This window comes from Eumetopias jubatus, unplaced genomic scaffold (genome assembly GCF_037043125.1).
Source record: "Eumetopias jubatus isolate StellerSeaLion01/CBP00866 unplaced genomic scaffold, mEumJub1_p1.0 scaffold_14, whole genome shotgun sequence".
In the NCBI taxonomy this organism is placed as follows: domain Eukaryota; kingdom Metazoa; phylum Chordata; class Mammalia; order Carnivora; family Otariidae; genus Eumetopias; species Eumetopias jubatus.
Genome location: NW_028274820.1, coordinates 102,636,405 through 102,698,430, shown reverse-complemented (window position 1 = coordinate 102,698,430; position 62,026 = coordinate 102,636,405). Strand labels below are relative to the sequence as shown.

Here is a 62,026-nt window from a genome sequence, read left to right as displayed (position 1 = left end):
GCTAGCTGTGGAGTAATCATTGGCCTCAAGGTCACCTGGATTAGAGGGCAGAGGCAGGAGTTGGAGATGGAGGTGGAGATGGGCACTGAGGGAAAATGAATGGGTGGGGAATGTGGTTGTGTAGAATTAAGGGAGTCATTCACTGTTGGGGCTGGAAGGGATCTCAGAGATCAGCTTTTTTGGTCTCCTCATTTTACAGGTAAGGAAAGTGAGATTTAGTGATCCTCCTGAAGTTACACAACAAACAGGCCCCTTTCCATCACCTCTGACCTGGTTCAAGTTTTTGACATCCCTCTCCTGGACTACTGCATATCTCGCTGTGGCAGATTGTATTTTTCCAAGGTGGTCACGCCAATAGATACCATCGCACTTGTTTTTCTCATGTCAGTGACACTCCTCCTTTGAGAAGTGGGGGTCTTTGTTCCTCTCTGCATCTGATGGGCCGTGATTATGGCAGACGTTATTTTCTGTGACTTTTGAGGCTACGTTATTAAAGGTGGTACAGCTGTTGCCTGCACATCTCTTGGGACACTTGCCCTTCAACCCAGCCACCATGCTAAGAGGAAGCGAGGCCAGCCACAAGAAAAGTCCTAGCGGATAGCTAGCATCAACCACCAAACGTGAGCGAATGAGCCTTTCAGTCCTGATATGAGTGGCAGAGACACAAATGGTCCTGGTTGAACCTGCCCAGACGACAGGGACATGGGCAAAATAAATACTGTCATCGATTTAAGTCACTGGGCTTTGGGATGGCTCTTATGCAGCAATAAGTAATTGAAACACCTCATTTTTTGCCTCAGTTTCTCCAAGCTATTATGCACATTTCACTCATTCAACAGACCTTTATCAGATCCTGACTCTATGCTAGGATCTATGCAAAGACAAATATGATTTCTGTATTCGTGGACAGTATGTTTCAGCTGCCACCACTGTTCCTATACGCCCACAATAAAATCCATACTCCCCAGTGCTCTATTAATGGCTCTAGCCTATTGCTCCAATGGCACCACACCAAACTGTTCTGTCCCCAGACCTGATCTTCATTCTGCAGTCCCGATGCCTTTGCTCATTATTGTCCCCCTTCCTCCTGCCGTGCTTCTGCCCTGTCCCATATTGACCTTCAGAGACTTGCTCTGAAATCTCCTCCCTTTGCAGGGACCTCCCAGACTCTTCCAGTTGAAAGTAAATGACACATCCTTGATAACCGCACAGCACTTCACACAGGCTACACCATTCTTTCTGTCCTCTGCCTTTCTCAAGCCTCAGTAGACTGTGAATCCCCAGAGGAGGGATCTTGGCTTATCCCTTCTATCCTCGCCTCCCATGGGGTCTGGCACACAGGGACCGGCGCACAGGAAGCCCCCGGTAAACATATGTTGATGTCACTCGTAGAAGAACCGGAATTAGAAGTCAGGTCTCCTGAATCCTAGTGTCCAGCACCTTACTTGCTTCTTTTGACATCACCACGGCGGGGAAGAAGTCCCACCAACAGTGGGTAGCAGGTTGCTGGGAGACCTTGATTATGGGCTGGGGGTTGACAGGATTGCTGCAGGGGGACCTGCAGATGGCAGTGACTGCAGGGAGCTCTGGCTCCTGGCTAGGGGTCTGAGAGGGGTTGCCCTCCCTCCTCTGTCTCTCCCTTCCCTTTCTTCCTTGCTTTCAGCACGTCCAGAGTCCCCACTTCTGGGGACGCAACATGCTGCTGCTTTGATCTTACTTTCCTCCAACCCCAGTTCATAGCGGAAAACATCCCCCTTCTCAAGACTTAGTTGCACAGAAAAGTAAGCCCCCCCCCCCCCCCCATGTAGCCTAAGCTTCCCCTTGCACGGCAAGGGACAGTACTGTGTTCTACCTCCCCCAGGGTTCTGAGGAACCATTCCACTGTAAGATGTCTTCCCTGCGCCCATCTGACTGGAACTGTTTCCCAGGCCCCTGTGATTGTCACTTGCTCTCCTGGGCCCTCTTTTGGCTGTGTCTTGCCTGGCCTGCTCCTTGGGGGTCCACCAGCAAGCACAGGCTTTAATTTCTTATTTCCTTCCAGGATGTTCTGGCTTGACTCGCCCAAACTGAGCAGGAGCAGAGAGTGGGGTGGGCAGGTTGTTTTCCCCGCAGACTTTTCTCCCTAAACTGTCTCTTTCTGGGAGCTGGGAGGAGCCTCCTTGTCTTGCTGTCAATACAGCCTCTCCCTTCCCTCAGTCACAGACAGGCTGGGGGAGAGAGCTCTTCCCTGGAATGTCCTTGCAAATGGCTCTGTGAGCTTGAAGTGGGGTGGGTGGATTCTGGTTGCTTTAGGTTTTAAGGTTGGGCACTTTCCTCTTGCTCTTTGATCTGGGGGTATTGGAGGTGGGAAGCTGGTGTGTGGGGTGGGGGGCTGCTCTACATCAGGTTCTCTGTTGCCCTTTACCTCTTGGTGCCTGGTACCTGTGGCCCCAAGAAGGATGTCTTTGGAGACACCTCAGCCCCATGTCACAGCCTCTCTTCCTCATCCCTGTCTTTGGCTGTGGGGTGGCTCAGGGGGACTGCCTTCAGACCCTCCTCTCCAACCTCCAGGAAGTCAGAAACCTGCATTCGGCTTGACTTCTGAGTGAGTGTTTAAGTGTGTGTGTGTGTGTGTGTGTGTGAGAGAGAGAGAGAGAGAGAGAGAGAGAGGAGATTTGCTTCTCCTTAGCCTGAGGGAACAGCTCTCCACACCTGCCTCTATGCACAGGAGGAGGGCTACTCTGTGTTTAGTCTCTTCTCTTTTGGGAGGATCCGGGGTCCCTCTGATTTCTTCATCCTCCCATGGGATAAGAGCAGAGGCCTGTCCTGGGAACGTGTTACCACAGTGTGGACAGCTGGCCAGGCCAGATGACCAGCTTCCTTTCCTTCGGCCTTAGTCTGGAGAGAAGGGAATGCTGCAGGTGTACCCCCCTTCATGTCCTCTCTCCTGGCGCCTGTCCGAGCTGCAGGCCCTTCCCCGCTCTCTCAAACCCCCAGCCTGGAGGGGAAGACACCTAACTCAAACTGGAATCAGCCTGGACTTAGGGCAGGCAACCCAGCATCCGGGAGTGGTCGTGGGGTGGGGAGGAGCTGGGCAGGACCCAGATGGGTTGATGTGCCTAATGCCAGGTCACAAAAGAAGGGGAGTTGTGCTACGGAAGGCCCGGGGCATCTTGGAGTGAGGAAGCTGCCGGAGGGAGGTGGAGAGGGCCGAGGGGATGACTGTACAGGCAAGAGCCTCTGGTCTTTTTTAGCATCAGCTGATGGAGCCACCTCCTTCTCTCCCACTGGCTGCCTCCCTGAGTCACTGCCCACCCACCAGCAAATAAAAAAGAGGTGTCATCTGCTGGCCAGTGGCCCCATCTGGCCCCAATGTTTGCATCTTTTTGCTTCTGGGTGGAAGGTGAGAGTCTGGGTAGGGTGGTCTCGCCAAGACCTCTTCCTCTGGGCCTTCCTCCTTCCAGACTCTGCTTCCTTCTTTGCCCTTTGTTCCTCCCCTCCCCCTACATCCCATGATGGTTCTCCCCGGTGACAAGACCCACCCCCTTGCTCCAAGGACAGAGGCAGCTGCAAGCGCTCAGGGGCCCCCACATGGCCCCATCCATCTAGCCGGGTCTCAGATCTCGGCTGCAGGGGAGGGGACCCACGGCTGTCCATTCAGCGGCCCCGACGCCTCCCCACCGGCCAGCTCAGCTGTCAACACTCTGCCTCCATGCCCTGGCCTTCGCAGCGCCCTGCCTGGCTGCTCAGGCTGGGGATACCGCGCCCCAGAGACCCTCACTCAGACCCAGGCAGGCGGTGGGCAGGCGGTGGGCAGGCGGCGGGCAGACACCCTGCCTGCCCTTGAGCATCCTCAGGCCTCCTTGCCTAAATAAGGGAGCTGCAGCTGGAGCGAGCCAGCTGGCCGGGGGGGAGGGGAGGGGCCTGCGGCTAGGCCAGGGTTTTCCGAGGGGCTGGGCCGCAGCAGCGCCGCAGGGCCCCGAGCCCGCCGCGGATTGGGCCTGCAAGGCTGGCCCGCGCTGCAGAGGGAGGGAGGGCCACTCGCACAAGGGGATCCCCAGGCTGGAACCTCGCGCTCAGGGGCCTTTGATCCCGCAGCTAGGAGGCCGCAACTCGTGTCAGAATGTTACCTCTCTGTGCAGGAGGGCCCCCGAATAACCCCGGAGATCGGGCTGTATCTGTGTGTGTGTGTGTGTGTGTGTTGGGAGGTCACCTCTGCTCAGAGTGCATGCCCCTCCTAAGTCTCACCCATCCTTATTCGCGCCCCACCCGGGGCCTCCAGATTATCTTGCCCTTCGCATTTCCCGGATCTCCCCTGACCCTGGGCTTGTCCTCCCAGGGCCCAGGTCTCGCCCATGTCACCTACGGCAGGCTTTGAGCGGATGTTGTGTGTACCCAGCGGGTGCTTGGCGTGGTGGGCGGCCAGGGCAGTAAGGGACCAGCCCACTCCAAGTCAGGCTCCTCAGCCCTTCCAGTCGGGGGTGGGGGTGGAAACCCCCAGTGCCCTCCCTGGCCGTCTCAAGGCCGGCCGTCGCACCTGTCCTCACTGTTCCCCTACCTAGGGGCCCCTGCCCCCTCTTTGGAGCGCGCGAGTCCGGGGGCTCCTGGGCTGAGCGAGGGGCTGGGGTGGGGGGAGCCCTTGGCGCTGCTCAGCCAATGGGAAGGGCGGGCGCACGGGATGTGGGGGGGGAGAGGGCGGTGCTGCGGGCGCGCGGCGGGCGGGAGGGGGCCGGGAGGCGGGGGCCGGAGCCCGAGGGGCGCGCGCCGCGTTAACCCTTCCGCCGCCGGGCCGAGCCGCAGGCGCAGCCGGAGCCGCGGGCGCCGGAGCGGCTGTCGGCGCGGCGGGCGGGAGCCGGGAGCCCCGCGCTCGGGCAGGCGGAGCGCAGCGCGGGGACGCGGCGGAGCGGGGCCCGTGGCTCGGCGGGGGCCGGCAGACAGGTGTGCGGGCGGCCGGGCGGCCCGAGCTCAGGCGGCTCCAGGCCCGGCCCGCGGTCAGGAGCCGGGAGCCGAGCGGGGACCCCGCGCCCGCAACCCAGTCCCGGCCCCGCCCGTGCTCTGCTTGGCCGCGGGGTGCGGGGATCACGGCCGGGCCGGGCCACCCGAAGCCTGTGTTGGGCCGGGCCGGGCCGGGGTGGGTGGGGGCCCGCCCGGCCCGCCCATGGACTCAGGATGCCGGTGCGGAGGGGCCATGTCGCGCCGCAGAACACCTTCCTGGACACCATCATCCGCAAGTTTGAGGGCCAGAGTGAGTGGGGGAGGGGGCCGACGGGGAGGGGGCGCTGGGGGCGGGCCGAGCTCTCCCAAGTGTGAATGGAGGGGCGTGCCCGGGGCCGTGTGCATCGGGCTAGTGCAAGTCAATGGGGGCTGTTGGCCTCAAGCCGCGGGCCAGGGGTCGTGAGGGCAAGCTTGGTGCCGGTGGCCGTGGGTTTGGGGCCAAAGGGACTGTATTGGGGCGCAGGGCGGGAGGTTCAGCTCAGGCTTGCGGGATCCGGGAGTGTGTGTGACATCTCAAGTGTGCAGGTATCCGTAACTCTGGGTGCCTGGATGTGGATGGGGCTGTGTGGGGGCAGGGACAGAAGATATATGGTCCAAAGTGTGAGACACTAAGTATTGTGTCTGAGCCGTCTTGACTGTGTTTTTGAGAGACTGAGAGCCAAGAGCTTAGAGTGAGTGCCCAACCTGCTCTTGGGGTTGTAGGTGTAAGCCCATGAGTTCCGTCCTGCATGGGCGGTGGGGAGGAATCTTTGACAGAGCTACAAACTGTGGACTCCCAAGTGAGAGGGTGTCACAGCCTGAAGCTGGGCTTTAAGGGTCTAACAGGCCCAATGCAGTGTCCCCAAATTGCTGATTTTCCTGTCCTGAGCCCCTTTATGGGGACTACAGCACCCCTAAGGCTGGCCCAGTAGGGAAGGCTTCCAGAAGTGTCCCAGGCTAGGTGAATGTTCTGGCGTGGGTGTTTGATCCTCCCAGCATGCATGTGTCCGTCTCCAAGGCTGCATGTGCCATGGTGGGTGTGACTGCCAAGGGCCCTGGGAGCAGGGAGCGGGTGACATTCCTTGCCCATGACCCTGTGAGCACAGGACAACGTGTGCTTGTAACTGTGGTTGGGGGAGGGAGGGATCAGTTTGATGGGCAGCATTGTCTGAAGCAGAGGAACAAGATGATCCTGAGGGGGAGGAGACCAACACGGTGGAGGGCCACAAGGTGGGGTCTTTCCTTCTCACAAGCTCCAGAAGGCCAAGGAGCTAGGTATGGAAAGAATCTGGGCTAGGATCTGGGGGCTTGGCTTCTGGCCCCACCTCTGCTACTGACTGCCATGTGACCTTAAGTGACTCTTGTCCAAATCTCAATTTCCACATCTGGAAAGGACAGGGTGGCCGAAGGAGCCTTTCAGATCCCTTCTGTGGTGGTATTCCAGGAGCTCAGGGAAGGGGTGGGGGTAGGGCCTGCCTTCGAAGAAACTCGATCTCTCTCTGGGCCTGGGAGCTGGTTTCTCTTCTTCAAAGCTGGTGTGTGTGGCTGGTAGTCTGGACTGCCTTGGGCTCAGGTGGAGATGGAGGCCAAGTCAGGGGTCTTTTCGTGGGACAGGGAACCCTGACTCCTGAGGTTGTTGGCTGCCTGGGAGTTTTGGGGGCCTGGTGAACTGACCTAAAAATGATCCAACTTCAAAAAGTAACTTCCTGGAGCCAGGGTAAGGGAGGGCTTAGGAAAGCAGCCCCCCCCCCCCCAGGGGGGCCCTTGTTGCAGCTGCAACCCTTGCCCATGGGATTGCCCAGGGCTGCAGCCCGAGGGCTGTGTCCACTGGAATTGGAGGGGGCAGAGTTCCAACTGCCACCCAAAGCCCCAGCATTAAAGGCCAAAGTGGCCGGAAACTTTTGTGTTTATAAAAAGCTCTTATCCCAGAGCATCTTCCCTGGCACAAGCTGGGTCTGCTGCCTGTCTGCCGCTCACCTGCCAGTCTGGCTTTTGGGGCAGGTGTGTGTGTAGGGGGGTGAGCCATGTCTAGCTGAAATGGGTCTATCAGGGCACCTCTCCTTGATGGGGCCTCACTTCCCCGGGGGCAGGTCCCTTTCTTGGATCTGTCTTCTTACAAGTGGGCCACTGTCTCAGGTCCATCCCTGGCTCTGGTATTTCCAGGGATTGGGTCCCTTTCCTTGCTCCCTATGACCTTGAGTTTCTGCCTGTGACCCTCAGTGTATTTCTTCTCCTACCAGACCTAGCTTCAAAAGCTGGCTCTTTTACAAGCTGCAAGATGTGGGCATGGCTCTGAACTTCTTTTGAGCCTCAGTTTCTTCATCTAAGAAACAAAGATAATGATTACCTTATGGGGTTGTCGGAGCATTATATGAGAAGAAGCATCGCAGATGCTCACGTGGTACCTCCCTCGTCCCCTTTAGAGAGCCCACTCTCCAGCCCCTGACTGCCCTTGGAGGGGTGCGTAAGTCCCGGGGAAGTACTGACCTGCTGGGTCCGCAGATACTTGGGGGAGTGATTTCCTAAGGATCCCCGGGGTAAGGAGTGCCCAGTGAGCGCCCCCCCTCCCCCAGCCGTGTCTAGGGAGCAGGGGTCAGGAGGAGAAGCCGGAGGACCTGATGCAAAGGGAAGGCTAGCCGCCATCTCTGGCCCTTCCCAGGCTCCCTCTCCAGGCCCAGTGTTTATCCCTCTGCCGCGGCTGCTGACATGCGTTGCTGACACCCGCCCAGGCTGGCCTCGGCCCCGGGCGCGGAGGGGGCGGGGGGCGGCTGGCGGGCTGCCCGAGGGAAGCCACGCCGCCAGCCCGCGGGCCCGGGCCGACCCGGCCCGTGGCACCTGTGTCGGGGGCACAGCTGCGTTCGCCCCCTACTGGGGACCCCAGTCCCTGCTGTGCTCCCTGGGGCGGGGAGTCCCCGGGCGGGTGGCTGTGTGTGACAAGAGAATGCGAGGAAAGGGTTGGGAACCCCGAGGCAGGGGTCCCTGCTCACGTGCCCGCTCATCCCCGCCCCCCAGGCCGCAAGTTCATCATCGCCAACGCTCGGGTGGAGAACTGCGCCGTCATCTACTGCAACGACGGCTTCTGCGAGCTGTGCGGCTACTCGCGGGCCGAGGTGATGCAGCGGCCCTGCACCTGCGACTTCCTGCACGGGCCGCGCACGCAGCGCCGCGCGGCCGCGCAGATCGCGCAGGCCCTGCTGGGCGCGGAGGAGCGCAAAGTGGAGATCGCCTTCTACCGGAAGGATGGTAGGCGGGGGCGGGGCCGCGACGAGGGGGCGGGGCTGCGAGGGACAGGGGTGGGAGAAGGGACAGCGGGATCCGGGAGGCCCGAGGGTGAGCGGGGAGACCCGGCGAGTTCCCTGGGGGCGTGACCCCAACTGGGGCCACTGCTGTGGGTCAGGTGGCAGGCGTGGGCTGGGCACTGGGGCGGCAGGACGGTGTGGTTCTCTTCATCTCACGCACTCTGGCGGGATGATTTTCGGGGTGGCCAAGGGTCTGTTTGGCTGTGGGTCTGGCGCCTTTGGTTTCTCCTTCCCAAACGTGGGCAGGTTGAGGTAGGTGGACTGGAGTTTGACGGGGCCGGGATGGCAGGTGTGTGGACGGAGTCAGGCTAGAAGGTCAGGTTGGCGGCCGGGCGCTCATCTCCGGCTGGCTACAGGCCTCTAGCTACTCTAGGGCAGCCCCTGCCAGGTGATTGGTCTGGTAGATGTCACTGAGGGCGAGGCAAGGGGGGGATGCAGGACTCTGGCTGGCTCTCGGCTGCCCTTCTCCTGCCTCTCTCTCTTCTTTACTTAAACAGCACCTGGCGGGAGGTGTGTGCCTTTCCCCACAACCTCAGTTCCCTTTGTCTCATATAATGAGAACCCGCCCACCACCCCCTCCTGCACCAGGTGTCTCTGCTCAGACGCCGCCTCCCAGCCCAGCTGCTCTGGGCTTCCGGACAGTGGATAAACAGCGCCCTGGGCGGGGCTGCTCCCCGCGCTGTGCCTACCATGGGTGGGGTGGGCTCTGCCCAAGGAGGGCAGTGAAAAGGCTTTGGGAGCCTTGCAGGTATCAGAGGGCTGGGGAGGTGGCTCTGGAAGTGCCACTGGACTGACCATGGATGCCCAAACTGCTGCTCACTAGTGTGTATCTGACGAACACTTACTGAACTCCTGTGAGCCAGGTGTGGCGCTAGGGTCTTGTAGATAGAACAGTGAAGTAGCCAGGTGAGGTTACTGCCCAAAAGGAGCTTACCTGCCGTACAGGGCACTCTGCCTTCCCCTGGGGGCAGGCAAAGTGAGCCAGCCATCCCTGTATGCACCTGTCCCTGTCCCTAGAATATCCCCTGTATGCTGAGAGTCGGCTGGCGCTGCCCTGTAAAGGCTTGCATCTCTTCATGGCTCTGTTTTCGAAGGCCTGCACAGCCTGTGACATCCCTGGACAGCCTTAGAGGGCGCACAATCACTGCGGCCCTGTGGAAGAATTTGCTTATAGAAAATTGGGGTTCTGGCTGGGAGGCAGGGGCCCGGGAGGCTAGATGCAAACTCTGAGGGCAGGGCCCTCTGTCCGATTTTTCACTACAGTCTCTCCAGAACGGTAATCAGAGCAGATCTGTTTTTATATCTGACGGGCCATCGAGTGCTAGCTAGCAGGGGTGGGTGCTCCTGTGTACTGGACGCCGGGCTAAATGTGTCACACTATCTCATGGAATCTTCACAACAACCCTGGGAAGTAGGTACTATTTTTATCTCCATTTTATGGATGAGGAAACTGAACTTCAGGGAAATTAAAAAACTTCCCCAAAGTCACGCAGCTAGAAGGTGGCAGAGCTGCGGATGGAACCACGTCAGTCTGAGCAAGCCCTACTCGTTCTTGCTCTGCTGTCACCTATTAGAAATGACCCCAAATAGTTACAGGCAGATCCATATACTGCACGTTACTTGAGGTACCATTTTATTTTGAAAGTTTGCAGACTATTGGTATAATGAAAAGAATGCAGATGCATAAGTCCTGGGTTCAGGTCTAACACCAGAAAGTGTGTAATATGGGAACTTGGTTACTGCCTTGAGCCTGTTTCTACTTCTAGGATAGTGTGCTCGCTCAGCCCCTTGGCAACAGGGACCTGGGTGCTTCTGTCTTCCCCATAGTGTTTGGGGAGCTGGCCTTCCCGCTTGCCCCAGGCTGGCTCCTTTGGGCGAAGATAGCCACGGGACCCCTCCTGCAGAGGTGCTATCATGGGATCTTGGTGACCTTGAGGATCACTTAATCCAGCCCACTTGAGTTACAGATGGAGAAACTGAGAAGCAGAGGTCTAGTTACCAGTTAATCAGTGGACGAAGTAGGACTAGAACCCAGGCCCCCTGCCCAAGTTCAGATTGTTTCCTCCCTCCAGTTACTCCTCCAAATGGGGCTGTCACCCGGAAAGTCGGATGCCAATCATCTCTGCCTGCCCTCCTGTCTGCTCTCACCTAGTTTCTCCTGTTGGCCCACAGGCTGGCCTTGACCCCCATGTGTCCTGGCACTTGAGGTCTAGGATGCAGGTTTCCTGTGCCTCCCTTCCCTCTGCCTTGAAACGCCTCGTACCTTGGGCGAATCCCTGTGGCCTGGCCTGCACTATGTATGTGTGTGCATGGAGCTCACACTTTCGTGCATGGGCCGGATAGGGAGGCAGAGGCGAGGGATGCCCGTGCCACCCTTGTTTCTGTCCAGGCCTTTTTCTGGGTCTCTGCCTGGGCCAGCCACAGGAGAGTGGGTCCCTGGGCTTCCGCCCCAGGGAGGTGGGTGGCTGGGAAGGAGGCGAGGCCTCTTGCTGGCAGGCGCCACTGTGGACAGCTGGGCTGTGTCGGTGCCTCTAGCCCAGCTCTGTGCAGTATCAGGGCCTGGAGCCAGACAGCCCCATTATTTAGGTGCTGGGACTGCTGGGGTGTGGGGAGGGCAGACTGGCGGGGGGTGTGAGCTGGAGGGAGAGACTCACTACTGGCCCTGTGTCTGTGCCTCTTAACATCAGGCCCAGGAGTAAGGTAGAACTGGGAATAGGGCCAGCAGCAGGGGGCTGGCAGGCGGTCGCACCCCTGCGGGGCCCCGGGCCGGGTCCTGGTGGCAGGTGCTGTCGCTGCACATCTGTGTCCCTACGTGGCTGGAAGGGGGGCTGTGGGTCCCTTGGAGCATGGCTCCTCTTCCCTTGTCCCCCTCATCTGCCGGGCCTCAGGGAGGTGCCCTGCTCTTGGTCCCTTTTGTTCTCTGCGCTCTTTGTTTTCATATTTCTGAGCCCCGCCTCCCACCGAGTTCAGCCGGGCTGCCCGTGAGCCTGGTCTCTGCTCCTCTTCCTCTCCCGGTGTTGGCCTCCCTGCCGACTCCTGCCCCCTCCTGCCCCCTTGGTCTTCATCTCCTTCTCCTTGCACCTGTCTCTCTTTTTCCCACCCTTCAGCACCCCTGAGCCTTTCTCCTCGCCTCTCTTCCTCTGCCCCTCTGGACTGTATCTAGAAATCTCTCTCTGGCTCCCCATACCTCTGCGTGTTCTGGCCTGGTCTCCATGTCCCTGGGTCCCCAGGAGCCTGTGCGTGGGTGGGGATGGGGGTGTCTCTAGAGAAGAGGCTGTCGGCTTCTGCACTCCAGCTGCAGGCCGGTTGCCGTGGTAACAGGGTCAGAGGGCCCCCACTGCAACAGCTGAGCTGTGGGTTGGGGGAGGGGTGGAGACCACGGGGCCAGCCTGCTCCCCAGTGTCTCTAGCGCCCGTGGGGAGCCAGAGCTCCAGTGGTGGCCCCACACCCACTGGTCTATGGCCCCGAGACTCAGACCTCAGCTTCCCAGGTGCTTGGGCAGACACTTCTGGCATCGGCCACCCTGCACATACCCTAGGCCATTTCCCCATTTCTTCCCTGTCCCCTGAAATCAGACTCCTCAGTGTGATGCTGCCATACTCCTCCCTACTCCATTATGGCTGACCCCTCCCCAAGCTCAGACACCCACCCCCTTTGCCCCGCCAGGTCGTGATCCTCAGGCCTCCAGACCCCCATCAGCTGGGTTGCTGGTGAAGGAGCCCCTGGATAGATTGGGTGCCTAGGCAGGTCAGACAGAGGTGGGGCCCTAGGTGTGTCCAGTGTCCTTGCGATGGGAGCAGACCAGAGTGATCCCTGGGGGAATGAGGGTAGACACAGGTAGCACTCTTCTCAGGGGGCGGAAGCCTCAGGGGGGCTCCCTCCACCTTGGGCCTTCCATTCAGGGCCTGGGCCGCTTGGATATGGGGCCAATGAGGGCCCCTGCCCTTGCCCCTCCCCCTGCCCCTGCATGGTTGCCAGGAGCTGGGCACAGGGGCCTGAGGGGCCCTGCTGTCCTCAGCCAATACTTTCTCTCCAAGGGCTCCGCGGAAGGGTCATTCCTGAGCGGGACTAGGGTGCCCTGGCTTGCTTGGGAGCTTCCTGTCCCCACCCCAGCCCAGGGGTGAGTCAGTCTGCCAGGACTGAGGGTGTCCACCACTTCTGGCCTGCTCCAGGGTCTGGAGAGTGTTGGGAGGGCGGCTCCTCCGTGTTGTGTCTGCCATAGCCCCCAGAGAGGAGCTATGTAAATATTTGTGCAGAGCGTCGTCATCTGCGGTGAGAGCAGAGTTTGACGGTGGCCTTGGGCTCTGGGGAGGGGGGCTGTGGGCATCAGGAGGGCCAGCGTGGTGGTGGGAGATGGGGTGAGACTCAGCCTCTTTGCTGCCCAGAAGTGGCTTCCAGGGCAGTGTGACTTGAGAGGTTCCAAGAAAGCCCTTTTGCACTTAAACATCTCCTCTGATGGTGCCCCAAATGCCTCCATTAGGGGAACCTTTGGCTCGAGTGGAGAATGAGCCTTGTTCTTGAAAAACATGTTCTCTCTCATCACCCTTCCCTGTATGCAGGGAGTAATGTGGAAACTGGCTCTTTAGTGTGAGGGACTTTGAGAGAAACTTCCCTCCCTGACCTGGGGAGGAGGGCCCGAAGAGGGGGGGGCCCGAAGAGGGGGTGCGGTGGGGCACCTGGGACACATGATAAGAATAGGAGCGGCTCCGGATGAGCTGCTGTCCCTCCAGGTCCCCTCCTGTCCTTGATCTAGGGGGCCGTGAAGTTCTCCATGCTGTGAACTGTGGTTGGCCTCCAACGGGCCCCTCTCCATTTGGGTCACATGTCTGCTGGACTAGAAGCCCCCTGAGGGCCAGGAAGTGTCTCCTCCTTGGCCCGTATTCTCCCTCACTCAAGTTCTGGATGAGGGGGCCGTGTCCGACTTCCCCCCACTGGATTATAAGCTCCAGGAGGACAGAGAGCAGTCGTGTCTTGTTCTCGGTTGTAGCCCTGTCTGGTGCTCACTGGAGCTCCGTCCATACTTGCTGAATGAACGAACGAATGAATGAACGAACGAACAAACGCAGTGGATGAGGTGGGCAGTGTGCTACATTGCAGAAGCCCTATGCTGGGAGGCAATGACTTAGAACAGTGTTGACTTAGTTCCAGACTAGCACCTGCTTGGCCATCAGCCATGTGTCCTCAGGCCCTGGCCAGCATCCGTGTTCCCTGCAGTGCTCCCCTCCATGCCCTGCCCCCTGCTCAAGACCCCTGCTTGCCTCTCCCCGTCCTTCCCCAGACTTCTGCTGGCCCCAGCTCCTGCCTCTCCCTCAAATCACGGAAGCCTTGTTTGTGTTCCCGTTCTCGTTCTTTCTCTTTCATTTCACTTTTTATCTTGCTCCCTGGTCCTGTTACCCTTCCCTTAGGCAACCATTCAGATGTACTTACTGTGAATGTGTTGTTTTGCACATGTTCTCGCAAAATGTGTATTTTGTCTGAATACATATAGGTTTAACTTATGTAAATGTTATGCACTATATATTATATTCTGGGGTTCACTTTCCTTACACGGGAGTATGCCTTTAAGCCCATCCAGGTTCTTACTTGACATCTACTCTGTAGCTTCGTAGTCTTTTTTTTTTTTTTGTAAGATTTTATTTGTTTATTTGAGAGAGAACACGAGCGGGGGGCGGGGGCAGCGGGAGAGGGAGAAGCAGACTCCCCGCTGAGCAGGGAGCCCACATAGGGCTCGATCCCAGGACCCTGGGATCATGACCTGAGCCGGAGTCGGATGTTCAACTGACTGAGCCATCCAGGCGCCCCTGTAGCTTCATACTCCATGATGTGTACCCACCTCAGTTTACCTGCCCACTCTCTGGGGCAGCCCTCTCCAGATTTCCTCCATAAATAATGTTGTAGTGAACATCCTCAGCCGTGGCTCCTTTTGGACTCATGTGAGGATGTCTTTGGGATGCCTCCCCAGGGGTGGAATTGCTGGATCACGGGGTATGTGGACACTTAATTCAACTAAGCACTGTCCAGATAGGGCACCAGAATGGCGACCCCCATCACCACCTTCCTAAATAGAGTACCAGATTCCTAGTCCTCCCATAGCCCTGCCACACTTGGCCTTATCCGTTTTTCTAATTTTTGCCAATCTAATAGGTGAGAGTGATAATTTGCTGCTTTAATTTGCATTTCTTTGATACTGTGTGAGTCCTGGCATCTCAGGCTTGATCGCCTTTTGGGTTGACTTCCCTGTGAGTTGCCTGCTTGTATCCTTGCTTACTTTTCTAGTGAAGTTGCTGTCTTTTGTTCTCGGTGATTTGCGGAAGTTGGTTTTATATTCTAGAGATCCAAATGCTTACAGTTAAATATTCAAAATTTGGATTCTAGATATTAATTTCTGCTGAATTGAGATACTGCAAATATCTTCTCCCAGTCTGCTAAGTTATCCAACAAAGACACTTCATATTGATACAAGTTAATTGATTTTTTAGCTTTGTTTGGGCTTTGGAAGTTTTGTTTAAGAAATTCTTCACCATCCTGAGGTTGCAGAGGGGTCCATTTTCTTCTATTAATTTAATTGTTTTACCTTTCTCGGTTGGCTTTCGTCCATCCTGAGCTTCCCTCTGTCTGTGGTGTCAAGTAGGAATCAAGTTGTATTTTTTTCCGTGTAGTGAGCCAATTTTCCCAACACACCTAGTAAACAGCCTGTTCTCTTCCAACGATTCGTGGGGCCACCTTTATCATAAGCTAATTGCCCATCTATCCGTGGGTCTGTCTTTGAGCTCTCTGTTCTGCTCCAAACATTTATTTGTCTGTTCTTGCATCAAAACCACACTAGAACAACAACTATGGCATTTAGTATGTCTTAGTATCTGAAAGGCAAATCTTCCCTCTTTCTCCTTCTTTTTAAAGATTGACTTAGGTATTTGCGGACCTCTCTCCTTCTTTATGAACTTTAGAGAAAGTTTCTCGAGTTCCTGGAAAGAAAACCCCCACTAGATCTTGATTGGAATTAGATTAGTTTTATAGATTAATTTGGGGAGAATTGATATTATATTTGTCCCATCCAAGAGCCTGGACTGTCTCTCCATGTATCAGATTGTTTCTGTATGCTTTATTAGTTTAAAGTCCCCCCCCCACCCACCCCCCCGCCAAGGCTTTGTGCATTCTTGGTCAAGTCTAGTTACTTTACAGTTTTTGTTGCTATTATGAAAGAGACCTTATTTTTGACTACCTATTCTAATAGCTTTGTGCCGATGGAGAGAAATACTGTTCGTTTTGTTGCTGACCTTGCGTCTGGGAGCCTCACTGAGCTCGCTCTCTTATTTGTTCTAATTGTTTATCTGTTGATTTTGTTGGTTCTCTGGGGAGATGATCCTATCATTTGCAGATAATGCCCGTTTTCTCTATGTTTGGGTCATTGCCACGAGTTTTGCTGGTGGAATGTTGCATCTGACTTCTCAGGACGTTCCACGTGCACTTGGATTTTGTTTTTTTGTCCCAGTATCCTGGGAGCTGGGCGAATCCTGGAGGGATTACAGCTCTCCCAGTGATGATTGAGAAGCTGTGGCTGCCTGGGTGATGGATGGGGGAGCTGGAATTGGAATGGGTGTCCTCAAGGCATCCCCTGGCTCTCTGGGGTGTGCTGGGAGCCAAGGTGGGCACAGAGTTCTAGAGGCTTGCAGAGCCCTGGAGGCGGGCAGGGAGCCCAGATTGTTTCCTGGCGGATCTCGGCTGGGTGTCCTTGTTGCCCAGTGGCAGGCTGTGTGGGAGTCACAGTGAGGAGTGCTGGTAGGGGTCTGAGGTTCAGAAACACCAAGCCTTTGAGGCTCCTGGTCTGGTCCCCTGTCCTGGTTCCTGGGCCACCAGCCTTCCTGTTCCATTCTGGTTTTTTTTTTTCTTAAGATTTTATTTATTTATTTGTGAGAGAAAGAGAGAGCTAGAAAGAGAGCGCGAGCAGGGGAGAGGGGCAGAGGGAGAGGGAGAAGCAGATTCCCTGCCGAACAGGGAGCCCGACATGAGGCTCGATCTCAGGACCCTGAGATCATGACCTGAGCCGGAGGCAGACACTTTAACTGACTGAGCCACCCAGGCGCCCCTCCATTCTGTTGATAAGATTTAATAGCACTTCCACAAAAGACACCTTGATTGTCACTGTGGTTCCAACCACTCTCTAGACTCAGGATGAGTTTGAAATGGGCAAATTCTGTTGTGAAAGGCCAGTTGGTCTCCCTGGATCTGAAAGGGAGCTTGCAGGGTGGGGAGATCATGCTGTCCACACCCACCTAAGTGCAGGTCACTGCCCTGAGGACCAGTCCTTGGACACCTGCTTACCCTGTACCTTCTGTGAAGGCAGCCTGGCCCTGGCCTCAGGGCTTCATCTTGGGAGGGGGTGCTGGGAAGAAGGAAAGCTCACCCCAGAAGCCAGTATACAACTATCTCCTAAATTAGGGATATAGTTTTAAAAATTCTCAACGAGAAGCATCATGGGGGCCAGATGGAGCAGTCAGTAACATCTTTGTAGAGGGGAGTCCTGCGGGTCCTAGCAGGATGGCAAGAGCTGGAGGGAAGAGGGCTGGGGGCTCTGGGGAGTGGGAGTGCCAGGTGAAGCTGGGGTGCACTGAAGGGGCTCTGAGGCAGCATCTAAGCCCCAGCAGGGATGGGAGGGCAGGCTGAAAGGTCTGAGGTGGTTGGGATCAGGGGGCTTCTGAAGGATTCTGGTGGAGGTGGAGGGGCAGACTCCAGGAAGTAGGAGGGGGAAGGTAAAGCTTGGAGGAGGGGAAAGAGAATGGAACCGGAGAGCAGCCTTCCCCATGTGAACGTGGCCTTGTTTCACCTTCCCAAGACTTCTGGGGGCAGGGCAAGGTCATGGCTCCCCGTTTATAGACATGTGGCTGTGTCCCAGGAAGTTGATGGGGCTGGGACCCAGAGCTTGTCTAGAAAGGACTCTTCTCTTGACGCTGTTCCAGTGTCCCTGGGGAAAGGTGGCCCAGGCAGGCTGCCTGCAGGGGGTTTGCAGGGAAGGGGGTGGTGGTCTGGACCACTGCACAGAGGCCCCTGAGGCCCTCTATATGACCCTATAAATCCCTGGGCAGATGTCAGGCTGGACAGGCTGGGGGAGGGGTCTGTATCATGGCTCCCCAACTCTCGCCCTGCAGTGGGCATTCTGCATTGCTCAGCTCCTGGAGTCAGGGGCAGAGGACTCTCTCTCTCTGTCTCTCTGTCTCTGTCACACAAACGCGCGCGCGCGCGCACACACACACACTCTCTCTCTCTCTCTCTCTCTCTCTCTCTCTCTCTCACTGGCTGGCCGGCCTCTCAGGCTTCCCTACTCTGTCCCCTGGGCCTGCAATGTCCCTGGCCTTCCCTAGGCCCCCAGCTGCCCATGAGAGTGGTGTTAGTGACACGGTGGCCCCTGGCCAGGAGCAGCTCCTGCTGCATCTTCCTGTCGCCGCCACAAGGCTAAATATAACCTGACACTGCACAGCCCTGGGCCGCCGGAGACAGCCTCTCTGCCTGGGGGCGGACAGGGAGGACTGGAGCCCCAGCCTCCTGCCCTCAGTGTGACTTTGGGCCCAGCTCCTCCTGCCGGGAGCCAGGCAGGGAGGCGACCAGGGTGAGGATGGCTGCCTCCCCGAGGTCACCTTCCCTGCAGGGACCCGGCACCCTGCCTTGTTATAGCTCTGGATGCTTCCACAAGGCCATCTGTCATTTCGTCTGGCACCCAGGGCAGGAATCACTTATCCCTGCAGGACACACAGGGAAACTGAAGCTCAGAGAGGTGGGTGACATGCCCACGGTCATACAGCAGTTGCCTGGGTCTCCCCAGCTGCTGGTTGGGGCAGATCGGCTTGGCTCCGTGGGCTCCTCCCTCTGCCTGAGTGACTCTCTCTTCCCCCATCTCATGCTGGGCTCTGAATTGGGGTCCTTCTGACTTCTTGACTCAGTGAGGGCAGGTGCCAGGCCTGTCTTGTTCATGACACCCCAAATGCTCACATGTATGTGTTCAGGGAATGTTTGTGGGGAACAAAGAGCCATGCTCAAAAGAGCAAGGATGACGTCTAGTTTACAGATGGGCAGCCAGAGCCTTTGACCTGAGGAGCCTGTCCAAGGACACTCGGGGTCACCTGCAGTCCTTCCTTTCCCCGCTGGGCCCATGCTGCCCCGAAAGATAGGGTCTGCCCTGTTGAAGCCAAGCCTGGAGCCACACCAAGGCCAGGGGTGCCCAGAAGTGGGAAATGGGGTTTGGGACTGTTGGTGGGGTCCCAGACCCCTGGATGGGTTGGGATGCGGGGCAGGAACATTGCCCCTGGGTGCCCTGCTGGGTGTGGGGTGGTGCCAGTGTTGTGTTCTGGTGGATGATGGCAGGGGGTCCGGAGGAACTGTACCTGCTGCACTTGGAATGTGTCCCCTCCCCCACCCATCCCTTCTCCCCTCCTTCGTGACTTGTGGGGAGCTGCATGACCTCCATGGGCCGTTAGGATCCGAGGCACAGAGGAGCCTGTCAGAGGGTGACTATCGATCACCAATGGCCTCCCCGTTCCTCGTGTCCATCCCCACAGGGCCCAGGTGCCCCAAGCTCTGGGAGGCAGGCGAAGGCTGGGCACCCAGGCTTCCGGAGTCTTCAGCTGGGGCTGAGGGTTGGGGAGGATGTGAGTGGGGGATTCTTCAGCGTCAACCACGTGAACCAGACTGGCCCAGGGCAACTGTCCCTTTCCTCCTCCTGCCATTTATCAAGACCGCCCTTGGGCCCAGCTTCTGCTTCACATCTATCATGCCATTCATCCCTCAAGCCCTGTGGGGTGGGCGTGATCTTCCCGTGTCACCGAGGAGCACCTGGAGGCTCGCGGAGGGCAGGTGACTTGCCCAAGGTCATTCTGAAGCAATGAGCTGAGGCCACCCGACTGTACAGCCTGCGCCCTCGCTTTGCGTCGGGGAACCTTACGGCCTTTCCGTGGGTGGTGTGGGCTTCCTACAGCTCCACTCCTGTCTGCCCCTTCCTGGCGCGCTCCTGGTGCTGGCGGCCTCGGGAGAGTGGGCCATTCCTGCCACAGAGTGGCTCCAGGCGGAACTGCAGCCTGGCCCAGCTCTGGGTCCTGTCCGCCTCTGCTCCAGGGGGAGCTGCCTGCCCTGGGGGCAGACCAAGGTCGGAAGAGGAAGCGGAGCAGAGCGATGGGCAGGGCCGGGCCCGGGGTAGGTAGGCAAGGGGCTAGGGGAGGGTGAGGGACCGTTCTGTGTGCGCAGTGCCCGCCCAGGGCTCCCCCGGAGGCAGCTGAGCCACGGACTCTGGACATTTCTTCTCTGCTGTGAAGTTGTGCGAAGGTCAGAGCCCCACCACCCACCGGCTTCAATCGCTCTGTGCTGATGCCCAGCTCTGGGTGTCCCTGTGCCCCCACCCCTGTTCTGTGTGACCTTCAGCTGCCCTCAGCGACGCCCCCCCCCCCCGTAAGGCCAACCAGTGACAAGATGGGGGCCGCCGGCTGCTCCGGCCGAAGAGCTGGGGATGTGTGATAGGGCAGTCTGTGGAGGACCCAGCCGACCCAGCAGGGTGGTGGGAGGTAGAGCCTCAGAGAGCCCTGGCTGAGTTGGGGCCACCGGCTCTCCTTCTTCCTTCCATGCCCCCTTGAAAACAGCCGCTGGAGCCTACCCCTCCTCCCCCCCATCCCCACAGCCCTCAGGCAGGGCTCCAGTTCACATTTTTGGAATAACCAGGGCTTTGACAGGGTTATTTGAAAGGAAAAATTCCTTGAATGTCGACAAAGGGAGAGGGCCAAGGGGGCTTTGTGTGAGTGTGTGTCTGGAGTGGGGAGCTGGTCTGTACCGCGAGGGGGCTCGCGGCTGAAGTTTTTGCAGCCCCGGCAGGCGGTGGGGTGGCAGTTTGGGATGCCAGGGTCCCGGGCTACCTGAGATGCAGAATGCTGAAAAGCCTGAACGGAGTGGGCGTGGGCTATTGACGCCTGGGGTTCAGACTCCTGGGGCTCTGTGTTGGGGGCAGAATCCCCAGGCCATCCTGAAGGGGTGGGCTCATCTGGGTTCCAGACTCGTGGACTTCTCTGAGACGAGTTTCCTCGTGAGGAATGAGAATCAGGGGCCTGGATCACTGGGGTGCCCAGGGGTGGGTGTTGGGGGTCTCCAGGGCTCAGGTTTCCTGGTCTCTGGCCTCTCCTTAGTCCTGATGAGGGCCAGTCCCTGTTCAGGCCGCTGCCGGCCATCACCATATTAGGGCATAAACTCTAGGCGGGCTGTCTGGGTGCCAAACGGTCTCCAGCTGGGCCCGGCCCCCTGCAGCGCCCGACACCACAGCCTGGCTTTAGCCAGGCCATGTCAGAGGCCGGAGGTCAGGGGACAGCTGCTGGAGGGAGACCCAGACAGAGCTCAGGTCCCACAGGCCAAGCCACGAGGGCCAGGATGCGGTGAGTGGAAGGGCTTCGGGGTGGGGCGGAGAATTCCTGGCCAGCCCCTCCCCTGGCCCAGCCCCCCTCAACCCAGTGCTGTCCTGCTGCAGTTGGTTTCAGAGGACCTCCTTCTGCTAGCTTGATCCCACAGCCCTTAGAAGTGCTGATCTGCCTGCCTCTCCTGGCCTTGTCCCCAGCAAGTCCTCCCCAAGCCAGGGAGCATCTCCCAGGACTCAGGCCCTCTGCACCTGGCCTGCTCAGCTGAGGCTCGGCGCCCAGGGCCTTGTTGGCAGGCATCAAGCACTAGCTCAAGTCTGAGGCTGCCAGCTCCAGGTTTGTTGGCCTCTTCCTTGACTCAGTTCACCACCCACATTTGTTCTCCACCCTTCTCCTTCTTGACCCTTTCCCCACTACCCCATCCCTCACACCTGCTGCCAGGGCCTCCTCCCTGGTGCATCGTTGTAGGTGCTGGGCCCTTCAGAGGGGATGTAGACACTGGGGAGTTAGGCCCCTACAGTTTACAGAAGACAGATGAGGGGGAGCGAAGGCAAGGAAAGAAGTCTCTGCCTCAGAAAGAGAGGGAGAGGGGCGCCTGGGTGGCTCAGTTGGTTGAGCGACTGCCTTAGGCTCAGGTCATGATCCTGGAGTCCTGGGATCGAGTCCCACATCGGGCTCCCTGCTCAGCAGGGAGTCTGCTTCTCCCTCTTGACCCTCTTCCCTCTTGTGCTCTCTATCTCTCATTCTCTCTCTCAAATAAATAAATAAAATCTTAAAAAAAAAAAAAGAAAGAGAGGGAGATGAGGAACATGTCTGGTCCCTGTAGGGACCATAAGGAAGGAGGAACAGGGTGTTTCATCCAGGAGAGCTTTCTGTGGGTGGGGGTTCTGAGCTGGGCCTTAGGCAGAGGCTAAGACTGCCAAGGTCTCTTTCAGACGAGATCGGGTGCGTTCAGGGTGGTATGGCCGTAGCCAGGGTCTCTTTCAGAAAGCGACAGAGATCGGGGCGCCTGGGTGGCTCAGTTGGTTCAGCGTCTGCCTTCAGCTCAGGTCAGGATCCCAGGGTTTTGGGATCGAGCCCCACATCAGGCCCCTTGCTCAGCGAGGAGCCTGCTTCTCCCCTGCCTGCTGCTCCCCCTGCTTGTGCTTGCTCTCTGTCTCTCTCTCACTCGCTCTCTGTGTCAAATAAATAAAATCTTAAAAAAAGAAAAAAGCGACAGAGAGAGGGGTGAGGGGGCAGTGCTCTGGATAAGGAGCAGAGGTGGACTGGGTGCATTTGGCCTGGAGGACTGACCTCACCTGGAATAGGGGCTCTGGTGGCCAGAGAGAGAGAGAGAGATTGGGAAGGGAAGAAAAAAGTCAAGGAACAAGAGAGAAAAATGAGAAACAGAAACGAAAGTTCTAGAAGCAGTGCTTCTCAACTCTTTGTTGAAAGATCACTTGCTTTATTTCTATAAATATCAGACCAATCCTTTTGTGAAACACAAAATCACACGCTTGGATGTTGTGGCAATACCAAATTGCGGTAATGGTTTTGAGACTCTTGCCCTCAACGTCTGAACCCACCTTGCCGTGGACGGGCATAGCAGTTGGTGCTAATGTGGGGAGAGCAGAGTCAGAGACAGAGGGACTGCTAACCCCTCTCCCTGTCCAGGCCACACCAGGCACTTGGCAGGTACTGACTTGTTTCATCTTTACAATACATGAGAAATGAGTGATTATCATTCCCATTTCAGAGGGGAGGAAGATGAGGCACAGGGAGGCTAAATAATTAAGGGGGGAAAAAAGCATGAGTGACAAAGCAGCAGAGCTGGAATGGGAGCCTGGAGGTCCTGGGCCTGAAGTCTGTGGGCTTCCCTGCAGCGCTAGACTGCCTGGCACGAGGGACAGCAAGGAAAGATCAAGAGGCTAGGGAGGGGACGAGCAGAGAGGCCCTCACAAGGAGCAGCACGCTGGAGTGGACAGATGGAGGGAAGGAGCTCAGAGTGGCAGGCACATGGCTGAAGGAGGGGTCTGGGCAGGAGACACTGCGGAGGAGGGGCCAGGAAGTGGGTATGGGGCCTATGGGGCCGGCACGGACCGGCCCAGTCGGGTTCTGCTCTGCCCACCCGAGGGGCCCCGGTGCCACAGTGGCCAAGTCCTCTGCTCTTCAGGGAGCTGCTTCCTGTGCCTGGTGGATGTGGTGCCCGTGAAGAATGAAGATGGAGCTGTCATCATGTTCATCCTCAATTTCGAGGTGGTGATGGAAAAGGACATGGTGGGGAGCCCGGCCCATGACACCAATCACCGTGGCACCGCCAGCAGCTGGTTGGCCCCAGGCAAGTGCAGCCATGCTCTCAGGTCCCTTTCCTGAGGGCTTGAGGCTCCCCAAGGCCAGTGCTCTGCAGGAAGGGATGCTGGGGGGAGAACACCAAGGGTATGGCCTAGTCCCATATGGCTCAGGATGGACAGATGGGTGGGGTGACGGATTGAGCCCAGATTCACAGGTCCTTGAGACAGGACTGCACCTGGTCTCCTAGCCCTCCCTGCTTGGGTTCCTGGAGTGGTCCTGTGTTGAGCCCCAGGAATGGGGGATTCACCCTTCCCATATGGCCCTGGCCACCGCGGATTGGCTCCCCAGCTCATCAGAAGGCTCTGTGTCTTAGGGACTCAACTCCCTCCCTGTGTTGCTTTGGGTCCCTGGGCCTTGTTCCTGGATTGGCCAGCTCCTTGCTCTGGCCATGGCTGAGTGGGAAGAGGATTTGAGGGGAATGCTCACCATGGCTGGAGAGACGGAGGCCTCATCTCGTTCTCCCATAACACAAAGCCACCCCCCCCCTTCCTTCCTGACGTCCTGGGCTTAATTTTAATGATGCCCTCAGAGTCTTGGCAAAAGATTCCAGCTCTTGGTTCCTCAAGCTCCAAGAAGGCGGTATTAAGAACACTGGCCTTACCTGTTTTCCAGAGACCATCTGTAAGACGCTGGGGTATGACAGGGTCTGGCCGAAGGCCATGGCATTACTCCTCCATGCAAATGCGGGCCCTGCCATTTACTGTGTGACCACTAGCACATCACACGACTCGAGTCTAAACTGGGGATAATGATACCCACCAGCACAGTTGTGAGAGGCATGCGTGGTTTATGCAGAGCCCACCATGACCTGTGAGGTATTGTCAGAGCCTTAGATAAGACTGTCTTCTGGAGGTCTTTTGAGACTTGAGTTCGGTGCAGTGGGAGTTGGGGTGAAGGGGTGCCGGCTGCCAGGGCTCCCGCTTCCCCTCCTGCCTCCCCTCGGTGGCTGGGGCTCCAGCTCCCAGGCTTCCCTGCTCTGGGCTGCTCTCTTGGCGGTCCCCGTGGCCACTTGCGTCCCCTCTCCCCGCAGGCCGAGCCAAGACCTTCCGCCTGAAGCTGCCTGCGCTGCTGGCCTTGACCGCCCGGGAGTCCTCCGCGCGGCCAGGCGGTGCGGGCAGTGCGGGCGCCCCGGGGGCCGTGGTGGTGGACGTGGACCTGACGCCTGCGGCACACAGCAGCGAGTCGCTGGCCCTGGATGAGGTGCCGGCGATGGACAACCACGTGGCGGGGCTCGGGCCGGCGGAGGAGCGGCGCGCGCTGGTGGGCTCCAGCTCCCCGCCGGCCTCTGCGGGCGCGCCCGAGCCGCACCCATCACCCCGGGCTCACAGCCTCAACCCCGACGCCTCGGGCTCCAGCTGCAGCCTGGCCCGGACGCGCTCCCGGGAGAGCTGCGCCAGCGTGCGCCGCGCCTCCTCGGCTGACGACATCGAAGCCATGCGCGCGGGGCTGCCGCCGCCCCCGCACCACGCCAGCACCGGTGAGGGCCCGGGAGCCCTGCGGAACCTGCGAGAACTGCCCCGACGCTTCCCCGCCCGCCAGGCCTGCCCCATTCGGGGCCCTCAGCTGCCCCCCTCTCAGCCCTGGCCTGTGTGCCTGGGAGATGGAAATCCCATTAAGCACTTACTTAATCCCATTAAGTGGCCTTTTACTCCATTAAATGTCCATTCATCCCATTACATTCTTCCACTCACAGAGCCTTGGCTGGCTGGTGGAGCTCACTTTCCCAGGACGGCCCGGAGCGGGGATGGCCATGGGGAGTGTGGAGGGCAGGAGAGGCCTCTGGGTCCCGGCTACCACCTGGTCCTCTGGCCGCTGCCCAGTGCCCGCTGAGCAGACCCTATGGAGGATCTTCTTCCTCCGTCACATCCTGCCTGTGCGGTGGCACGCTTCCTCCCTGTGGCCAGGACTCTGGCCTTGTTTCTCGGTGACTGCCTGTCTCCTGAGTTGACCTCATTGACTCACGGTATCCCATGGCCTAGTTCACACAGGGCCTGGTCTCCTCCTCAGCCCGTCCCCCGGACCCAGCTTTGCCCTCCACCCCCTGGGCCTTGCAAACCGCCCCCCCCCACCTGCCTCCCTGACGTGACTTTCCCCTCCACTCCAGGGGCCATGCACCCCCTGCGCGGCGGCCTGCTCAACTCCACGTCAGATTCGGACCTCGTGCGCTACCGTACCATTAGCAAGATTCCCCAAATCACCCTCAACTTTGTGGACCTCAAGGGGGACCCTTTCCTGGCTTCGCCCACCAGTGACCGGGAGATCATAGCACCGAAGATAAAGGAGCGGACCCACAATGTCACTGAGAAGGTCACCCAGGTCGGTGCTTGGCTCCCTGGCTCTCCTCTCACCTTGGAGGAGCTTAGAGGTGGTGGGAGTGGGCTGTGGTCCAAGGCGGGTGGTGGAGGGGTCCAGTCAGTAAGGGCCTCTTGAGGGTGGGCAGACCCACTGGCTGGAGGTGGGGGTGGGAGGGGTTCCAGAGCTGGGGTGAGAGAGAACAAGTCTGAGAGGTCCTGAGAAAGGAAGACTGCAGGGGAGGGGAGGGCAGGGGAAGAAAAGAGAGGTAGGCCAGGGAACTTGGGACAGGACAGATACAGAGAACAGGTTGATGGTGCACAGGGAGGACAGGGTGGGCCGGAGAAGGCAGTCACAGGGGCGTGATGGGGTCTGCTCACAGGGTGTGGTGAAGGAGGTATGGGGCAGGGTAGGGGCAGACCTATGGAAGAATTCAAATTAGAAGGGGCCATGGAGGTCAAGGTCAAGGTCTCCAGTTCTTCTAGGCCAATGTGATAAGCTAGGGTGGGGATCCTATGCTAGGGCCAGAATGGCTTGCAGGTGCCCATCCCTGTCCCCAAAGCACGGGACAGGGGAATTTCCTTCCCAAGTCGGGAGGGGAGTGTATGATGGTGGGTGCACAGATACAGAAGGACGAGGTCCCTAATCCTGGGCCAGAGAAGACCGCCAGCCTTTGGGGGCATTGCCCGACACTGTCTGGTGGCACGACCAGCCTGGTCTCCTGGCCCTTCCTGGCAGCAAGATTGCTGGCACCAACCCCATGGCTCGGTCCATTCCAACTCCTTCTTCACGTCCTGGCCTTGGGGGGTGGGGTCGGGGGAGAGGGTCAGGAGTGGGGATCTCTACAGTAGGTGAGGAGCCCGGGACAGTGGGGGCCACCGTCCCACACCTGCTGAGCCTCAGTCTGTGGCTCCCTCCTGCCCCTTCCACAGCAGCTCCCTGAGTTGGCCTGGGTGAGGGAGCTGCCCCCTTTCGCTTGCTGTCGTCGCTGCCAGCCTCCTTGGCCCTCCTCCTGGCCCTGCTCCCGCTGCCTCTGGCTCTCTGGGCTCCTGCCAGGTCTCCAGCCCCTTGGCCTTGACTCCAGAATGTTCCCCCTCACCCCAGGCCCCATATCTGGCCGCCTACCCCTCTCCCGCTCCCGCCTCTGCCTCTCTTCCCACCTGGAGCCCCGGTGTCTGCCCTGCTCCCGGGCCCACAGCAACTGCTTGTCGTGGTGTGGTCTGTGCGTGGTCTGTATGTGGCAGCGTGCGCGTGTGTTCCTGGCTTTGCCTGTCACTGGGCGGTCTCTCCATCTCTGGGTGTCTGTCTGACTCTGGCTGGCTGGGCACTGGACCGGCGGGGCGGGGGTGTTGGGGAGACCATTAATCTGCGGTGACAGGCCTGGCTGCCTGGGGGAGGGGGAGGGGCGCGGGCTGCGGGAGCGGCTGCAGCAGGAGCCCTGATCGGGCCGCGGGGGAGGGGGCCGCTGGCCAGCACAGGCGGGGCGGGGGAGCCCAGTGTGGCAGGGTGGGGGTGGGGACCTGGGAGGAGGGGCCGGCTGAGGAGCTGAGGTTCCGACCGCGGCGCTGCGGGCAGAGCGCAGCACCCTGGCAGCGGGGCTCACACCAGGGGGCCATGGGCAGCCCGAGCCAGGCGGGCTGCCGTCCACACTCACTGCCAGGGTGACCCCGGCCCCGGGGCCCAGCCCCAGCGACCCTGGCTTCATGCCAGAGGCTGCCCTGGAAGCCAGGCCGCCAGCCTCTGGGGCGCAGCCTGGGCTGGGACTGCTGCTGGGGTGCAGGTGAGGCACTGGCCGGGCCCTCGGGCTCTAGGGCAGGCAGGCTGGGGGGAGCCAAGTCCTCCATGGCGGCCCCAGCAGGGAAGGCGAGCAGCACAGGGGCTCTGCAGCCCAGGGCCCAGAAAGGCCGGGTGAGGCGGGCCGTGCGCATCTCCAGCCTGGTGGCCCAGGAGGTAGGTGACCCCCAGCCCCCCCACCCCCGCCACCCCCAGCCACTCCCCTTCCCTCCCTGGGCTGGGGTACCCAGACAGTCGCTGGCAAGTTGGGTGCGGCTCTGGCTCCCAGGGCCAGGCCGGGAGAGGGCTTCTGAGAAGCAGGACAGTTTGGGGAGCCGTGGGGTCTGCAGCTCTGCTCATCTCACTGCTGGCCCCTGCTCGCTCTCCTCTAGGCCTGCTGGGCCTGGATGGACAGTGTTTTTCTTGCCAGGGCTTCCCCTCTCCCAGGGCTTCCGTGGCCCACGGTCCTGGCTCCAAATACAAAAGGAGGAAAGGGAGAATAGGAATGAAATGGGTGCCCAGAGAGGACGACGGTGGGCAAACGGGGGAGGAGAGGAGCGTGGTGGGACAGTGAGAGGCCAGCCAGCAAAGCTCTGGGACCCTAGTGCTCCCTGCCGTGTGCTGGCGTGGACACCGTGCGGGGAGAAGGAGGCTTGGGCTGCTTCAGGGGTCCGGATTTGGAGGCTGAGGCTGAGGAGCGTGTGGGGTCAGGGGCCACTGGATGGCAGTGGGCAGAGCTCAGCCACTTGGATCACCTCCTCCTGGGCAGCCTGAGGAGCTGGGGGCTGTGTTGCTGGGGGCTGTGTTGCCTTCCCCCCAGGCTTATTATTCTGTAGGCTAATCCTGGGAGTCACCTCTCTGCTCTCAGGGGCTTCTGTCAGCCGGGAGCAAGCTCCAGGCAGTTGCGGGGGTGCTTTAGGAGTGAGTCTGAGAATCCCACTCCTCTACCACCTGAACTCCCTGCCTTGGCTCATGTGCTCCTCTCAGCTGGGGAACAGGTGTAAGGAGGGGGAAGAATCCTACCCATAGGTGAGGACCCAGGATTTGGTTTACTTAAATACGCTTCAGGATTCTGTGGAACCAGAAGTCAAGGGGGGTTACAAACCTGGGCCAAGGCCATACGGTAAGCTGGTGGTTGCAGAGCAGGGCCTGGCCCCTGTCTGATGAGGTCTGTGGATCCAGGCCTTGAGTCCCAGGTTTGTCCCACGAGTGTGCATTTGTGCAGGGGCGCTGTCTTGGTCTTGCTTGCTCAGACTCGGGGAGGGGCAGGGTGGTGCCGTGGGTGTGGTCTAACACAGCCCCCAGGGGGCCTGGCCTCTCAGGCTTGGGGAGGAGCCCCATCCAGGGCTAGTTACCTTCTGCCCCCTTGTCTGTGGGGGCCCTGGCCGGTTCTTTCTCCAGTCCTCACTTGACCCTCGAAAGGCCATTGCCTCATGCTCTCTGCCTTAAGGAGCAAGCAGCTTGGGGTGAAGGCAGGGCACAGCTGCTCCCCCAGCCGTCAGATGTCTCTGGAGCTGCCATGTCTCCCTGAGGGTGGCCAGACCCCTAACCATGGCCCGCGTTAACTTCCAGTTACTTCCTCTAAGGCTCCAAAGAGTCCATGTGGGGGTGGTGGGTCCCTGGAATCCCTGGCTTGAGTATGAATGGGCACCTTTGGGGCTTCCCCCCACCCTGACTCTCTCTTGGTCCAGAGGCCTGAGGATGTGGGGCCCTGGCACTCAGTGCTTCCTGGATTGGGGCCAGCAACCTTGGGTCTCAAAGGTGTGGGTGAGGCCTTGGGTTTGGCTGCCTGGGGATGGCAGCACCAGGCCTGGAGGGCCTAGGGACAGAGTCTGGAGGTGAGTCAGATGTCTGTGAGGAGGGGGCAGGGGGAGGCAACAGGGGACAGGCTCCTGGCCCAGTGTGGGAAGCCTGGCCTCAGTTCTTTCTAGTTTGGCTTGGGAAGAGAATGGCACAAGGTGCTGGCTCTTTGGGGTGAATGGCAGGCCTGCCTCTGCCTGGCCATTGAGCCTGTGCGGGGCTGGGTAGGACACTTGGGAACATTCACCTGTGTGCACGTCCGTCTGTGTACATGTGGGTACATCTGTGGCTGGCTTAGGTCTTCTCTGGGCCTTTGGAGGAGAGTTGGAGGGCAGAGCTTGAGGGCTGCCCTGGGTCTGGGGATGGGGCTGGGGAGCGGCAGGGGCTTGTGTCTTGGTCTCTCCCCAAGGGAAGCCAAGGGGCCTGAGTCTGGGTGGCTGGTACCCTTGGGCCAGTGGCAAAGGGACCTTTAGGCTCTCAGTGCCCGGGTCACCAGGAGTGGCACTGCTATGGGAACGGCAGTGACCACCACCATTTTATGTGTCAAACTATGCCTCCTGGGGTTATCACCCAGGCTTGGAGTCTTAGCCCTTGGAGCATTTTCTATATTGGCATCATGGTGTGTGTGAGTGTGTGTGTGTGTATGTGTGTGGTGTCTATGTGGTGTTTGGGGGCGGTGGGCAAGGTTGCGTGGGGGAGTTATAACCAGAGCTATGGGTGTGCGTTGCTTGGCGGGGGGAGCCGTACATCTGGATATTACTGCCTGGTGCCCTGAACTCAGGTCGTCAGACAGCAGGTCTGCGTGCCACATGGGGAAGAGTAGTGCCTGAATCCCACGGTGGGCGGTGGCTATGGCCACTTGGCTGAGGGATGGGCATCCTGACCGACACTTTTTGGCTTCTCCCTTACTCTGCTCAGTCTCTTCTCTGGCGGCCCCAGCAGAGATGACGTCTGCTCCCACCCTGGAGACCCCATGGCGTGTCCTCCCCTGCCCCGGACTCCAGGGGGACATCGTTCTATCACCCCCTCCTTCCCTGCCTGTCCAGGTCCTGTCCCTGGGTGCCGATGTGCTGCCAGAGTATAAGCTGCAGGCACCGCGCATCCACCGCTGGACCATCCTGCACTACAGCCCATTCAAGGCCGTGTGGGACTGGCTCATCCTGCTGCTGGTCATCTACACGGCTGTCTTCACACCCTACTCAGCCGCCTTCCTGCTGAAGGAGACGGAAGAGGGCTCCCCGGCCCCCGACTGTGGCTATGCCTGCCAGCCACTGGCCGTGGTGGACTTCATCGTGGACATCATGTTCATCGTGGACATCCTCATCAACTTCCGTACCACTTACGTCAATGCCAACGAGGAGGTGGTCAGCCATCCTGGCCGCATCGCCGTCCACTACTTCAAGGGCTGGTTCCTCATCGATATGGTGGCTGCCATCCCCTTCGACTTGCTCATCTTTGGCTCTGGCTCTGAGGAGGTTAGTTGGCCGGGAGGCAGAGGCTGGGAGGGCACCTGGAAAAGGAGAGGAGGTGGTAGGGTACAGGGGGTAGTGAGAGAAAGGGGGCATGGCAGGTGCCTCCGCTAACCCATGGCCACCGCCCGTCTCCATGTGAGCCACTCGCCAGGTAGAGGTCCAGAGGGGCCGCCTTTTAATGTTTGTCTATTCAAAGAGGCCGCCGGGTTCTAATCACGCAGAAGTGGCCTGGGAACCAGTGGGAGTTCTGGCCAGTCCCCTTAGGGTGGGCGTTGTACCTTTCAGAGTCCCATTCTCAGCAGGGGGACCCCATGAGCCCTCTGTCACAAAGATGAGCCCTTTGTCACAGAGCTAGCACAAAGATGAATGGGACTCTGTGCTGGGCTTAGGGAATGGGAGGGGCTTCAATCTTTAGGAGGTTCTGGGAGGAAGTCTTTGGGGATTTTACTTCCAGTGACCCCGAGGGCTGCAGTGCCCCCCAACTCCTCATTTGCCCCCACACTGAAGGCTCTCCCCCCCCCCCCACCAGCTGATCGGGCTGCTGAAGACGGCGCGGCTGCTGCGGCTGGTGCGCGTGGCGAGGAAGCTGGACCGCTACTCGGAGTACGGGGCGGCTGTGCTCTTCCTGCTCATGTGCACCTTCGCGCTCATCGCGCACTGGCTGGCCTGCATCTGGTACGCCATTGGCAACATGGAGCAGCCGCACATGGACTCCCGCATCGGCTGGCTGCACAACCTGGGTGACCAGATCGGGAAGCCCTACAACAGCAGCGGCCTGGGCGGCCCCTCCATCAAGGACAAGTATGTCACGGCCCTCTACTTCACCTTCAGCAGCCTCACCAGCGTGGGCTTTGGCAATGTCTCCCCTAACACCAACTCCGAGAAGATCTTCTCCATCTGTGTCATGCTCATTGGCTGTGAGTGTGTCCCTGGGGTGCGTGGCGGGGGGTGGGGGGTGGGGGGGCAGCAGAGACTGGGATAGGAAGAGCCTGTGATGGAGGAGAGGGAGGATGCCAGATGGGCCAGAGTGGGGCCCTGGGACTTGGAGGCTCCGGGGTCTACCATGGGGGCGTGTTTGGGGACAGGGGCACAAGGCAGAGCCCCAGGGCACGTGCACCTGGGCTTCTGTGTTTGTGCATCTCTTGTGTGTGCTTACGCGGAGATGTGACTGCGTGTGTCATTGACCCGGTGCAGGGGCGGGCGGGGTCCTTCGGATGCTGATGGTCCCACTCACCCCCGCCCCCAGCCCTCATGTACGCCAGCATCTTCGGCAACGTGTCAGCCATCATCCAGAGGCTGTACTCGGGCACTGCCCGCTACCACACGCAGATGCTTCGGGTGCGGGAGTTCATCCGCTTCCACCAAATCCCCAACCCCTTGCGCCAGCGCCTGGAGGAGTACTTCCAGCACGCCTGGTCCTACACCAATGGCATCGATATGAACGCGGTGAGGCCACTGGTCTTCGAGAAGGGCTGGCGGCGGGCTGCAGGGAGCACCCTTGACAGCATCACACTCTGTGGTTCAGGGGGTCACAGTTAGTGCTGAGCAGGCCCCTGAGAGAGATGGTCTCCTCCTTTTGATAATGGAGCTCATTTACCGGGAGAACTCTCACCACGGGGCAGGCCAAAGCAGGCCCTTGCACACAGGCGGAGCACTGAAACCTTCCAACAGCCCCAGGCAGGGATTAGTCTCTACACTTTACCCAAGAAAATGGAGGCCGAGAGCAGCAAGGCGTCATCATCCCCAAGGGCGCACGGCTAGAAGGGGTGGCCCCTCTGATGCTCCTCCCAGGGTCTCTGGGCCAGGGGCCTGAAGACAGGGTGCTGAGCCCGCCCACCGCCCCCAGGTGCTGAAAGGCTTCCCCGAGTGCCTGCAGGCGGACATCTGTCTGCATCTGAACCGCTCACTGCTGCAGCACTGCAAGCCTTTCCGAGGGGCCACCAAGGGCTGCCTGAGGGCCCTGGCCATGAAGTTCAAGACGACACATGCACCGCCAGGCGACACGCTGGTGCATGCCGGGGACCTGCTCACCGCCCTCTACTTCATCTCCCGGGGCTCCATTGAGATCCTGCGGGGGGACGTCGTCGTGGCCATCCTGGGTACGGGGCTGGGTCAGGGGGACTGGGTGCCGGGCTGCAGGTGTCTGGAGAGACGTCTGAGCTCTCCGAGGACACGGTTGTTGGGGCTGTGGACCCAGGACCACCTGCAGGGACCTTGAGTTCCTTTAATTCCCCTAAGCTTAGGCCCTCCAAGGGGGACAGTGGAGAGGAGCCCCACATGGGGTGGGGCGGCTGAACTCGGGGGGTTCTTGGATTCTCCTCCCCCTCAGGTTCTCCCCACAGGCAGCGACACTCTTGCCTCCTTTGAAAGCAGGACCAAACCTGCTCTAATACTCCAAGGTGGGCAGTGGAGGGAGGTTATGCCTCCGATTTTACTAAGGAAATTTACTAAGTTCCCTGTAGCCTCACGTGACACAGCCCAGCCCAGCCCTCACCATCTCCAAAGCAAAGAGAGTCTTGCCCCTCTGCCCCTGCCACCCTAACTTTCTGTCCTTGTACACAGGGCAGGGGGGCCTGGCAGGGGACTTCCTGCCCTCTGCCTTCCTTTGCCCCTTACAGTGCAGATGCATCACAGTGGGCCATTTTCGATTTTTATTTATCAGTTCAGCACAAACACCTATACTCAACTCCATAAACATCCCAAACACAACTAAAACCGAAGTTTCACTATACAACACTTACCTTTACTATGTGTGATTCATTCTGGTGTTATCTGTTCTGTGCTATGATCAGCCATGGTATGCTACTTTCTTTTGGCAAACAAAATGCTGGTCTTGTTTCCCTACCGTGTTATGATGTAAGCTCGAAGAACACCGAGGGCACGGTGATTGGCCAGGAGAGGGTTTGGGACATGGGGTTTGGAGGGGGGGTAAAAGTGGACTTAGAACCCAAGGAAGCCAGGACCATGGGAAGAGAGGGGTATCCAGGCTGGTCCTGCTGGCTGCTTCCAGTTGTTGGAAGGCAGGGAGACCCAAGCCCTCTGCCCCCTCCGCCCCCTCCGCATTGATGACTATGCCTCACAAGTCCCACCTTTGGGCACAGGGGGGAGATGGCGCTGGCTGATGCTTCCCTGGCTCTGGGGGCTGGGGCCGGTGGGTGGGTGGTCAGCCTGAGGGGAGGTCCCTGGCCCCCAGCCCAGGGTGAGAAGGCCGGGAAGACAGGTGCCTTTTGCCTGTGCTGCGGCCCAGGGGCTGAACCCCCACTCTTGGCGGCCTCCAGGGAAGAACGACATCTTTGGAGAGCCTTTAAACCTGTACGCTCGGCCTGGCAAGTCCAATGGGGATGTGCGGGCCCTCACCTACTGCGACCTGCACAAGATCCACCGGGATGACCTGCTGGAGGTGCTGGACATGTACCCGGAGTTCTCTGACCACTTCTGGTCCAGCCTGGAGATCACCTTCAACCTGCGGGATGTGAGTGGGCTGCGCTGAGCAGGCTGCACCCTGGTGGCTGCCCCCAACTGTGTGACCTCTCTGGGCCTATTTCCCTGCCTGTCAAATGGTGTCTGGAGGTGAAAGTCCCAGCCTCACTCAGCTCTTCTAGGGCAGAGGTGACATCTGTGCTCCAGCCCTTCCTCACAGCGGGTGCTCCGGGCCCACTTTCTCTCTGTGTTAATGAGGGGGTGTGGGCTGGCCCGGGCAGGGCAGGTGGGCGCGGAAGGGCCCTGACACGGCTTTTGGTTCCAGACCAACATGATCCCCGGGTCTCCCGGCAGCGCGGAGCTGGAGGGCGGCTTCAGCAGACAGCGCAAGCGCAAGCTGTCCTTTCGCCGGCGCACCGACAAGGGTGAGGCGGGGGCGGGGCGGGGGCGGGGAGCGGTGGGCGGGGTCCAGGTGAGGCGAGAAGGGGGCGGAGCGCGGGGTCGGGTGGTGTCACCTGCACCTGGGCTCTGCACTTTCGCGCCCCTACTCTCTCACCCCACCTGCCCAAACGATGCCCGTTCTCTAATGCCCACTGGAACTGGCACCTCCTCCGGGAAGCCCCCTTCCACCCTCCTGGGCGGGGGAGTGCCGGTCTCAGCTTCTTTGGGCCTGAAGCGGCTTGGGTGCTGCCTTGAACTGATGTGGGGCGAGGAGACAGCACAGAGGAGGGCGAGGGGGCCAGCGACGGGGGTCCCAGAGAGCCCCGCCCATTAGTGCCACTCCCGTGCTTGGGCAGTCAGCGGTCGGAGACGACCTGGCCCCGCTCCTGGGAGCTCTCCGCCCGCTAGAGCGTGGGGAAAAGAGCAGAAGAAACAGCCGGGTACAAACCAGGGCATCCTGGCACAGCCCTCTCTGCCAGGCCTGCTCGGTCCCCTCCCCTCCCCTTCCATGCCCCCTTCCTTCTCTGAGGCCCGTTCTCTGTTTCCCACAGACCCGGAACAGCCAGGGGAGGTGTCGGCCTTGGGGCCGGGCCGGGCGGGGGCAGGGCCGACTAGCCGGGTCCGGCCAGGGGGGCCGTGGGGGGAGAGCCCATCCAGTGGCCCCTCCAGCCCTGAGAGCAGTGAGGATGAGGGCCCAGGCCGCAGCTCCAGCCCCCTCCGCCTGGTGCCCTTCTCCAGCCCCAGGCCCCCCGGAGAGCTGCCGGGTGGGGAGCCCCTGACGGAGGACTGTGAGAAGAGCAGTGACACTTGTAACCCACTGTCAGGTAGGGGAAGGGCCATCTCAGGTGGGCGGGGCGTGGCATCCGACCTGGTCTCAACCCAGTTCTCTGGCTCCAGGTGCCTTCTCAGGAGTGTCCAACATCTTCAGCTTCTGGGGGGACAGTCGGGGCCGCCAGTACCAGGAGCTGCCTCGCTGCCCTGCCCCCACCCCCAGCCTCCTGAACATCCCTCTGTCCAGCCCCTGCCGGAGGCCCCGGGGCGATGTGGAGAGCAAGCTGGATGCCCTTCAGAGGCAGCTCAACAGGTGAGGGTGGCTCCTGGGATCCTGCTTGGCCCCCAGCCGAGTGTGTTGAGGGGGTGGGCTTAGCGGGGTGTGTGTGTGTGTGTGTGTGTGTGTGATCCGTGGGTTGCTGGCCGTGTTATAGAGTGAACGGGGAGTGTCTGTTCTGTGTAGGCCTTTCTGTGTGTGCTGCACCTTGACCTCCTCCTTCCATTCAGTGCTGAGACCCGGGCCGCACACCTAGAAGGAGGAGGGCGCCTGGGGCTGAGCAGCTGGCTGGTCCATGGGGTGGTCCCAGAATCACAGTTATTGGTGTCCCCACATCCCCGAGAGCCAGAGCATCCTCCTTCTTGCCCCAGGCTGGAGACCCGGCTGAGTGCAGACATGGCCACTGTCCTGCAGCTGCTGCAGAGGCAGATGACTCTGGTCCCACCTGCCTACAGTGCTGTGACCACCCCAGGGCCTGGTCCCACCTCCACCTCCTCTCTGCTGCCTGTCAGCCCCATCCCCACCCTCACCCTGGACTCGCTTTCTCAGGTAAGTTCCAGAGCCCTCTCCCTGTCCAAGGCACCCCAGCCCTGCCTTTTCTGCCCCAGTTCCACCCCAAACGTGCTCTGCTGTCCTTTGGCTTGGCGCTGGGCCTCAGCTTCCTCCCACCCCCTATTTCTGCCCTCGTCCCGGACAGTACTCTTGGAGGAAGGCTTCCTCAGGAGCTGCAGGCACAGGGCAAGGCAGGAGAGCCCCCAAACCAAAGCCCCCCAAAAACTGGCAGAGGAAACGAGCAGGCTGAGAGGTGTCACCCAAATGACCAGACCTACTCAAGGTGTCTGTGTCATGGCCATGAGGGGTCTCTCGAGGAGGGGACTGGGTGAGCCTGAGGCCCGGGGGTGGGGGCTGTGTGCCAGTGCACCCTTGGGACAGGGTCCCAGCTCCCTGCCGTGACTGGCCTTGCTCAGCTCCGGCTTTACCGCCGACCAATGGCTCTCACCCTAGCTGCCTTGCAGGGTTGTCTGGAGGGCTTGGGCTGAACCCAAGGGTAGCACTTGTGGCCTGCATCTCCCCTCTTCTGCTGGAGTGGGCCTCTGTCGCCCTTTGTCCTCTCCTGAGTGGACATGTGTGTTCCCAGCCTTCTGACAAGACAGCTGTGCCTGGGCCCCAAGAAGGGGGCTCTTCTGGCTCCCAGAGGTGGCTGGGTCTCTGCTCCCCGCCTCCCTCTGGCGTCTGGTCCCCCGCCCACAGGCTGCCTGCTCCTGTTTGCAGACACCAGGGCCCACGTCAGCACATGTGCCAGTCTCCCTTCGCGGCCTCCCCCGCAGAGGTCTCACAACACCCTTGGCGGCATCCACCACCCCCTCCCGCCTGCCCTGGCACTCTCCCTGGCCTTCCGAGGCTGGGCCGCCAGCCTGCCTCTGTTTCTCGGTCCCCGAGTTCTTTCTAGATTGGAGGAAGGAGCCTCGTTTCTCTTTCTGTCCCAACTCAGGGCCCCTTATTCTGGGTTGGGTTTGGATTCTTCTGCCGTGTTCCCTTGGGAAGGGAGTGGCTGCAGTCTGGAGTTCTCCCCTGGGTCAAGGGCAGCTCCCACGGCTCCTGGCTGCCCAGTTTGGCTCTTGCCCACGGAGAATGCATTTCTCTATTTGCAGCCTCAGCGCCTCCCCTTTGTGCTCCAAGTACTGCTCTGTGTGCCTTGGCCCATCTCCTTGTCGCCTCCGACCCTCTTCTGTCCTCCAGTCCTCTGTCACCGAAGTCTCCTGACCCTCTCTGTCCTCTGACCCTCCCCTTTATTCACCTGGCAGCCCCCTCCCTCCCCCCCCCCCTTCTGCAGTCTTCCTCGTCTGCTCACACTGTGTTCTCTGCAGGTTTCCCAGTTCATGGCGTTCGAGGAGCTCCCCACGGGGGCCCCAGAGCTCCCCCAAGATGGCCCCCCTCGACGCCTCTCCCTGCCGGGCCAGCTGGGGGCCCTCACCTCCCAGCCCCTGCACAGACATGGCTCAGACCCTGGCAGTTAGTGGGGCTGCCTGGTGTGGACACGTGGCTCACCCAGGGTTCAGCGCACTGCCTGGGCCCCTCCCCTCAGAGGCCCTGCCCGGGAGGCCCTCGCCGAGAAAGGGGAGAGGAACGTGAAGGCACGGCCCCTCCCCCAGCCCTCGGGACCATCTCCTCCTGCAGTCCCCTGGGCCCCCATGGGAGGGCAGGGGCAAGGACAGGGCCGGGCAGTGGACGGGGGTCTGTGGTCTCCCCACTGCCCTGGGGGCATTAGCTGGTCTAACTGCCCGGAGGCACCCGGCCCTGGGCCTTAGGCACCTCAAGGACTTTTCTGCTATTTACTGCTCTTATTGTTAAGGATAATAATTAAGGATCATATGAATAATTAATGAAGATGCTGATGACCATGAATAATAAATAACTATCCTGAGGAGACTCCGGCAGTGCTGGGAGGGTGCGGCCGTCGGCACACGCTCTGCCCTGCGTTCACACTCACACGTGTGCACACGCACGCTGGGGTCTCTGGGAACCCGGGTGCGTCTGCGTGCACAGGGGCCGCCCGGATACTATGCATGTGGAACATGCATAGAGGGGTGTTCCCTGGGGGCTGATGCGGGTTACCTCTGGGGATTCCTGCTTCTGTAGGGCCCTGCTTCCTTGTGGCCCTGGAGTCAGGGTAGCAAAGAACCACCTGGATTGTTTTGAATAGAGAGGTCATCCTAATGGGATGCCAGGCCTGGGTCCAGCCCCTCAGGGTCATGTTTTCCTGGGTGGCATACTGGCTCCCAGAGCTGGTCCCGCTGACTGATAGCGCGGCCATACACTGGCTTGTCGCCTTATACTCTTCACGAGCCTAGGCCACACTGATCCTAACCTGGGACAGTGTTGGTTCGTTCTGGTCCATACCCCCCAATCCCCTGACTTGGCCTTATCTTGACCTTAACCCAGACTCACGCAGACCCTGTATAGTTGGGCCCCCACAGCAACCCAAGTCTGGGCACACTGCTTTCCTCAGCCCCAGCCGGGGCTTCCCGGGTGTCTGGCTGCAGATGGGCCTCACCTTGGTCACTGTGATCTCCTGAGCGCCTGGGATCCTTGATCACAGAGTTGCTGCCTAAAGAGGGTGCAAGTTTTTGGGTGGGCTCTTTGCCATAACTGGGGAAACACATCAGAATATACATCCTGGGGCCAGGGAAGGGGTGTGCACACGCACGCACGCACGCACACACGCTGCTGGTCTTGCGAGGACACGCAGCCTCCTGGAGTGGTGGTTGGCAGTGCCCGTGGCAGGCACCTGCCAACCAGCAGGAGGAGCCGACAGGCAGTGGCCAGCTCTGCTGTGGTAACAGTGCTGTCTCAGGCCTCCAGAACCGACCGAGCAGTTTCCTAATTAATCCCCACAATCCCTGACTCTTTGAAGTGGGATTGTTAACCTTGCTTTAAAATCAAATATGGCTGTTCTCACTGTCCATGCCTGGGGTGGGGTGGGTGTTGGGAGCAGAGACCCTGGTCTCTGAGCAACCTGGAGGCTTCTTGCTGTGCCCAGAGCAGGAAGGAGAGAAGGGAGAGAATCTCCCCCTGTCCAGGCGACTCTGCCCCAGGGCCCTGGCTCCCCTCCTGGGATCTGCCGACCATGTTCATCACTTGGGAGTTCACACACAGGACTTCCTGGTGGGTTGGTGTATGTGATGTCCGGGTGGGGGGCGTGGTGGTGAGCAGACCCCCTCAATACAGGGTTAGAGACAGACCCAGGCAGAGGTGACCGTGAGGCTACCGGTGAGTCTAATGTACAGACAGCTCAGTGCACCTGGCACACCGGGTCCGTGTGAGCTGGGCCAAGTGCCCGCGCTCTGATGCTGGCTCCATCCTTGTTACTGCCTGCCCTTGGCCTTAGAGTATCCTCGTCCTGGAACTCAGCTGTGGTTCACACCACTCTGCCCTGGTGCAGGGATGGAGGCTGGGGGCCTGGGCGAGGGGCTGGGGACCATCCCAGTGAGTCAGGGCTGGTGCTGGTGGGCACCTGGTGAGGAGGGAGCAACCATGCCAGCCCCACAGTCAGCCACTGGCCCGGTGTGGACTTTGGCGCTTGTCTTCGATGAAAACACGAGAATGTCCCAGGAGTCAGTCTGCTCAGTCTGTACCGGGGAGCTGCCAGTGTGGTTCGGATACCCCATGCCAGGTCCCTGCCAGGAGCCACCTGCTGAGTTTCGAAGGTGGGTGGAGGACAACGTTTACGGGATCGTTCTACCCGTCCAGATGCAGCTAGGTGCTCAGTACGTGCGGCATTTAACCCTGGAATACGGGATAGGAGTCATTATTCCAAGTGGGAAGATGAAGGCTCAGCATGGTCAGTGGCTGGCCGGTGCTCACACCGCTGACGGGTGACTGTGCACAGTTTCAGACTGCATAGGAGGAGTGACAGTGACCCTCCAGGCACAACACTGGGGCTGACACTCGCTGGCCACAGGGCGCAGGCTCAAACCTGGGCCTTGCGGGCCCCGAAAGGCAGGCAGGGGTGCCACGACTGGGAGTGCAGCCCAGTTTGGGGAGACACCCCAACTCCCGTTCCTAGCCTGCTCTGGCCCTCCCCTCTCCTGCCCGCCCGGGGTCATGGTCTGCCCGGCACACGTGAGTAGTGCTATAAACCACAGCTGTACCTGGCAGTACTGGAGCTCTCTGCTGGGCTGATGAAGGTCAAGTTTTTGGGCAGGGTCTGCCCAAAGCAGAAGGCGGCCATGACCACCCATAGTGGGGCCCTGGCCCCAGACTGGCTGTACCTTACAGGGTCCTTGTTGCGTCCCTGAGCCCTGAGCATTCTCAGGTGTGTTGGAGAGGGGTGGGTGGAGCTCCGGCTCCCGTATTCCAGCTGGGAGTACAGCCTAATGGCAGGCTACGTCCCTTGGGGGGGCCACCCTTGCTCTCTGTGCATTGCCCACTCTTTTAATGTCCACCTTATCTTATTAGTTATTTTTATTTCATTTCGTTTAATTTAATTTAATTTAATTTTTTGTAGAAACCATCAGTATAAATGTTTTGGAAGGGAGATGAAGGACCATCAGAAGGCAGTAGCCTGGGAACCTTGTAGAAGGGGTGCCTAAGGGGTATCATTCCTGGAGCCCAGGAAGAGAGAAAAGCAGGAGGCACAGGGACCACTGTGCAGCCCTCTGCAAGCTAGGCTGTTCCTCTATTAGCCTGAAGCAGTAGATAGAGAGCAGCAGCTCCATGGGGACGGGACCTCTTCGTTCTGTGGGGCCTAGAACAGCGCCCGGCACTGGGATGTGCTCAGTGTTTCCTGAATGGATGGATGGATACAAACTCTGCCATCCTCCCTGGGACAGAGACCCTTGGGTTGGGCAGGCAGAGGCTGGGGATGGTCTCATGTGGCTGGCAGAAGCAGGAGGGCATCTTCCCAGGGCTCTCCTCTCACCTTCTGCACCCCCGCCCCAGTCACCAAGCTCTCCCCCATGCCAGTCTTCATGTCTGCTCCACACAGCTCTGTGGCAACTGCTTACTGCCCCAGATCCACTCCCTGACTTCCCCTGTCACCCGGGCTCCCAGAGCCACAAGGACTTTGGTGGAGGGAACGGCAAAGGTGAGGGTAAAGTCCCCTCCTCTCCTGCAGAACTGGGCACCCATGTGTTGGGGATTTGCTGTCCAGAGCTGAGGGCTCTTCCAAACCAAGAGGGCCAGGAGGGTGGGGTTGGGGCTGGAAGAGGTGGTGGTGGGCAAGGAAAACGATCTGGGCAGGAAGGCAGGCAGCAGAGCTTGGAGCTGGAGTGTGGTCAGGGGTTGGGGATAGGACCCGATGACAGCACAGGACCAGCCTGCCTCCCCCCACCTCTACCTCTGCACCTGAAGGTCCAGGAGCCAAGTGGGGCCCTGATGTGTGTCCTTGCCTGGGAACTCAGCCACTGCTCAGGGTCCAGGCACAAGCTTGCCCCTGTACCTGTCCTTACCTGGACTCTTGCCCCTGCTCAGCCCAGACAGGGGCAGCTCTCACATTTCATGAACAAATAAGAGTAATCAATACTCATTGAGCACATCCTTTGTGATGAGCATTATTCCCACTGCCTGAAACCAAAGCACAAGAGGCTGAAGTCACTTGCCAGACATCCGCAGCTCCAGGGAGTGGAGCGGAGTGTGGACCTGGGGGGACAAGCCTCACCTGCTGGTTTAACTCTTGGGCACACTGCTGCCCTTGTTCTAGGGACAATGACTAGGAGACCTTTGCAAGGGTCTGGGATTTTGAGAACCTTCTCTCCCCTGCAGACTTTTGTATCTTCTGCTCCTTTGTCTGGAGGGCCCTTTGTTTGGTGAATTCCTGCTGGTCCTCGGGTAATTCTTGTTAAGAAATGCTTGAATCACCCCTCCTTGGGGCTGGGGGCCCCTCTGTGCAACTGCAGCACCCTCTGCTCTCCCTCTCCCCCCCCACCTACCCTGGACTGCCAGATCTGGGGGGCTTATTGCCTCTGTGCTACATTGTGTCCCTCTCTGTTTCCCCCCAGCACCAAGTACAGCAGCTCTCCCAGAGCAGGCACTGAGCAATTTCCTAAGGGAACATTGCTGGATTTGGGTAGCGATTTGCAGTAAAATCCTTAACATCAAAAGGGCCTTCATGCTTGACTTTAGGCGGTTGTGTCTTCCTGCGCAGCCAGACTTGGGGCATGAGGGCTGAGCAAGTGGTTTGGGGTTTCTGGCACTCCCTGAGTCTCTCCTGCTCTGAGCAGACATGGATGTGATACCCTGGAGGTGGCCCCTGAGGGCCCACATTCTTTTCATCTTCCACCCTGTTCTCTTGGCTCAGCTCAGCGCTTGGGGTTGGGTCCCTGCTCTGAGTTACAATTAGGGACCTTGTCTGCTGCCCTCTGGGGCTGGAATCCCTGCTGGTGGGCATCTCAGGGCACATCTGGACATCCTGTGAGGGCCACTGCTCACCTGAGCTTTGGGGAGCCCCTGCTCTGCTTCCCAGCACCACCCTCTCAGGTGCCTGACCAAACCTTCCGAGGCAGCCCTACAGCCTGGCTGATTTTTCTAGGGTCTGTTCTCTGCAGGGCCAGGGGGAAGGAGGTCTGATGTCAGGCCCTTTCTGCCACTCGCCTGCCCACGCTGCATAAGCAGATGGACCAGAGCATGCCCAGGCCCTAAAGGGAGAGATGGCCCGTTTGCGTGCAGGACACAAGGCCCTTTGTCCTTTCCAGACTCGCCTGCCCTTATACTTCCCCTGCCCTGTGCCTGACATTCCAGCCACAGGAGATCAGGTCCTGTTAACTGTGCTCGTGTTTCCCTGCATTCGCTCCATCTTTCCCTCATCTTGGAATGCAAACTCTGTCATTCCAGGTCTGGGGAAATCCATCCATCCTTCAAGTCGTAGCTCAGATGTTGCCTCCCTGCAGGAGGCAGGCGTCTCTGAGCTTCTCTGTGAATCTAAGCCTCCTTAGAGCTCTGGCCTCAGACCTTTGTTAGAGCCCCCACTACACCCCACCTGTTGTTTTGTCTGTTTTCCAGAAGGGTCGGGCTGAGTAGTGGTCATCTTTACATCTCCTCCGAGACACCTTCGTCCTGGCCCTGGGGAGACTTTGCAGGCACTTTGCCAGCATGTCTTGCTCCCAGCGTCCAGTTTCCAGCTGGCTTCCGTATAGTGGGCTTCCCCTACTGCTCTTTGTATGGCTGTCCATTAGTCCTCTGATGGTCAAGCCTGAGGGACATTCCTCCTAGGGCTCTTCAGTTCCAACTTCAGGTCTGTGGGACACATATTTCCCCCGGGTGGTGGACAGTCCAGTGGGAACTGAAAAGTACTCAGCCTGGCTGCTCGGGTGAGACCTTACCTGCTCGTATAGTAAGAGGCAGGCATCTTCCTCGTTGGCGTCCTGCTGGTCTCACCGCAGGGGAACCATACGAAGGACACACAGGGGGTCCATTTAGCTCAAGTTCTCAAAAATACTGAAACAAATTAGAAGCACAGAGACTTCTAAGGTGATTATTTTGAGACACTTTGAGATAATTGTATGTCATAAAAGAGTGGCTGGTGTGAAAATTAATGATGATTTAGTAAAAGGTTGGATAGTAAGTTTCCTTAAAGCTGCATGGGTGCATGATCTTAAACCCCACAAAAGCTCAATTTTTCATGATTTATCAATGCAGGAGCATTTTCAATAAAGTGATTCTTGATACCGTATTTTCTAAAAGTCCAAGTACAGTTCATTTGTTGTTGTTGTTGTTGTTGTTGTTGTTGTTGTTTTTAACTTTTGTCTTCCAAATTAAAAAAGAATCCATTCCGAGGCATTTGTTTAAATAATCGGCTTCATCATTTTATAACCACACCTTATAAGTGAGTCGGAAGTCTGTAAGAGCCATTGTTAAGAAACCAGAGCAGAAGAATTGAGCACAACTGTCTTACCATTATTTTAAAATTAGCAATAGCATAAGGTCTGGCTGCAAAGGACTTAGATGCTAACTGGCAAGAAAATCAGTCATTAGGGAAACGGTCTGGAGAGGGCTCACACAACAAGCCACCATATGTAATGGCTTTGTGTCCTTTCCTGCTTCACCAGGAGCTGACAGCCGGAGAATCAGAGGGAACTCGATGATTAGGGACACCAGGAAGGTCAAATGAGGCTGGTCTCGTGGTCTTAAGCAGTCTAAAATGGAATAAAACTCTTAGCAGATGGGAAAATGACCGCGGAGTGCTTTATTTTAATGTCAGACCGCCCTAGGCGTCTTGGAATTGCCACCATCCTGCAGGGAAGTTGGTTTTATGTGGGGCACTGAGTGGTCATAAAGAAAAGTTGTTATTCTCAGGGCTGGTGTGAAGAGTGCGGGGAAGGAGGATTGGTGAATAAGCCATTAGTGACATGACTCAGCTGCCCTTTGTCTGCCAGCCCGCGCGGAAGGCTTCCCTTAAAATGGTGGGAAATGGGTCATGCCCCATCCCACGGAGAGAAGGCTATGCCCAGTGCCTCCCCAGGTTTCCATGGAGGTTCCAGGGGCGAGGCTTCTGCTCTGGGTTAATCCCCCTGTGACTTGCGTCTCTGTAGGCACCTGTCTCATAAGCATGCTGTAGACCCCAATGCCTGCCGCCACTCTCCTCCACGCCCCCCTGACTCAAGCGGGACGCTTCCCCCGACCCGCTTCATCATCCCGAAGCACCACCCACCAAAGGCGGTCGTGTGTAGCAGATGCTTATTGAAGATGTGGGCTTGCTGTGGGTGCTGGGGAAGTCTATCTCACTGCACAGCCCGGAAAACAACCGAAAAGATGATCTCAGACATTCCAGTTCTAAATTCTTGGCTGTCTCCTTCCCAGTGCCTTTCTCACTGGCTGACCTCCTTCCTAGTTCTTCCAAGACCCTCTTGGTTGGTTCCCATCTTTCTGAAGACACTCCTCTGCCTCTTCTTATTCCCCACTTCTCTGGCCTTCTCCCAGACGCTCAGATTTCCCCTCAGTGGTTTGGGCATATACATTCAAGTCTCTCCAGGCTCTTCTCAGCAAACATTGCCCAAGGCTCTACCCTTCTTCCAAGAGACCCTTCCAAGCTACTGGGACACTATCCAGATATACATTGGATGGACCCAGAGATGAACTAGCCATGGCCCTACAAGGGAGAGGTGACTGAAGAAAGCCTGCCTGCCTTCCTTCCTTCCTTCCTTCCTTCCTTCCTTCCTTCCTTCCTTCTTCCTTCCTTCCTTCCTTCCTCCCTCCTTCCCTCCCCCCCTCCTTTCCTCCCCACCCTCCCTTCTTCCTGATTAGCAAGCAGTTTTCCCACAATAATAAGTGATTCCTAATGAGGCATCTAGCTCTAGAGGTGGGCACTTAGAGAGGAGGTGAAGAGCATGCACAGTAGAAAGAGCCCGAGAGAACAGAGCATGGTCTGGGTTTGAGGACGTCTCAGCTCCGTCCATACAGGAAGTCCTGAAGGGCATGGAGATAGTGCTTGATTTTAGGCCAAGCTCTTCAGCCCAGGTCTTAGGAAAATTTGTTCATGAGCCAGTCAGCTTCCCTCTTGCAGAGGCACAAAGTACAGCTCCAGCCGAGGTTACTCTCTTGGGACCTCACACATTTGGTGAAGGAACTGGGTCTGGGAGGGACTGTAAGCGCTGTTGCTGATTAGAGACCCAAGTCACATCAGACCTGGCCCCGAGGCGGGGCTGGGGGCAAAGCCCTGCTTGCCAAGGACGGACTCATGGTTTCGCGCGAGCTTTTTGCCAGCTGACTAGCAAACACTGAATGTTTTGGGTAACTGTCAAGTTTGTGGTTTAGAAATGAATAAAATGCGGAAAAGCTGTAACTTTGGTAGAGGGGTAGCTCCTTTGACTAAGTGCTCGGTGATTTGGAAGTGACCCGATGCCAACAGGACCAGCACTTCTTTCCCTGCACACCGTCCTCACTGGACAACATCTCCCCAGCTCCAGACCCTGGTGTAGCCCCAGCAGCCGGGGCCAGTGCTACTGGACCTCCTGCCCTTTTGCCTCGCTCTGGACCGAGCCAACCGGACTATCTGCAGTGGTGGTTGCAAGTCCAGGTTCCCCTGTCTTGACTTTATAGCTCAACCGAGAGCAGGATTGTTTTCAATTCAGATATTTTTCTCAAGGCTCCGCCTAGAATGGCGGAAAGCCAGGAAAGGCCCGCAGAAAACAGAGTTTATCCCCTTCAATTTTCAGTGGAGGAGAATGGGGCCCAAGGTTACCAAAGGCCGGAGCGTTAAGGGCTAGGCTGCTGCAGGCCAGGAGGTGTGTTGGACGCAAGGACAGTTGTGCGAGACCCAACCGTGTGCTTCAGCCTCCCGTTGTTCAGCTGCGAACACAGGAAGGAAACACGACCCACTCCTGTGAGTGCTTGGAGAGCTCTTTTATTGCGAGTCAAGTCCTCCTTCCCTCCAAGACTGGCCTCGCGGGTGGCCTTCCCCATGAAGACTTGTCAGTGATCCTGACATTTCTGCGACACGCCATGCTCCTCTGTCCTGGGCCAGCTCTTGGTTGTGAGAACTGTGTGGGCCAAGCAGAGCTGGAATTTAGGAGAACACCTCTCTAGTGTGGATGGAGATGCTCTCTTCGATAATGACATGCCCACTCCGTGACTTCTTGGCCGAACACAGGCACATCCTACTGCATAGAGGGGCTCCCTGTGGGGTTTCTGCGGAGGGGGCTGAGGGCTGAGCTGTCTAGAATGTGGCAAGAAAGAACTGGCGCCCCTCATTCCGCCTACGGTCGTGTGACCTAGCCCCAGTTTTCTCAATTCCGTGTTTGCCGCCCGGATGCAGGACGTCTCCCGACTCTTGGGGAGGTGTGTCATCACCTTGCCCTTGCCCCTTGTCCAGCTCTGTGTTGGTCAAGTACAGCTTGTAATTTGGGGGGAAGGTTCACTCTCTAGGAGCGGAGGCTCCCTCTGACTGTGATGTGTCTGCTTCTAGTCCTTGCCATCCTTCCCTCCCACAAGAAAGCTGGAAGCTGCCCCATGCTGGACCAGGGGATCACAAGATTTATAGCTTGCGACCCAGGTAAACTCGAGTTGGAAGCCATTTTTGCTCAGAGTCACCTATGTGCCACCTGCTTACCTGAGACCTGATCTCAGCTCTCCCACCCCCAGGGGGTGGCCCCAGATGACTCGTGCAAGGACTGAACTTGCATTTCTTGCTCAGGCTGGCTGGGGCAGGGGTTTTCTGGGCTGAGACGGCGTTCTCTTTGCTGTAAATGGGAGCTTGAAAGGGGCTTCGGAAGTTACCGCCATGCGCCATCGTTCCCTGCAATCTTTCGCACGTAGGGGAGGAACCCACAAATTTGGAATCTGAACCCGGCAGGATCCCATTTGTCCCCCAGCTCCTCAGACAGGGCCAGTCCGATGACAGTGCAAACCAGGATAGCAACCTGCACAGTCGTGAGGGGCCGCTAGGAGCTGTGGCTCAGGGAGGGGGCTTCTCCGAGAGAGAGGGGCTACCCACAGTTTAGGCTCCAGCACCCAGAGGAGTATGAGGTGCTGGAGGAGTCCTAATCCATATGGGCTGTGGTAACAAAAATACCGCAGGTCAGGTGGCTTATAAACAACAGAAATTCATTTCTCACAGTCCTGGAGACTGACAAGCCCGAGATCAAGGCCCAGCAGGTTTTGTGTCGGGTGAGGGCCCACTTCCTGGTTCACAGACGGCTGTCCTCACATGGCAGAAGGGGTCTCTTCTATCAGGGCACAGAGCCCCTTCCTGAGGGCCCCACCCTCAGGACCGGCTCACCTCCCAAAGGCCCCGCCTCCTAACACCATCACCTTCAGCATTATGTTTCAACATGTGAATTTTGGAGGGGACACAAACATTCAGTTCGTGGCAGAACCGACCAGCCGTAGCAGGACCCCCTCACAAGGACCAGACAGCCATGCGCTCCTTGGCCAGAGAAGAAAGAGCTATAAAAAAAATGGCGGATCTGTTCTTTTCACAGTTTAAAGTAGGATTTAAAAGCCCATGTTAGGGGTTAAAAATTATGAAACAGACCTGATATAAACGAGGTTATTTTGGGGATACATTTTATTGGTTGCTGTTGTGGAGAAGGTGGCATTTTTCACCTTTGGCAAAATGAAATAGACATCTGTGTTAATCTTATCTTCCCAACACGACTATAAATTCCTTGAAGAGGGGGCTGAGATTGAAGCTGGCAGGAAGTGAGGGCAAGTCTCTCACCAGAAAGAAGCCACGCTTCCTGACTTCTGTGTCCCCTGTCCCTGAGTGCAGGAAATAGAAGCCCCATGTTTTCACGTTGTCCATTTTTGTCCTTGTCACTTGTCACAGAGCCTGGCACAGGGCTGGGCTCAGTGCAGGCTGGTTGGCTGATTGAAAATGTCAGAGTTGGAAAAGTGGGCTGTGGGAAAACTCCACAAGTGATGGAGAAGGAGCCGGGAAAGGCATGGAAACAGGCTCATGGGGCCACAAGGTCTGAGCTGGAAGACTTGGGGGAGCGCTTGGCTCCATCCATTCAGAGACTGAGCCGCTGAACCCCAGAGAGAGAACATGGGGCTTGCCCAAGGTCCCACAGATGATCAGTGTCAAGGCCAGGTCTAGAACACAGGGTTTTTGGCCTCTCTGTCTTGCCAGATGGTCAACTCATGAGCTTCCAACCTTTAGGACAAACCCTCATAAAACCCAGGCTGTTCTTTGGGCATGAAGGTAACGCACTAGACTCTCATCAGACAGCCTGTGTTGGGAGCATTTTTCTGGGACTGGGGCAGGGTTGTGCTGAGCCCGCTCAAGAGGTGCTGCTGTCTTCAAGGAGATGGAAAGTGGAATCTGTTTCAATCACCACCCACTTGGATAATCAGCATCTCTTTGTGTATCTATCATCAAGTTTCAACAATTATCAATTCATGTCCAATCTTGTTTCACCCATACCATTCACTCCCCTGACATCAGATGACTGCAAATCTGGGATGCAAATCCTAGAGACCATATAGTTTCATCTGTAAGTATTTCAGTATTTCCAAAAGATGACTTTTAAAAAAGCCCACAATAGCATAACCACACCTAAAATATAATAATTCCTCAATATAATCAAATATCCAGTTAGTGATTCAACTAAGCCCCAAATCCAGAAGCCAAATGAAGTCCAAACCTTGCGAATGGTACTTGGACTCTTTTTTTTTTTTTTAGGACTTATTTATTTGAGAGAGAGAACACGAGCAGGATTGGCAGAGGGAGAGAGAATCCCAAGCAGACTCTGTGCTAAGCGCAGAGCCCTACACAGGGCTTGATCTCATGACCCTGAGATCATGACCCCAGCTGAAACAAACAGTCACTCAACCAACAGTGCCACTCAGGCGCCCCATGTGCTTGGGACTCTTAAATAGCTTTTAACCTATAGTATGTTTCTCCATATTTTTTCCTTGCTTTTTGGGTTTTGATCGAAGGATTTAGGTTGTTCATCTTTTAGAGTTTTCTACAACTGGATTTTGGTAATTTCATCCGTGTGATGTAGCTTAACATTAGGGTGACAACCAACCCAGTTTGCCCAGTGCCAAAACTGGGGAAATCCTGAGCAATCCAGGGTGGTCAGTCACCCTACATTTTTCCCCATCACTTATATTTCTCGTGAGTTGGTAGTTAAATCTAGAGTGTTTATCAGACTCAGGTTTAATTTTTTGGCAGGACTCTTCCCTGGCTGGTGGTGTGTTAGTCCACCAGGAGGCACATACATAGCTGGTTGCTTCTTTTTTTGTATATTAGCAGGCATTAATGACCATTGCATAAATCCTTCATTCATTAGGGTTGCAAAATGGTGACATTCTAATTCTACCTCCCCTTTTCCATTTATTAGCTGGACTTCTTTTATAACAAGAAACTTAGTGTCCGAGACTCTTTGGTTACTCAGAGCTGCAATTCATATAATGAAGGCACTGTCAATGCTTGATTCTTTCCCTTTATTTGCCAGTTTTTCAAAATATTGTTCCTTGGCATGGCCGAAAAGTGAAGAAGGAGTTTCCTTTAGTAGCATTATAAACTCACAGATTGGAAAAAAAAATGTTCAGTCCTTTGTAGTTACTCTCCTTATTGATGTTCACATATTTTCATCCTTGGCTGGTGGAAACTTACTCAGGTTGGTTCCTGAGTTACTTTGACAGGAGCACCTTGTTTTATGATTTGACAAGATGTTCTGAAGCAAATGATTTTGTATGTGCCTGTCCTGATCTTGGGAGTAGCCATTTCTCTGATGAGTCGTGGTCCTTCCTGTTGGGAAACGTATTCACAGACGGGGATGTTCTTTGCTCCTAGACTGCTCACTGTTTCTAGGTCCTTCCAGACCTAGCTATAGCTAGGAAATATGTATTGCTTTTTTTTTTTTAAGATTTTATTTATTTGCATGAGCAAGCGAGCGAGCACGAGCCAGGGGAAGGGCAGAGGGAGAGGGAGAAGCAGGCTCCCCACTGAGCAGGGAGCCCGACATGGGGCTCGACATGGGGCTTGACCCCAGAACCCTGGGATCCCGACCTGAGCCGAAGGCAGACCCTTAACTGACTGAGCCACCCAGGTGTCCCATATGTACTGCTTTTAAGAGACAAAATATATAGTGTGTTCATGCTGATATTACTAATTCACATGCAGAACTACAGAGTTTTAACTGAACCTCACTGATCTCACGTCTTAACCTCCTTTCCCCCCCACACTGAAAATCCTGAACTCATAATGGTACCACCATAATCACTCATTTGCTTTATCCCCAAACAAGCACACACACACCAGTCTCGGACTAACACCAAGAACCACCACAGCTAACAACATGATTACAGGAAACAGCTTGTGATATTTTTGAAGATTTTTGTCCTTACAGCATATCCCACTAGGGATATATAGTCAAATTACTGTGTTTAAGTCACTGGGAATAATTCCTTGGTTGGTTATATTACAAACTGGTGGTTATGTTACATAATTATGGTTTATTTGTATAATTTCCCTTTTCATTTTTAGGGCTTGCTTTTTAAGCCTAATTCCAAAGTTGAACATACCAAACAAGGTGCTCAGAGAAGTCTAGCTTCTATCCCTGTCTCCTGTCTTCCAACCCTTCCTCCCTCAGTGATAACCATTCAGCTATTTTTGTCCTTCCATTTTTTTTTAAACAAGCAAATGTGTGTGTGTGTCTAGTTCCCCTACTTTTAAAATTTTATCATTTATCTATTTATTTTAAGGGGGAGGGAGAAGAAGGGGGAGGGGCAGAGGGAGAGGGAGATAGAAAATCTCAAGCAGACTCTCCGCTGAGCACAGAGCCTGATGCGGGGCTTGATCCCATGACCCTGAGATCACGCCCTGAGCCAAAATCAAGAGTCTGACGCTTAACCGAAAAAAAAAAAACACCTTTTTTTTTTTTAGATGAATAAAAGCATTCCAGCACATTTTTCTATTCCTTGCTTTTCCATTTGCTATCTGGGGTGCACTCCACATTGGTAGAAAGAGATGTTCCTTGTTCCTTTTCATAGCTCTATAGTACTTCACTGTGTGGCCAGACTTTGTTTACTTAATCAGTCCTTTGTTCATTGTTCTCTGTTTCCAGTTCTTTGTTGTTATTACAAAGTTGTGCTACAATAAAGAGTCTCGTGCATGCATCTTTTCAAGTATCTGCTAGTTTGTCTACGGGATAGGTTCCCAAATTTTCTGGGTCAGAGGTTACTGGTATGTAATTCTGTAAGATATTATTTGATTTCCCATAAAAGAGTACTTTTATCCTCACCTTGCTGACAGAGTATGTTGTCACACTTTTGGCTTTGTACCCAATTTGGTAGGTGAGAAATTGTTTCTCAGTGCATTTTAAATTTGTGTGTTTCTGTCACAAGTTGAATTCCTGGGGAACAGGCTCTGAGACAGAGACTAGCATGCAAGGTGTTTATTAAAGAATGATCCTTGGGTGAACACCTGTGGAAAGGACAGGACTGAAGAAGGATCGGACAGAGGGACAAGTTGAATGATTTCAAGAGAGTACCCCGCCAAGCCCGTAGGGAGCTCTGGAGCCGGGATGGGGTGACAGGTGGGGCCCCTCTTGCCTCAGCTAAGCCATCACTGGATATGGGCTGCTTGGAAAGAGGCGTGACCTTGGATGAAGCAGTTTCTTCTGCTGAGGCAAACCCACATGAGGGCTGACAGCTGAGACCCATCTTCTGAGGGCACTTGCCGTAGGTAGGGGAGTAAATCTTTCATTTCTGAAGGAAAATGGGTGGTATGTCACAGCACCTGCCTTTGTCTCTTGTCTGTCTATAAGATCTGCCTTCATGATTTTGTTAAGTTTTCTACCTACATCTGTCTATCTATCATCTATCTATCATCTATATGTTCGTTGATCTGTATTTGAGATACTAGATATTGTTGGTATTTAACAACTATGTTTCTGTATATTTCTCCTGTCATCTCCTACAGCTTCTGCTTTATGAACATTGTTGCTAAGTCATTGCATGCAGCAACAGTATTACTGTTAAATCTTCATCATGAATTGCCAACTTCGGGCTTCAAAGCATACAGTGTCCTACTTTGGCTCACTTAATGCTCTTTGGCCTGAATTCTACGTTGCTAGATATCCAGATGGCAACTCTTGATTTCTTTTTTATTTGTATTTGCCAGTTCTATCTTTTAAATACTTTTAATCTTTTTTCTACACATTTATTTTTAACATTTCTGAATCTCTTTGTGTTAGGAGTATCCCCAATATGTAGCGTGGTATGAGATTTTGCCATTCAAGCCAATCTGAGTATTTTTTCTTTTAATAGCTGAGTTAAGCCCCACTGCATTTATCAATATGATTGATATGCTTGGCCTCTGTCTGGTCACATTGGTTTATTACATGTTGGTCTCCATGGGATCTATTTTGTGTGTTCTCTTTTGGTATTTAGGAAGTTTTGAATTATTGTTCTCATGGGTACATTGATTCGATACTGTTACATGATACTGTTAGTGCCCTGGTTTTGCCTTTTTTCCTATGAGTTCCTTACTAGGAGCTGTATTAAAATGAGCTAAGGGGCGCCTGGGTGGCTCAGTCGTTAAGTGTCTGCTTTCGGTTCAGGTCATGATCTCGGGGTCCTGGGATCGAGCCCTTCATCGGGCTCCCTGCTCCGTGGGAAGCCTGCTTCTCCCTCTCCCACTCTTCCTGCCTCTGTTCCCTCTCTCGCTGTCTCTCTCTCTGTCAAATAAATAAATAAAATCTTTAAAAAAATGAGCTAATAACTTCTTCTTGCTCCCCCACCCCTCACCTGGTATGTAACCCGAAGTAACACACTTTTCCTTCCTGCTTCTACCTGTGAGGCCATTGGCAAGCTCATTCTGCTTTGTATGTCATCTTCCCCGCCCCCTCCCTCCTCCCATTTCTGATAGTTGTATTACACCTGTAGCGTCCGGACCCAGGCATGGCCTTCTCTATGGCCTCCCTTACAAGTGTCTCTTACTCTTGGCAGCTAGCTTGCTGCCCGCCCATATGGTGCTGTCTTTCCAGTCATTTTGTTGTTCGAACCTCATTCTCTAGCGGATTCTTTAGGAAGAATAGTCCCCGAGCTCTTGAGTGTCTATAGCGGTCTGTCTGTCTATGGTCTTCGTCCTTTAAGGTTGGCTCGCTCACGTGTTCTTTCCTTGAGTATCTTAAATATTTCACTCCACTGTGTTTTGGCCTACAGTGTGGCTGTTGAGAAGTCTACATGCAACCTGATACTCTTTCTTTTCTCAGCAACTTGGACTCTCTAGCCAAGGTACAGAGTGGGTTTCTTTCCAAAGCCCGACAGCTCCACGAGACCAGTCTCAGCATGCACGGTGCCCGTTTAGGAAAAGATGTTCCACACTTTCCCTTGGAGTAGTATTCTGTTTTATAGCTTAGGTTTTCCTCTCGGTAATTGCTGTTTTACAAGTGTTTGATCCTTGCCTGGCTCCTGCTACTTTCTCTGGAATTTTTTTTTCATTTCTCATTCATTCCTTTGGAAGGAAACATTTGCCTTTTTCATCTTCTGTTTCACCGGAGCCAGCATCTACCATGTGTGTTTGTATCTGTGATTCCCCTGGTGTGGACTCATTTCTAAGACGGTTTCTGCCCACCCCACCCCCCGTCTTTTCATGCTGCCCTTCAGTCTGTGCTTCTTTCAGAGCTGCCGTCATTTTATTTGTTTCTGCTCATCTCGAAATATTAAATGACTGGTTTTCCTCTGTGTTCTGGCCACGTCCTCCTGGGCCGCCTCCCTGGGCTGTGAGACCCGTTACTGTGTTCTTTTCTCTTTTCTCTTTTCTCTCAGACCAACTCGGCATGATATTTGAATGAGATTCCTTTCGGCTGCTCATGTTAAGTAAAATGAATTTTCTGTACTTGGAGAGGAGAAGGTTGGGCCGAGATCACTTTTTGGAATGTCATGACTCTAGAGCTCTCACTTCTGTTCTTTTCATAAAATTTAGAAGACACGGCCTCCCACTTCCTGACACCTGTCTTCTCTGACCCCTCGCCCACTGTGCAGGGGCTTCTCTTTTCTTGACTCCCCCCGCCCCCAACCTGGGCCTCTCAAATGCACCTCTTCTCTGAGCAGCTTCTCCTTGGTGCTGGGTTTGGATTTGGGATGGAGTTCTGCTGTGTTGGTCTGAGAGTTCCCAGGGCTGGGATGCTCAGGCCCAGCTTGACCACACGGAGGCCCATGTTCTTACCCAGGACGGGCGGCCTTCAAGCCCTTCCCCGGTTTGGCTGCCATTTTGTGGTTCTCAGGCCCATCAGAGAGAAGGCCAGCTGCCTTTCCTTATCTTCGTCCTGAACACTGGCTTCTAGGAGGCTACTCCTGTGTTTGTGAGCAGTTTGCTCATAAACATCCGTTCTTTGGGTTTAGGGGGATCCACTGTCCCGAGTCTGTTGTGGATTTGGTTCATGGGCTTTGGGTTTTGTTTTCTACTTCTGGTCTCTTTTTATGTGGAGATTTGGGGGTGTTAAAACCACCACCACCATTAATATTCATTAATTATTCATTAATATTTATCTACTTTTTATTACTTGAAATTATTAAGAAATCTGAAGTGTAAGTATGTACCTGGTGGGATTAACAAAACACTAATCAATCACTGTATCCTATGTGTTGGAAATGTCCCATTCAGGGCAATGTGTCCAAGGGACCACCTACTGAGCCAACGTAAGAAAGATTTACGGTCGTATTACACTTCCTGGGGCTGTTGTAATAAAGTACCACAAACTGCGTGGCTTAAAACAGCACAGATTAATTTTTCCCACTGTTCTGGAGGCCAGAAGTCCCTCTAGAGGGACTTGGCAGGCCACATTCCCTCCGGAGGCTCCAGGGAAGAAGAGCTCTTCTTCTCCCAGGTCTGGTGGCTGCCGGCCTTGGGCTGGTGGCAGCATCGCTCCAATCCCTGCCTCTGTGTCCACCTGTCATTCGCCCCGTGTGTCTTTTCTCTTTTTATGAGGACACCAGTCCCCACCTACTCCAATACCATCTTGTCCTAACTCAATGACATCTGCAAAGACCCTCTTCCAAAAAAGGCCATGTTCACAGGTACGGGTGGATATAGATTTAGGGGGGCACTATTCAATCCAAGACAAGGGTATTAGGCCAAGTGAAGGTATCCCAGGAGGATTTCCTAGATAAAGAGGAACAAAAATGTCTTCAGAAAAGGAGTCAGAAGTGTGAAGGCCAGCTCTTCCCATCTGTGGCATCAAGCAGAAGGTGTGTGGTCTGTTGCTCAGCTATGGCCATCGTGACTGGTGGCGAGCACTTTCCAGTCAGCTCGGGGCTCCCCCTGAGGTCCCACTGTGCCCTTGGATGTCTCCTCTGGGCTAATCCCCACGTGGACCTGGCCCCAGGCTGTGGGCTAAGTTTGGTTCAGAGAGACCCTAATGCTCTGCCATCTCTTTAGGAGGTCTGCAAGCCTGAAAAGCCATCAAAGCAAAGCCCTCTATCTCTGGACTCAGTGGTGGGGCGTAGGAAAGAAGGGCAGTGCTATGTTCCCTATTCTGACCATTGAATCCCTACAAATGAGCTTCTTTTTTAAAAGCCTGAAACCCTCACACAGGCAGAGAAGGAAACAAGGAGTCAGAATAGGTGCCAAGAGCTATACATTTTCTCTGTCTGTTTGGGGCCATTATTCCATTGCCTACAGGCATTCACTTGGCAGCTCAGAGTGAATCAGTCACATTCCCCAGTCCGGGTGGATGCATTGGTTCTTTAATTAATTGGATGTACACAGTTCAGGGTCCTACTTCTTGCATGGGGCATGTGCCAAAATTCTCAGCAGTCTAGAAATATCACAAGGAATTTTCTGACTTACAAGGAGAATGGTTGCAGTCACACTTCCCTTGTTTGCTCTTGAAGTCCACCCCTCACCAATCTCTTACACCAGCGACAGTGTCTCCACTCTGTTCTGGATGGACAGTTTTGTCTGAAGAGCATTTGCAGCTGCTTCACAATGAACATGAGAGAGATTTCTTATCTAGCTTACATGGTTTTATGCTTGATTAATGTGCCCTTTGCCTGTATGTATCATTTTTAAAGGGTTGGAGAATCTTTTCCAGGAACTTTAATTCTGTTGGAAACCACACGTGGAAGTTGTGATATTGGAGACCCGAGGTAGCCTGATACGGTAGAGCTAGCTGTTTATTCCCCAGACGTCCCTGTTCCCCGGTCCACCCCACACTGTCCTTCACCGTTCTCAACATCTTCGGTTCATTGTCCACTAGCATCACGCTGACTTCCCATCAATCTCACTACAAGTTAGGCTCTCAGGTCCACACCAGCAACCGGCCGCCTCCCAACCTCATACCAATGTCCCCAGCAATCCAAGGCCAGGTGACTTATTGATTTCCTTGTACTGTTAGATGGAGCATCTTCTTGGGATGTGAATGACGGTTTGGGCATTTCCATCTGTCACACATGGGTATTTCCATTTCTGTGTATCTTCGTGCATCCTTCATTTTCCTTCTGGGATGTGGTCCTCCCCTCCTTGATTTCTCCTCTTCCTCTGGTAACTATATCTGTCTAGTCGACTTCCCCTCTCTTCCTTTCTCTAGTAGAGGGATCAGGCAGACGTAAGTTGCAGACAACAGAAACAAGTAGCTATTTCAATCAGAAGGGGATTCAAGGCAGAGAATTATGTGCTTATAAAGTTGCTGTCAAGATGGGAGATTAGGCTTGAGGACAAGTTTGCAGGCACAGCCCCCAGTGCAAAAATGTTGGAGAAACCCTACAGTGGAGAAACCCAGAAGACACCACTCAGGGTTAAGATTGCAGTGCTAAGTCATGGTCCTCATGTGTCTGATATGAGGGCACTTTCATATCATATCACCAGATACGAGAAGGGCACTTTATCTCCGTGGTATTCTTTCCCCAAACACAGATCCCCTGTCTAATCATTAGATGACATTTGACAAACCCAAATTGAGGGACATTCGACAAAATACTCGATTGGTACTCTTCAAAAGTGTCAAGATCATGAAAAGGAAGGAATGACCGAGAAACTCTCACAACCTGGAGAAGACTAAGGAAGCATGAGAATTAAGTGAAATGTGGTGTCCTCAGTGGGATTCTAGAACTGAAAAAGGGCACTAATGGAAAAACTGGTGAAATCTGAATACAGCCTATAGTTTAATTCATAGTATTGTAACAATACTAATTTTGTAATTTTGACAGATATACCATAGTAATTTAAGATGTTAAGATTGGGGAAAGCTGGCTAAAGAGTATTTGGAACTTTCTGAATTATCTTTGCAACTTTTCTGTCAATCTAAAAGTAGTCCAAAATAAAAAGTTTACTAAAAAGTCTATCTTTAAGAGAGCAAAAAGCCAAGCCACAGAATGGAGGAAGATATTTGCAATATGTATAAACTACAAAAGCCTCACATTTGGAGTATACAAAGAATCCTTACAAATCAATAAGAAAAAAGCAGACAAACCAATAAAAAATGGCTGAAAGAATGAACAGGCACATTACAAAAGAGGAAAGCCAAATGGCCAAAGAACATAGGAAAAACTGCTTTATCTCATTAGGGAAATGCAAGCGAATTATGTCTTTAAATATTTGTGTTTTGTTACTTTTTCTCCCTCAGACACTCCAATTATGTGTAGGTTGGAGCTCTTTTACCTTCTTTCCGATCTACCACGTTCTCTCCTTATTTGCTGTTCATTTTGCTTGCCTTTCTAATGTGTGTCCTTTGTCCTTATAAGTATTCAGAGATGTCTAGTCTCTCTTGCGCTGCTTCTGGTTTTCTCTTCATTTCTGTGATGATTTTATTTCTGATTCTACTCTTTCCTGAATTTTGCCAGCTCACTTTTCATATCCTTCTGTTCTCTCACATCTTTCTTGAGCTGTTGCTTCATTGAGTTTAAAAAATTCATGGCAAAATATTTAGATATGATTTTCATCTGTTCATTGCAACACAAATTTTGGTAAGTGTATCTTCGTCTGCCATTCTTTCTTTTATTTTTATGCTATGGAGTTTTTGTGTAAATTTCATACAGATCTAAATATTATCCCTTCTTTGAAGCAAGCAAGTTTTCTTGGACCAGATATTTTCAGCAGGTTCATGAGGGTTAGGGTCCTGGGCCATTCCAGGTTAGCAAAAATTAACCTTGCAAACTTTAGAAAAACCAATTTGTGAGGCGCCTGGCTGGCTCAGTCAGAGGATCATGTGACTCTTGGTCTTGGGGTTGTGAGTTCGAGCCCCAAGTTGGATGTAGAGATTACTTAAATAAATAAAACTTTAAAAAGTGACTTTGTTCAACTTTCTTTTTCCCACTCAATGGAAATAGGAAGATGTGAAGGTGGGTTTAAGAGAGGAAAAAGAATTCCCAGCAAACAAAATCATTTCAGGACTGTACTCTTCTAAGAAAGGAAGTGATGGAAACATTTGCTTTGGAGTCAGACAGATTTAGGTTCAAATATGAGCTCCAGCGTGTGCTGATTGTGTGATTCTGGAGACACTGCTTTAAGTCTCAGAATCTCAGTGACTGCACCTATGAAATGGGGATATTACCTCCCCACGTGTGGTTATGAAAATGCAAAGGATATGTGAAAAGGTTTGGCTGTTTTGGTTTAAGCAATACTAGCTGTCTGAGCAAGCAAACTCGAAACTCTCGCAGGCACAACCCAACGGTGCTTGATTTCTTGTTGGTGCAAAGTCCAGGCAGCTCTGCCCTGTGCTATGACAGGGTCTGTGTTGCTTCCATCCTGTGGCTCTGTCCTCTACCATACGGTCGCTACAGTTGCTGCCAGGCACAGCCGGGAGAGACACATCAGCCCTTTGTGCCTTGGTTGGAGCTAGCCGCGTGGTCCCACCTAAACACAAAGAGGCTGGGAAAGGAAGGGGGCATGAACACTAACTATGTACTCACACATCTCAGTTCTTCACTTTGTCAACAAAATAGTCTTCGCCTCTGCATTTTCCTTTGAATTATTATCTCACAACGATCCCTTTCGTGTGCCCCAACCTTGCGTCAGCTATTGTATCAGGGAAGGAGGTTTTCACACCTTCACACTCAGGCCAGGACTGGGGGGAGGCATCCCCTAGGTGATGTAGCAGGGAGGTTGGCAGCAGGAAAGACAATTTCTAAATTTTGTAGAAAAACAAAGGAAATAAGAAAGAGGTTAGAGAAATTAAACTGTTTTTAAGATAGTGGAAAAGAACTGGGTCTAGTGTAGATATAAATTCCTCACTCTTGGAATATTCCATTGAGCCCATACAAAACAAAAATCCCCTCTATCGCATCCCAGATTGGGTGGACCTCTGACCAGGAATGGGGCATGCTCTCCTTTACTGGACAATATCTATTATTAGGCTAAATCTGTCTTCTGGCCAGGTCCGTCCACTGGTCCTGTCTCTTCTGTTGGCCACCACATATGTCCAACCTCCGACAATGACTCAAGGTGCTAGGCAGATGCTCATTCTCCTCAACTTTTCCTTCTCCAGGCAAACAACCCCCGATACTTCAACCACTCCTCGTAGGACATGATTTTGAGATGCTGACAACAAATGGCACTGCGGCTCTCACCGGTGGCCCGAGGTCGCTGGCTTTATTAGCCTGCAGAGCTTCAACTCTTGGTCACCCTTGTAGGGAGGAAATAGGGGCCCCTCAAGATTCTGAAATCTTGACCAATAAAATCAACATAAATGGTAAGAGACAGAGCACCTCTGGGCCAAACACAAGCCAAAGAGATGTCGTTAACAGAGCTAAAGAAATCATGTGACAAAAGAGAAGGGGATTCGGGCATAGACACACCACAAAATGGGGAGTCAGAGAGACGGAAGTTGACAGTGTCTGTCCAGGACAACTGGGGGACTGGGACTTTGAATCCGAGTGACATGAGCAATCAGGTCACAGAGAGCTGGTCTGCTTGGGCAGGGATAGCCATCGGTTCTCATCCTAAAAATATCCTCCACTATTACCTGCCTGCCTTGGCTCTGATTCCATGTTCATCATGTTTAGATCAATAATTTTACTTGCTGGTTCCCTAATGTTCTGATGGGAAACATTAGAATTTGGTCACTGGAGTGGGATCTCTTGGACTGAGAATGAATACATTGGTGTCTGGATAATGCAAGTTGGAGAATATCAACCGTTTCCCGCTAGAAGGATTACCCCATGGGTACTGTGCTTCACTGACAGTTGTCATCCCAGTCTATTTTCCATTATTCCTTATTAGTTGCATCCCATGTGCACAGCTAAAAATACTCATTTCCCCAGATTCCCTAGCTGCTAAAGGTAGCTGCTGCTGTAGTTCTGACCAATGCAATGTAGATGCAAGTCCTTGGGTATGTATGTGTGTGTGTGTGTGTGTGTGTGTGTGTGTGTGTGTGTTCCTTTTCTGGATAACAAAAGGAAAGCCTTACTAGGAGAAAATGTTTTTGCCCTTCCTTCCCTCTTCTTTATACTTAGGACGTGGCTATGAGGCCTGGAAGTGCAGCAGTCATTTTGTGACAATGAGGACAAAAGTCATTCCCAAGGATGTCAGACAAGAAGCTAGAGAGGGGTCTGGTTCCTTGATGACATCCATGAGCTGCTGCACCAGCCCTGAACTGCTTTCCCTTGGTCATTGTTAGATGAATAGGTCCCTATCTGTGTAAGCCAAGGTGGGTAGGGCTTTCTACTATTTAGAGCAGAATAGTAATACAGTTCTCGATACAGTTTCTAAGTGGAGCTTCTGAGCTAGCAAAGGTGAGAGTAAGACTCTAGAACGTGGTTAATTCACAAGGTGATGCAGTTATGATGCTTCTTGATGGTCCTCCTGAGAGAGGGTCCTGTTACTGCTTTAACCTCCTCCATTTAGATTTCAGCCTCTACCTGTACCTCTCACTGATCCATTCTCTTCAGCTTATCTTTTAACTCAAGCAAGAAACTGACAGGCAAAATATCCTGTGATGGGAACCGAAACTACCCCATTAGGCAGGAACGGCTGCCCTGACGCCAGCAAGACCCGGAGTGACTGACCCCAAGACAATGATCCACCTGACCTTTCCTGCAAAGCCCCACACACCCGCTGACCTTTGGTCTGCATTTCCCCTTTATAAACCCAGAATCATTAGCACTTTGGAGATAATTCTTGGGGCATCAGTCCATGTCTTCCTGGTGCTGGCCTCCCTGAAATAGATTCCTTTCTTGTGTCACCACAGCTCGGCCCTCTGCCTTTGGATTTTGTTGGTGGCCAGTGGCTGATCCTGGTCTGCTGGGTTTGCACCTTGGGCCCTGGGAACAATCCCCTGAGGATACCTCTCATTTTTTCCTTCTGATCATGAATATGACTCATATATTTTGTGAAAATTCAGTTGAAACAGTAAATCATAAAAAATAAAGAAAAAAAATCACTCTCAAGTCTGCCACCAGAGATAACAGAGTGAAGTCTTCCCAGATATCCACAGGTCTCTCTCTATACTACTTTCTTTACATAAATGGGATTGGATTTTGTAACTTGCCATGCACTCAACAGTTGTGGACATCTTTCCAGCAATTTTGCTAAGAAAACGCATTCTTACTTTTGTCTGATTAGATATAGACCTGCATTATTAATTTTAGCTATTTTGATATTTAAATATTATTATTTAATTAGTTGTACTATAACCAATGAATCCTCAACTGGTATCGAATTTTTTCTTTTATTTTAGAGAGAAAGTGTGAGTGTGAGTGGGGAGGAGGGGCAGAGGGTGAGGGAGAGAGAGAGAGAACCTTCTTTCTAAAAAAAATTTTTTTTTAAATTTTTTTATTTGAGAGAGAGAACCTTAAGCAGGCTCCAAGCCCAGCATGCAGCCCGATTTGGGGCTCAATCTTGACCCTGAGATCATGACTTGAGCCGAAATCAAGAGCTGGATACTTCACCAACTGAGCCATCCAGGCGCCCTGGTATCTAATTTTTGATGT

At 55.2% G+C, this 62,026-nt stretch overlaps 1 protein-coding gene across 2 annotated transcripts; it reads left to right on the top strand.

Annotated features, from left to right (window-relative positions):
• Positions 1-5,148: 5,148 nt before the first annotated feature.
• On the top strand, positions 5,149-37,227 carry KCNH2 (potassium voltage-gated channel subfamily H member 2). Of its 2 annotated transcripts, XM_028089277.2 has the most exons (15): positions 5,149-5,224; positions 7,966-8,196; positions 22,785-22,949; positions 23,994-24,440; positions 25,068-25,279; positions 29,875-30,303; positions 30,830-31,217; positions 31,547-31,746; positions 32,147-32,399; positions 33,579-33,772; positions 34,046-34,145; positions 34,713-34,985; positions 35,059-35,245; positions 35,581-35,758; positions 37,078-37,227. In XM_028089277.2, the coding sequence occupies exons 1-15, from the start codon at positions 5,149-5,151 to the stop codon at positions 37,225-37,227; spliced, it is 3,483 nt and encodes a 1,160-aa protein (XP_027945078.1). The 2 variants fall into 2 exon arrangements, with proteins under 2 accessions (XP_027945078.1, XP_027945079.1); XM_028089278.2 differs by lacking the exons at positions 5,149-5,224; positions 7,966-8,196; positions 22,785-22,949; positions 23,994-24,440; positions 25,068-25,279 and adding an exon at positions 27,098-27,205.
• Positions 37,228-62,026: the final 24,799 nt, after the last annotated feature.

What these genes read in the sequence shown, in the direction of transcription:
- KCNH2 (XM_028089277.2), top strand. Translation starts at nt 5,149, where the DNA reads ATGCCGGTGCGGAGGGGCCATGTCGCGCCGCAGAACACCTTCCTGGAC. An exon ending in TCGCCGGCGCACCGACAAGG is followed by an intron (nt 34,146 to 34,712) that starts GTGAGGCGGGGG and finishes TGTTTCCCACAG; the next exon opens with ACCCGGAACAGCCAGGGGAG. An exon ending in CACTTGTAACCCACTGTCAG is followed by an intron (nt 34,986 to 35,058) that starts GTAGGGGAAGGG and finishes CTCTGGCTCCAG; the next exon opens with GTGCCTTCTCAGGAGTGTCC.